Genomic DNA, 60948 nt, shown 5'->3' with positions numbered 1-60948 from the left:
GTTCCAGTTTCTCTACTTCTGTAATACATAGTAATACCCCCAAAAATTTGGATGACTTTACATTCCCCATATGTCTACTTCATGTTTGAATTATTTTGGGAATGATATTTTATTTTTTGGGGATGTTATAAGGCTTAGAAGTTTAGAAGCAAATCTTGAAATTTTTCAGAAATTTACAGAAACTCAATTTTTAGGGACCAGTTCAGGTCTCAAGTCACTTTGCGAGGCTTACATAATAGAAACCACCCAAAAATGACCCCATCTAAGAAACTACACCCCTCAAGGTATTCAAAACTGATTTTGAATACGTTGTTAACCCTTTAGGTGTTGCACAAGAGTTATTGGCAAATGGGGAGGAAATTTGAGAATTTTATTTTTTTGTCTAATTTTTCATTTTAACCCATTTTTTCCACTAACAAAGCAAGGGTTAACAGCCAAACAAGACGGTATCTTTATTGCCCTGACTCTGCCGTTTACAGAAACACCCAATATGTGGCCGTAAACTACTGTACGGCCACACAGCGGGGCGTAGAGTGAAAGGTGCGCCGTTTGGTTTTTGGAAGGCTGATTTTTATGGACTGGTTTATTTACACCATGTCCCATTTGAAGCCCCCTGATGCACCCCTAGAGTAGAAACTCCATAAAAGTGACCCCATCTAAGAAACTACACCCCTCAAGGTATTCAAAACTGATTTTACATACGTCGTTAACCCTTTAGGTGTTGCACAAGAGTTATTGGCAAATGGCGATGAAATTTGAGAATTTCATTTTTTTGCCTAATTTTCAATTTTAACCCATTTTTTCCACTAACAAAGCAAGGGTTAACAGCCAAACAAGACTGTATCTTTATTGCCCTGACTCTGCTGTTTACAGAAACACCCCATATGTGGCCGTAAACTACTGTACGGCCACACAGCGGGGCGTAGAGGGAAAGGTGCGCCGTTTGTTTTTTGGAGGGCTGATTTTTATGGACCGGTTTTTTGACACCAAGTCCCATTTGAAGCCCCCCTGATGCACCCCCAGATTATAAACTCCATAAAAGTGACCCCATCTAAGAAACTACACCCATCAAGGTATTCAAAACGGATTTTACAAACTTTGTTAACCCTTTAGGTGTTGCACAAGATTTAATGGAAAATAGAGATACAATTTCAAAATTTCACTTTTTTGGCAGATTTTCCATTTTAATTTTTTTTTTCCAGTTACAAAGCAAGGGTTAACAGCCAAACAAAACTCATTATTTATGGCCCTGATTCTGTAGTTTACAGAAACACCCCATATGTGGTCGTAAACCGCTGTACGGGCACACGGCAGGGCGCAGAAGGAAAGTAATGCCATACGGTTTTTGGAAGGCAGGTTTTGCTGGACTGTTTTTTTTTACACCATGTCCCATTTGAAGCCCCCCTGATGCACCCCTAGAGTAGAAACTCCAAAAAAGTGACCCCATTTTAGAAACTACGGGATAGGGTGGCAGTTTTGTTGGTACTAGTTTAGGGTACATATGATTTTTGGTTGCTCTATATTACACTTTTTGTGCGGCAAGGTAACAAGAAATAGCTTTTTTGGCAGCGTTTTTTATTTTTTTATTTACAACATTCATCTGACAGGTTAGATCACGTGGTAATTTTATAGAGCAGGTTGTCACGGACGCGGCGATACCTAATATGTATACAATTTTTTTTATTTATGTACGTTTTACACAATGATTTCATTTTTAAAACAGAAAAAATGTTTTAGTGTCTCCATAGTCTAAGAGCCATTGTTTTTTCAGTTTTTGGGTGATTATCTTAAGTAGGGTCTCATTTTTTGCGGGATGAGATGACGGTTTGATTGGCACTATTTTGGGGTGCATATGACTTTTTGATCGCTTGCTATTACACTTTTTGTGACGTAAGATGACAAAAAATGGCTTTTTTTACACCGTTTTTATTTTTATTTTTTTACGGTGGTCACCTGAGGGGTTAGGTCATGTGATATTTTTATAGAGCCGGTCGATACGGACGTGGCGATACCTAATATGTATACTTTTTTTTTATTTATGTAAGTTTTACACAATGATTTCATTTTTGAAACAAAAAAAATGATGTTTTAGTGTTTCCATAGTCTAAGAGCCATAGTTTTTTCAGTTTTTGGGCGATTATCTTAAGTAGGGTCTCATTTTTTGCGGGATGAGATGACGGTTTGATTGTTACAATTTTGGCGTACATGGGACTTTTTTGATCACTTTTATTACCTTTTTTTGGGAAGTAAGGTGGACAAAATTTCAATTTCATCATAGTTTTTTATTTTTTATTTTTATGGCGTTCACCGTTCGGGTAAAGTAACATGACCGTTTTATAGATCAGGTCGTTACGGACGCGGCGATACCAAACATGTGTAGGGAATTTTATTTTTTTAATTTTTAGTCAGTGATAAATGTGTTTTTTGATTTTTACCTTTTTTTCACTTTTTTTTTGACCCAGACCCACTTGGTTCTTGAAGATCCAGTGGGTCTGATGTCTGTATAATACAGTACAGTACAATATATATTGCACTGTACTATATTTTACTTACACTGAACAGATCTATGCTTTCAGCACAGATCTGTTCAGCACCATGGACAGCAGGACGCCTGAGAGGCGTCCTGTTGCCATGGGAACCTTCCCCGTCTGCTCAGTTATGGTCAGAACTGCGCAGACGGGGAAGGGTAAGGACGGGGCTCTGGGGGGGCTGTCTGGGGGCTCTCTCCCTCTCCATTGAGGGGCTGCAAAGGCACTGCAGCCCCCCGATCGGAGAGGGAGGGAGCTCCCTCTTACTGTTAACTTTTTCCATACAGCGGTCCGTACGGACCGCTGTATGGAAAGGGTTAAACGGCTGACATCGCATCACCGATGTCAGCCGTTTATACCAGGGTGCCAGCAATGTGCTGGCACCCTGGTATACCCACTGTACACCAACGATTACGCAATAGGAGGCGGGCGGGGGATCGCGATCCCGCCTGCCGCACCGCCCGCCTCCCGCACCGCCCGCAACACCCCCCCTGCACCTCCCACCGGGCTAAAATCATTCAGAGGTGCAGGGGGGGTAATAAATATATATTTTCGCCACACTAAAGTTTCTGATCGCCGCGGTCAGGGACCGCAGCGATCAGAAACTGCAGAAAGCGCAACAAACCGCAGGTCTGAATTGACCTGCGGTTTGTTGCGATCGCGGACATGGGGGGGTCACGGGACCCCCCCGCGCATTTAGCCGAGGTGCCTGCTCAATGATTTGAGCAGGCACCTTGTTCCGATCACAGCCGGCCGCACGGCAGTGATCGGAACAACACATGACGTACCGGTACGTCATGTGTCCTTAAGGACTCGGGAAACATGCCGTACCGATACGTCATGTGTCCTTAAGGGGTTAAAAAGGTACTGTCCCATGTATAATGTAAAAAATTAAAATCAGACATAACCTAGTACATGACAACCTCTTTGTAACAAATCTAGAACCAGCCCTGTACCTCTCATGGATCCAGAGATCTTCCTATTTTTGCTGCAATTGTTCTGCTAGATTTAGTTCAAGCCGTTAGCTTAGGGGGCATATCCTTTCTGCTGCAGCTGAAGGATGGAACTGAGCAGGACAGAGAAAGTAGATTAGGAGCAAACAGCAGGTGGCGCTATACAGATCGATTTCATTGAATAACTCAATGACTATAGTACATTTTCATTACATGCCATTATAAACGTATTCAGATACAGGTGCTAGACTGAAAACTGTAGATTTTTTTTTTTTTGAGACAACCTCTTTAAGTCCACACAGGCATACCCGAAATGCCATATTAGAGGGCCATTCTCCAATAGAAGCCCTAGCTTTAATGAGGTTATCAGCTTTGAATGATACCTTTTTATTAAAAGGGTACCCCAAAATTGGCCGATTAAGGTGTCCCACTCTGGGGTGTTCACAGTGATCATTTACTATATATTTACTTGCAGTGCCCCTACAGGGGAAACAAAGCATTACACAGTTCCCACTGAAATCAATCTGCAGTCCTTGTAATGAATGAGTTGTCCAGACCAAATATCCTTCTAGACAGCTACCTATATAGTGCCAAAACCAGGATTAGATCTTGCCATAAGAAAGCAGGGAAACCTTTCTTAATGGTTGTGGTAGCATTTACCCACATTTGGGGTCATTTATCAAACTGGTGTAAAGTAGACCTGGGTTAGTTGTCCATAGCATCCAATCGGATTCCACCTTTCATTTTGGACAGCTCCTTTGGAAAATGAAAGGTGGAATCCGATTGGCTGCTATGGACAACTAAGCCAGTTCTACTTTACACCAGTTTGATAAATGGCCCCAGTTACTCTCAGATCCAGTCTGTTGCACAGCAATATACTGTATATGCTGCTCCACAGGTTCATTCTGCAGGCTTGGAGACAAGATGGATTTTTTCATACTACAGAATACCAATTTTGCTAATGGAAATAAAATCATGAGTATATCCAGCAGTGATTGATGTCCTGTGGGAATAAAGAATCCTTCCCATCTCCATCAGGGTAGAGTTGGGTAGCCCCCATACATATTAGATGGTTGGTCAATCTTGACAAATTCAGGCGACTTTCTTCTAATATGTATGGACGCATTATACATGTGTGCAGCACGTCCAACCTGAAGAGACTTCTTCTTTGCACTCCATTCACACACAAATCAAACTGAATGACGACAAGACGTAAAGGATATGTCCTTGTTTAATTCATTTTTCATATTTTAACTTCTAGATATATTATTACCTACTCTTCTGTGTGACCCATCAACATCAAAAAGTAGAAAGAAAGTTAATGAGATAAAGTATATACAAGGATATTATAATAATGTGCATATACATAGCACACACATCATAAGAATAATCCAGAGAGTAGAAAATATTGCAGGGTTCCTTTTTCACTACAGATACAAGTTTATGAATGTCATTTTTCTAAACACAGAAAAAGCTATAGATTTTATGTACAACCTAAGGGCAGGAGGTGGGGGGGGGGGGGGGGGTCCTTGTGCAGATTAACAATGGTTAATAGGTGAGACTGTATCTACAAAGGGCTGGTCGACAGCCCATGGTGCTTAGCAGCAGAATGAAGGATCAGTGTAGTGTCATAATGTGCTATGTGATGCCATATCCTTAATGTCAAGCTTCATGTGGGCCATTAGTAAGTCAGCTGCATAGATAGTTGTCCTCGATTATTGAAATCTACCCTCGATCCATGACGGTCATACTGCTCAACATATATTGAACTCCTCCGTGTCCCACTTTTCTGAACACTGCCTCTTTACGTCTACTTGGGGTGGACTTTTTGCACACTAGAAAATCAGCATTTACAGATAGGTGGGAGACATCATAAGACTTGGGCTTGGGATCAGAAGACATATGGATCAGGACTTTACAGACAACCATATAATAAAGCCTAGGATAGCTGCTACGATAACAAGGATGAGGATTAGGATGCAAATCTTCTTCCGTGATTTTTTCTGAGGGAAAAAGTAAAATAAAGGTTATTCATTATAAACGGCAATGTTTTACAAACAACTACTGATGTCATGCATTGCCAATCTCATGTGCCTTTAAAGAAGCACTGCCACAAAAATCTTTATTCTCTGACCTTTCAGAAAGGTACATGATGTAAACTGTAGTGGAGGTAATCTTCTTACCGGTGACTGTATTTGTGAGTTATATCCTCCCTTCCGATCCTTAGCTGTGTCATGTGATCAACACTCTGATCTCCAACTGACACAGGACAGGTAGTCAGTTACTTCTCATTCCTATGAGACTGACATTGAGGGTTCTTATAGGAATACATAGATAAACTGGCTTCCTGTCCACACATAAGATGCTGTGGATCAGAAGGGAGGTTATAACTCACAAATACAGACACTGGTAAGAAAATGACCTTCACTACAGTTTAAATCATGTACCTTTCAAACAGGTCAGAAAATAAAAACATTTTGTGGGAGTGCTCATAAAGGGCAGAACTTATTAAAGGGTTGTCTCACTTCACCAAATGGCATTTATCATTTAGAGAAAGTTAATACAAGGCACTTACTAATGTATTGTTATTGTCCATATTGCCTCTTCATTCATTCTTTCATCACATTATACACTGCCCGTTTCCATGGTTACAACCACCCTGCAATCCAGCAGCAGTGGTCGTGCTTGCACATTGTAGGAAAAAGTGCATACCTATGCACACAACCATGGTCTCGGCCACCATAGAGGCCGGTGCCTTTTTCTACAGTGTGCAAGCACGTCCACCAGTGATGGATTACAGGGTAGTCATAACCAAGGAAACGTGAAATGTATAATGTGATGGAAAAATGAATCAAGTCAGCAAATATGGACAATCACATACATTAGTAAGTGCCTTGTATTAACTTTGTCTACATGATAAATGCCATTTGCTGAGGTGAGACAACCCCTTTAAAAGGGAATGTGTCACTTATAATTTTTTCTGCCTATTAAAACCAGATAGCAACACATCTTATTTATTTTATGATTGTAGATTGTTTTTCTTTTATTTCCTGGACATGATTCCTGAGCTTTTCTTAAAGGGTTTCTGTCACCAGAATTAACCCTATTAAACATCATAGTAGAGATAGGGCTGTTTCACACGAGCGCATCCCCCTGCGTGAAAAAGAGCCAAGACCCGATGCGGACAGCAGAAGCACGGAGCAGCAACATGATTGATAATGCTCCGTGCCTCTGACTGATTTTGTAGTAAAAGGATCAGAGAGAGGCACAGAGCCTTATCAATCATGTTAATGCTCCATTACAGCAGCCACCATTGGCCATAAACAAAACGAACAGGAGCTAACCTTGTAGACTTCTATGGGGGAGTTTTCTAGGCATGCTCTGTGACTTATGGAAGGTCAGGAGGGAGTAGATAAGCTGTGATGGACCCTTTTTTATCTATGTATATAGGTAATACCTGTCGATGGAATCCTGCCTGCAGTAAAGTGATCTGTACAGACCAAGAAGTGGCGCCTATTATAAGCCTAACTGACCAGTGCAAAAACTGCAGGAATTTATGGTTTTTATTCAAGGCTACCCATAAAATGTATTTTGGTAATATACCTAATTCCCCTCTCCCTCCGTTTTACTTACAAAATATAAACCCAAAGTTAGCACATCGCTGCTCCTTCCTGTGTTCGCTCCGCTCCCAGTGCTAGCAGAGTGGGATTGGCACAGACAGGAGTGGTGACGTTTGTGCCCGACTGTACATTGCTCGCTCTGGCCCCACGGTGGAATCTGTACACCACTGACATGTCAGCAGTGTAACAGTGTACACATTCCAAAATGCTAGAGACGATTTTGTAAGTAAAAACGGGGGGGGGGCTACATGACAAATGTATTTTACGGCATTTTGAATCGTTTTTAATAAAGTTCAAAAGGTTAGGTACACTTTAAAATATAGACAGTGACATGGAAAACTAAAAACAGCATTACCAAAAATTCTTTAAATACAACATAAAAACTTGATTGAAACAATAGGTCTTTTTCTGATAACACATTACCTTTAACTCTTCTGGAACTAAAAGACAACTGCTTCACAAACATTGGGGGGGATTCCTGAATGACTTCTGAAGTAACAAAGTCATATGTCATATTTGCACTAGCACTTGTGACTCTCTCCCCCCCCCCCCCCCCTTCTCAACACTTTGCAAAAGGGTAGAGAAAAGAGGGGGTGAGTCAAAAACGTTCTGACAAACCCATGAATTCTTAAGACAGCAAATGGCGCAAGTTTCAATTTTAATCTTTAGGACTGCCTAAAGATAACGCACCTCTTGATAAATTTGGAGTAATTTACTAGATACAAAATATACCCTCATATGAAACACCTGGCCCTCACTATTGAACCTTGGTTTGTAGGTTACTTATTCATGCCACCTATTACATGACATGTATTACTTACATCACCACGATACTATGCCGATACCTCTAATAGGATGAACGGCTTAAAAGGGTTGTACTAAGATATAAACTTATCCCTATAGCATACTTACCTGCACCCTGGTACCCGCATCCCTCCAGATCCCTACACGGCTGCTCCCCGTCATATGGATTAAAATATCTGGCAACGGAGGGAGCAGCTAGTAGCAGGCCGCAACCGTGACCAGCCTCCCTAGCAACGCAAGTTAGGCTGGTCATCATTGCGGCCTGCTACTGACTGCTCCCTCCATCTCCGGATGTTTTGATCTGCACAACAGGGAGATGCAGCGACAGCCGTGCAGGGAGCCGGAAGGACGCAGGTAAGTATGCTCTAGAGGAGGGGCCCGGGCATTCTAGGGGTATTGGATAACCCCTTTAATCCTCTACCAATCATAAGAACAGGAATCCAAAGTTCTCTGAATGAATGGAGTGGTGGTTGAGCATGTGCGCCAATAATTCTGTATGATACTGCCAGAGTTGGGCACTGTACATGGCTATCTCCGGCAGTACCATAAAGAATAAATGGAGTAGCCAATTCATTCTTTTGGGGAACACGGCACACCTATTCTCGTGGGCTGTTACAGCATTTGGACCCCCACCAATCCTGTGGATAGGGATAAGTTAACTCTTGAGACAACCTCTTTAACAGTCAAATTAATTGATTTACTGATGTGTCTGTGCCTAAAAAAATTGGTAGAATTTAGCACAACTAGGGTTTCTATACTTTTTTTTCCCCCCTCCGCTTGTTCAAAAAAGTGTTCACACTTAGCGGGAAGTGGGAGCTTCTGTAATAGAGGCATGGCACCACAACTATGGCGGTAAATTCTGCCTGAAAGTAAGCCAACCAATAGTAGTTATGGTCAGAGAAAAGTGTCTATGCCTGCACCACATTTATTATCCGGCCTGAGCCCCTGTATACATCTGGTGCAGGTCCATCTACGGGCAGAATATTTTGCGGAGCAGGGGTAGATACATTACTGCACATTAAGAATTTACCTGATAATATGACGCCCTCTGTAACTGCTCAGTTCCTCTTTCTACATGAACTTCTGCGCTTTCAACATTGGCTTCTATACTATCTGTATTAATAAAAAAAAAGATCACATTATAGATTCCCCAGAGAGAGCGGAGCCTCTAGGTGTAACTGCAACGTCCCCTTTGTATAATAATAAAATATATATATATATATATATATATATATATATATATATATATATATATATATATATATATATATATGTATACACACACATATACACACACACATATCTCTATCATTTTTTTATATATAATATATCATATAAACATAATTTTTCTTAGCAGTGCGGACACATATGAACATGGGACCAAGTGCACATGTAACAGATCAGCCACGTACAAATCTGCTGACAGATGCCCTTTTAAGAAACAGGTTGAAAATTGTACATTGAAAAATGCATAAATCCATTTTTATTTTATTTATATCACATGGCATTTACATTTTCCTACACTAGGCAGAGCTTTGTTGTCACATGACAACTGATTATCAGGTAAATTTAAAGGGGTTTTCCAGGATTGCAGAGACATATATGCTTTCTCTTGAAAACAGTGCCACACCATGGGTTGTGCTTGGTATTGCAATGAAATGAATGAGATTGAGCTGCAATACCATACACAATCCATGGACAGGGGTGGAGGCGTTTTTGAAGGACAGCATGCTTTTTACAAGGTCACTGGTGTGGGAATAAAAGGTGTCATGTATGTAGCAACCAGGAGCTGCTACGATGTAGAAACAATATTGTAACGCTTGGTACTAGAAGTACAAACCCATAACTGCATCATATCTAAAAACAATCAAAGGGGTTGTCCACCCGTGGGGGCCTCTCGAAACGAAACCCTCCATGTCACCGGCCGGTAAAGAGAACCATACTTCCCTGCTCCCCGCCACAGGTTTCCAGCTCCTTTGGTCCCCCACTGTTGTGCTTCGCTCTGCTTCTCAGTCAGCCAGTCTCACAATGGTCATGTGTGCCGCTGCAGCCCATGAATGGCCACGGCTGGGACGTGTCCCCCATGCCTTACGTGATACATGAGAGACACATCACTGCTGCCGCACCCCATCAAACCACATGTTGACACGCTGGACTAGAGCTTGTCAGTAGGGGAACAAAGGGGGAGCAGACAGGTATGCTTCAATCCACATGTTTGCCAACATGGGGGTGGAGGGGATTCAGAGAGAAAAGGCTACCAAAGGTGGAATGGCCCCTGAATTATTACCATCTAATTAATAAGTTAAAATTGATCCACAGTTTAGTTAGAAAACTAGGAGCATATTGCTCTATAGTTCCTCAGGGTGGATGCTATTATCCGGTTCTTAAGTTTTAGCCAATATAATATACTGTGCTATATAATACACAAATTCATGTCATATAATTAGCCATTTGCTAACTTTATAATCGAACCATTATACATTTCAATCCCTTTTCCCATGTGTAGCATAAAAAAAAATAAAAAAAAAAATGTATGTGTTACAAGAGGATTTTTACCTATCATCTCTCCTTGGTCATGGATCATTACTGCCAGGTCTTTAAAAATCAGATTTACATCCAGAATGTCTGCCTGGAGGGAAGAAGCATAAAGGGCATTAGGGTACAGAACGTATAACTACATTTATACCAGAATTATACATGTATTAGGGCACTACAGTGACATCTCACCTCTAGTTTCTGGATCGCATTCTCTCTCTCTTTTATTAGTTCCAGGTCCTGTTCTGTGATTCCAAGATCTTCCTCTTGGCTTTGCATTTGGTTCCAATCATCATTACTTGAAATAAAAATAAATAAAAAATATCTAAGACTTATTCAATAATAAATACACAGCTATAAACCAATTGTCAGCTGGAGTGTGTCTAGTTATATGGCATGTGTTTCAGATATAAAATATTTATATATCTCTATCAAGGTATGGATACTGTTCCTTATGGGCTTATTCAAGTCGACAATATTCCCATCCAGGTGCTGTCCCAGTGTAGAACACAGCACCAATATTGAACACTAAGGGCTCATTCAGACGTCCGTATGCTATCCGCAAGAATGCGGATCCGTTTTTTTGCGGATTAGATTCTGACCCATTTACTTCTATGGGGCCCTTTTCTATTCCACGGTTCTGCAAAACAAATGAAACATGTCCTATACTTGTCTGTGAAAATCAGGACATGGCCCCATTGAAGTCTATGGGTCCTCAAAAATAAACTTTTAGCATTCAGTATTTTTGCGGACAGCATACGGCCGTCTGAATGAGCCCTAACCCAAATCAACGGGTTAGTACACAAGTGATTTTCCGCACAGACCATTGGGCCACACTGAGAAAATTGCAACATGCACCATTCAGCTCCAATTTCTTGCAAGACTCATTCACTCAAATCAATGGGTATGTGAGCCCCATGAGTGGAATCAGCTTTTGGAGACTACCTTAACCCATTCCTGCTTTGTGGTTACTATTACATCACAGAACACAGGTACTTAACGTTCTGTGCCGTAATGGCATGGGCTTAGAAGCTGGGCTCACACCATCACTAGTGGGTGCTGGCTGTATTATTTAAGCCACATTCTCATCAGTAAGATAAGAACTGAGTTTTAATGAGTGTTTATAATGTTAGCGATAAGGAGCCCATGAGATTAGCTGGCTGATGGAACAGAGTGGAAAATTCAGATTTTGCTACTAGAGCATCTCAACCCTGTACAGAAAAAAAGACCCAAAAATGTACAATGCAATAATAGAAAAATGCCCCCAAAGGTGTCCATGGGTCTTTAAAGTTCAATAATTTTTTATTTAAAAAAAGAAATCCAAGATATTAAAAACGATATAAGGAACAAAATGGAACAGCACCCAAACTATTAAAATGTCCAATTATTTAAACCTGCATGGTGAACGCCACAAAATGCTGGAATTATTGTTTTGTCACCTTGCCTTCATAAAAATTGAATTAAAATGATCAAAAACTCACATGTATGGCAAAATGGTATCAATCAAATCTAAAGCTTGCCCCCCCCCCCCCCCCCCCCCAAAAAAAATAAAAATTAGCCCTCACACAGCAACGTTGGCAGAAAAAAAGAGAGAAAAGTTATGGGCATCAGAATATGATGAAGAGCTTTTTCATTTTCAAAAAGTAGTAAAACAGAGACCATATAGATTTGGCATCTCCATAATCATACTGACTCACAGAGGTTAAAGAGGACCTGTCGTCACAAAATGCGATGCAATCTGAAAGAACCATGTTATAGAGCAGGAGAAGCTAAGCAGATTGGTATACAATTTTGAGGAAAAGATTCTGTAAAACCTGTATGTCTGGGCTCACCGAGACCCCCACTGATCTTTAGAACGAGGGGAGAGAAGTGCACGCACATTGTGCCATCTCTCCTTGCTGATTGACAAGAAGAGAGACGGACTCAATGGAAAGTCTATGCGCACACTTCCCTCCACTAGTTCTAGAGATCGTGGGGGTCTCGGTGCTCACCCCCTCACTGATATAAAACTTTTTATATGTCCCTACAACATATCAAAAGTTTGTTTAAAAGTACAGTGCCACTTTAAGTTGTCCCACCTGGATAGACCCTCTATAAATATCCATGTTCTCTATTTGTCAGCAATCACCTAGGGTCCCATACTTACTTGTCAAACGAAACAAGTGGTTCTTCCTTCTGCCGCTCATCATTCTAGGACAATAAATCATAAAATAAGTGAAATGTGTCTCAATATACAGTATAAATGCAGCAAACAGAATACATTGGTTTCCCCGCTACATCCCTCTAGATAACCCTAAAAAGGCTATTAACTTAAAGGGGTATTCCAGTTATAACAAGTCATCTTATATCCACAGGATACCCCTTTAAGTCTTAAAACTGCAAAAACCTGTACTATCCTGATACATTAGGCACAATCGTCTCTCTGTAAAGTGCCGTTCTTAATGTATTATTGAGAAATGTGACAAACATATGGAAAATGTTGTATAGATATAACCTGCCATACCCGACCCATCTCTAAGAAAAGTGATCCGTTTCCCAAGCATATGTGTGGTCAGCTGTGAAAATGTTGTTCATGATGCTGATAGAGGTGAGCCGTCATGTCCCAACACACATTACATGATCCACATGTAGGAGAATAACAAAGTACAACCTGCCTCCTCTGTCCCGGTAAGGATGTCGCCCTAAGACACCCGACAACAAACGTGCTTGGGTACAGCAACCTCAAACTGTGAAGTTCTGGGTACCTCCCAGGATCATCCACTCTGCACAAGCACTGCAGGATGAGGCATGACCAGCCACTGACCACTTGTCCTTCCTCTTAGCTTGAGCAGGAACCAAGGAGTCGTTGCTGATGGACAGACACTACCAAGTTCTAGAGGGCTTGGTGACAGCATCCATCTGAACACCAGCCATGTTCTGTTAATGATTTCTATGTAAATATGACAGTACAGCTGGAATACAATTGCAATGGAATTTTTACTTTAAAGTGTACTTATCGTTTCAGAAAACTTTTGAAATGTCAGAGTGATACGTTAAAAGTTTCAATCAGTAAGGGTCTAGTCTACCAATTGGTATAACAAAGGGGCGGAAGCACTCAGCAGAGCCTTGTAGCCTCTGGTTCTGATCTGCTCAGCTCCACCCAGAGTAGAGTGAGAGTGTACAGGTCCATTGGTAGACTGCTGGCCTAGCTCTCCAAAACTCAGCAGAGCACTACTACAATGGGCCTTAACCTTTTTGTGCTTCTGCAGACAGTGCACAGGCGGGAGGGTCCTCCTCCTATGCGTGGGTCTACAAATCTGTATACGGCTGGCCTGTCTCTCCAAGAGGAGTCAATCAGAACTAAAAGGGTGCAGCACTTAGCAGAGCACTTCTACCATGGGGCTTACAGGAAGCGTAGCTCAATCGCTTTGTCCTACTGCAGAAAGGGCACAGCAGAGAGGTTCCTTCTCCAGTCACATGACACCAAGGATTAAGAGAGGGGACATGGCTGAGTTTCTGGGAGATACGGGAAGGACTTTATATATTTCTAAGTTTTAGGCTGCTTTCACACTAGCGTTCGGTATTCCGTTCGTGAGCTCCGTTTGAAGGAGCTCACGAGCGGACCCGAACGCAGCCGTCCAGCCCTGATGCAGTCTGAATGGAGGCGGATCCGCTCAGACTGCATCAGTCTGGTGGCGTTCAGCCTCCGCTCCGCTCGCCTCCGCACGGACAGGCGGACAGCTGAACGCTGCTTGCAGCGTTCGGGTGTCCGCCTGGCCGTGCGGAGGCGTGCGGATCCGTCCAGACTTACAATGTAAGTCACTGGGGACGGATCCGTTTGAAGATGCCACAATGTGGCTCAATCTTCAAGCGGATCCGTCCCCCATTGACTTTACATTGAAAGTCTGGACGGATCCGTCCCAGGCTATTTCCACACTTAGCTTTTTTTTGCTAAAATAATGCAGACGGATCCGTACTGAACGGAGCCTCCGTCTGCATTATTATGGGCGGATCCGTTCTGAACGGATCCGCCCGAACGCTAGTGTGAAAGTAGCCTTAATTGTAATATGAGACAAAATAGGACCAAGGGAACGGAAGAGAAAGACATGAAATGATGGGATCTTCTGTATCCAGTGTTCCTTTAACTATCCTCAGGTTTATTTATACTGTATGATCTGTTAACATGGTTTCCAAGAAATTAGCCAACAGTCTGACCATGCATTATACGGGCTATCCCAAGACAAAGCTTGGATTGAACTTACAGACAGACGGGACCCAGCTCTGGCACGTGCTACTGTCTCCTTCTCCTTCTCGGACACTTGTCTCTGGACGGCTTGGAAATGGTTTAGTGCAGCAGAAAAATCATTCATAAGACGCTCCTTCTGCAGTTTTTGTTGACGCTGTTGTAACAAAAGGATAATAAAATAGTGAGCAATACAGAATATCAAAATGGAAACTTTAAACACTGAAAAAGGGCAAATTGAAAATAATGAACCTTGTGGAATCTGCCAAATTTATTCCATATTAATCTGCTTTAGTGATCGATAAATGGCATTGCCTTATAGGGGTTCTCCAGGATTTTGACATTGGTAGCCTAGACTCAGGATAGGTCATCAATATAAAGTCAGTGGGCGTCAGACTACTGGAACCCCGTTGATCAGCTGTATAAAAAGACCATGGTGCTTAGCGACTGCTTAGGCCTCGTCACGTTCATCAGTCACATGGCCTAGGTGCAGCTCAGTCCCATACAATTGAATGAGGATGAGGTACAAGACGAAGCACAGGGTTATACAATGGACTGCACAATGCTGGATAAGCTGTGAGGAGGCCACAGCACTCACCAAAGCACTGCAGTCTCCTCAAATAGGTGATCGGTGGGGATGCCAGAAATCGGACCCCCACCAATCTCATACTGATGATCTATCCGAGGATAGTTCAACAATATGAAAATTGTGTTGCCCCTGCTTCTAGAGGCTGCATTCTCCCATCTCATGTCACTCCCTTCTATTCTTGATTGACAGGGCCAGGACAGCGTTAGTCTCCTCCTGCCAGCCCTGTCTGCCGGGGAAATCTCGTGCCTTTCAGAATTTGGCGCAGATGCAGTGAGGAAGCCGGCAAGCGTCCTTTCCTCACTGCGCATTCACTGAATACTGAACGGGACGGCCCAGGGATGAGATTTCCCCAGCAGACAGGGCCGGCAGGAGGAGACTAACGCTGTCCTGGCCCTGTCAATCAAGAGTAGAAGGGCGTGACATGAGGTGGGAGAACGGAGCTTCTAGGAGCAGGGGCAACACCCTCCCCCTGCTTCTAGAGGCTAATTTGCATATAATAAAAGTTATAATTGTACAAAAACGGGGGCACACTGAAAAAAAAGAAAATGCAGAGTTAAATTCAGGTGACATTTGCACATGTATAATGTCAGCCTGTTTAATAGTGACAAGTGTGGTGACAGAAACCCTTTAAAAGTCAATGGGGGACGGATCCGTTTTCTATTGTGTCTTGCTCCTCACCACATCGCAGACAGAAAAACGCTGCTTGCAGCGTTATTCTGTCCGCGATGGGGACGCAAATGTACTGGAATGCATTCTTGTGCATTCAGTTCAGTTTTGCCCATTGAAAATGAATTGGGAGAAAACTGAAGCGTTTTCCTCCGCTATTGAGATCCTATGACGGATCTCAATAGCAGAAAGCGCAAGTGTGAAAGTAGCCTTATTTACATGGTGTTTGTTATATTCCAATTTGAATAAAAAATAAAAAAAAAATTAAAAAAAAAGTGTTACCTGCTCTGCAGGAGACAATGGTGCGGGAACAGATGCTAGATCCTTCAAGTAAGTGTTGGTTTCCTTGGCTAAAACATTAGTGGAATGCTGAATCTGTTGTCTGCACAAAGGGAAAAAATAGGGATTCAACTTCAAGATCTTAGGAGACGGTCACACATTCTGTAATATAAATCACTGCTATTCTATAACTCACAGGTTCTGTTGGAGTTTACTAGAATCTTTACTGGTTCCAAGCTGATTCAACAAACTCCGAATCTGAGCAGCTAAAGGGGTTAAAAGAGCAAAAGGTTTAGATCTAGCAGGACAAGCTGAAAAACAAAGCAACAAATCAACCATAACCTAAATAAAATTGTCTAAATTGGACAACCCCCCTTTTAAAAATACAGCTACCTCGGGATTCCGGTGTGAAGTTATTCCCTATGCTATGGATCCCCCTTCCTGGTTATCTCTGGAACTGCCATAGACACTAATGGATCGGCTGCGCACATGCCCAACCGGCTGCTCCATTCATTTAACGGGACCCCCTTTTTCTTGATTGGTGGGGTCCCAGCAGTAGATGGGCCTGAGTAGTTACAGACGAGTCTTCACACTGGTGAACATGCTCCATGTGGGAGCTGTATCCCCCATTACGGACACTACTCATCTGGAGTGGATTCGCAGCATTATAATGACTTACGGTATGCGAAACTGGGGTCACATAAGCCTGCACGTCCAATTCAGCGTCCATAACGGCAAATACAGCTCCCACATAGAGCACGTTTCCCCTCAGTCAACACACTCATCTGAAACTACCCTAAGGCCCCATTTACACAAGTGAGTTTTCTGCGCGGGTACAATGCGTGACGTGAACGCATAGCACCCCCACTGAATCCTGATCCATTCATTTCAATGGGTCTGTGTACATGAGCATTTTCTTTTCCACACATCAATTCTGCGTTGCGTAAAAAACGCAGCATGTTCTATATTCTGTGTTTTTCACGCAGCCCTGGCCCCATAGAAGTGAATGGGGCTTCAGTGAAAAACGCATTGCATCCGCAAGCAAGTGCTGGTGCGATGCGTTTTTCACTGAAGGTTGCTATGACATGTCGTTTGTAAACCTTCCGTTTTTTATCATGCCGTTAAAAAAACTCATCAAAACTGAACGCAATCGCAGACAAAACTGACTGAACTTGCTTGCGAAATTGTGCGAGTTTCACTGAACGCATCCAGAGCCAATCCGCCACGCTCGTGTGAAAGAGGCCTATGTATCCATTCAATGCAGCTAAATCGTGAGCGGGACTGCATCATTCAAAATTAAAACCCATGGCAGAAACCACACCAGTGGATATGTGGCGGATTTTGACATGGGCAAAATCTCTCACGTGAATCTCCCCTAAGGATGTCAGTTTTTGAAGCCAAAACCAGGAGTGGATTGAAATATACTTTCTCTTCTTTTAGGGTTCACTCCTGAATGTGTGGCGGCAGCCTTGGGGAAGGTCCACACAGAGCCAGAAGTGGATCCAGCAGGAAGGAGTATAAATTCTTCCTTTATAGTTCCAATTAAGGCTACTTTCACACTAGCGTTCGGGGCTCCGCTTGTGAGTTCCGTTTGAAGGCTCTCACAAGCGGCCCCGAACGGATCCGTACAGCCCCAATGCATTCTGAGTGGATGCGGATCCGCTCAGAATGCATCAGTTTGGCACCGTTTGGCCTCCGCTCCGCTCAGCAGGCGGACACCTGAACGCTGCTTGCAGCGTTTTCGTGTCCGCCTGGCCGTGCGGAGCCAAACGGATCCGTCCAGACTTACAATGCAAGTCAATGGGGACGGATCCGTTTGACGTTGACACAATATGGTGCAATTTCAAACGGATCCGTCCCCCATTGACTTTCAATGCAAAGTCAGGAGTCCCCATCAGATCGGAGTTTTCTCCGATCCGATGGTATATTTTAACTTGAAGCGTCCCCATCACCATGGGAACACCTCTATGTTAGAATATACCATCGGATTTGAGTTACATCGAAAACCTCAGATCCGACAGTATATTCTAACACAGAGGCGTTCCCATGGTGATGGGGACGCTTCATGTTAGAATATACTGAGAACTGTGTACAGACCCCCCCCTCCAGTGCGGGCCCCCCTCCCTCCCCAGTATTAAATATTACCAGTGCGGCGGCCTCCCCCTCCCTCCCTCCCCAGTATTAAATATGACCAGTGCGGCCTCCCCCTCCCTCCCCAGTATTAAATATTACCAGTGCGGCGGCCTCCCCCTCCCTCCCTCCCCAGTATTAAATATGACCAGTGCGGCCTCCCCCTCCCTCCCTCCCCAGTATTAAATATGACCAGTGCGGCCTCCCCCTCCCTCCCTCCCCAGTATTAAATATGACCAGTGCGGCCCCCTCCCTCTATATTTATTGGTGGCCGGGCCAGTGCGGATTCCAAGTATTGTATTGTGAGCAGTGCGGCCTCCCCTCTCCCCCCCTAATTAAAATCATTGGTGGCAGGGGAGAGTACCGATCGGAGTCCCAGTTTAAATCGCTGGGGCTCCGATCGGTTACCATGGCAACCAAGACGCTATTGCAGTCTTGGCTGCCATGGTTACTTAGCAATAAATACAAGCATTATACTTACCTGAAGAGCTGCGATGTCTGACCGGCCGGGCGCTCCTCCTACTGGTAAGTGACAGGTCTGTGCTATAGGCAATGCGCCGCACAGACCTTTCACTTACCAGTAGGAGGAGCTCCCGGCCGGTCAGACATCGCAGCTCTTCAGGTAAGTATAATGCTTGTATTTATTGCCAAGTAACCATGGCAGCCAAGACTGCAATAGCGTCTTGGTTGCCATGGTAACCGATCGGAGCCCCAGCGATTTAAACTGGGACTCCGATCGGTACTCTCCGCTGCCACCAATGATTTTAATTAGGGGGGGGAGAGGGGAGGCCGCACTGCTCACAATACTTGGAATCCGCACTGGCCCGGCCACCAATAAATATAGAGGGAGGGGGCCGCACTGGTCATATTTAATACTGGGGAGGGAGGGAGGGAGGGAGGGAGGGGGAGGCCGCACTGGTCATATTTAATACTGGGGAGGGAGGGGGGGCCGCACTGGCCACCAATAAGTTAAATACAGGAGGGGGGGGGGGGGTCTGCCCCCTGCTGCCTGGCAGCATCTGCCAGGCAGCAGGGGGCAGTCGTGTACACAGTTCTCAGTATATTCTAACATGAAGCGTCCCCATCACCATGGGAACGCTTCTGTGTTTAGAATATACTGTCGGATCTGAGTTTTCCGAAGTGAAAAATCAGATCTGAAATAAACAGTTATGCAAACGGATCCGTTCTGAACGGATGCAAGCGTTTGCATTATAGGAGCGGATCCGTCTGTGCAGACACCAGACGGATCCGCTCCTAACGCAAGTGTGAAAGTAGCCTTAAAAATAAAATCCATTTCTGGCTTTGGCTGGAAAAATGTGAACCTACCCCCAGGGTACGCAAGGATGGCGGATTCTGTCCGCAACAAAATCTACCACGGATCACATGGCAGAAACTGCTGCGTCATTCTGTGGATTCTCCTGTGGGCATTTATGCGGACTCGCTCTAGGTTTAGCTCCATTGAATGGAGGTAAACCGCGAGCAGGATCCTGTTGCAGTAACCGCGTTGAGAATGGACTTGTACATTCTTGGCGTGATCTTGAAAACCGGGCTGCAAAAAGCCTCAGCTGTGTGAACTGCGGCGTGGCCTCCCACTGAAAACAATGGGAGGCAGTTTTAAAAGATCACTATATTGATCGTATGTGGAGGTGATCGCTTCATTTAAATGCAGTCCTCGTCTCCGCTAACATTCAGGTAATTATCAGGAACATCTGTCTGGTTTCCAATAATTGCCTGACAGATCGTCCATATAAAAAGACCATTAGATGGACGAAGCAGCATGACCACTGTTCCATTGGCTTCAATAGTTAAAGGGGTTTTCTCAAGAGGCTATTTCATACTTACCTGGTCCCGGCGCGCCATCCACTTCCTGGTTTCGGCAGTCGGCGGGCTCCATCTTCAGTAATGTCTTCTCCTGGCTGGGCCGCGCGCTGTACTGAACGCGCACGCCGAGTCTGCGCATGCGCCCTGGTGGCTTCTTCCTGGCCAGTATACTTGCCAGGAAGAAGTCACCAGGATGCATGCGCGGACTCTGCGTGCGCATTCAATACAGCGCGCGGCCCGGCCGGGAGAAGAAAAGAAGACGTCTGCGCACGCCCGGCCACCGCGATTCCCGAGAAAAGCGGTGGCCGTAACCAGGGGAGAAGGAAGACAACAGTCAGGTAAGTATAAGTTTATTTTTTTCTAAGGGGTGGGGATTTGTTAATAAAATATATTTAGAAAAATGATCACTGTTAAATCATTAACAGATTTAACAGTGATCATTAAGATGGGAATACCCCTTTAAAGGGGCTCTTCGGTCTTTTTAAACTGATGATCTATCCTCTGGATAGATCAGCAGCATCTGATCAGCAGGGGTCCGACACCCGGGACCCCTGCCGATCAGCTGTTTGAGAAGGTAGCGGTGCTGGCAGTAGCGCCGAGGCCTTCTCGCTGTTTAACGCCGGCCCAGTGACATCACGACTATTATCAACTGGTCTGGGCAGGGCTAAGCTCCATTCAAGTGAACAGAACTTAGCCCCGCCCAGGCCATTGATACTAGTCGTGACATCACTGGGCCTGCGGTAGGCCTGCACAATATATGGCCAAAGCAATCGCAATTAATCGCCATATCGCAATCGCCAATTGGCAGACTAAAAAATGCTGCAATTGTATTACCATATTTTTCGCTTTATAAGATGAACATTTTTTTCCCCCAAAAGTGGGGGGGGGGGGGGGGGGGGGAATGTCAGTGCGCCTTATAAAGCGATGGTTGACACGGATGTATGGCTGGCCGCTATGCTGCACAGCGCGGCCGGCGATACATCAGTTACAGTATGGGGAGGGAGGAGGGGCTGGAGGCAAGTCGTTATTTTAATGAACAAATGTTCTTTTATTTATTCTATTTTATTTCTCTGTTCTGTGCAGTGCTATTAAGAAAATGGCAAGTTTTGTATTTTGTACTTTTGCAGTAATGCAAATATGTTATTTCATTTAGTAAAAGATGTTTTATTTTGAAAAACACTGCATTTTAGTTCTTGAGTTAAGCATAACTACATTTCTGCATTATCAGTAATTTCTGTGTGCTTTTGCCTTGAAAATCCAAGCAAATAGACCTCTAGCACAATTCCCTTAAAATATCGCATTGCATATCGTTATCGCAATCACACAAAATTCCCATATCGTGCAGCCCTAGCCTGCGGTAAACAGCGAGAAGGCCGCGGCGCTACTGCCAGCGCCGCTGCCTTCTCAAATAGCTGATCGGCAGGGGTCCCGGGTGTCGGACCACCACCGATCAGATGCTGATGATCTACCCAGAGGATAGATCATCAGGTTAAAAAGACTGCAGAGCCCCTTTAAAGCATCTGCTGACAGACATTTGGAATGAGATCACAGGACCCCTAGAAGTAGGACCCCCACCTATCAGGCATTTATGGTGTATTCTGTTGATATGCCATAAATGCTCAGGATGGGTTGTCCAGGATTAGAAAAACATGGCTGCTTTCTTCCAAAAACAGCACCGCAACTGTCCATGGTGTCTGGTGTCTGGTATCGCAGATCCGCTCCATTTGAGTCAACGGGGAAGAGCTGCAATACGGCACACAACCTGCGGTTAGGGAGGGGGGTGCTGCTGTTTTTGGAAGAAAGCAGCCAGGTTTTTCTAATCCTGGACAACCTCTTTAAAAGGCACACTCCTCTCCTCAGCATTTATGTCACATCAACAGAAAACACTACAAATGCCTGATAGGTATTGTAATCCTGGACAACCCCTGGTGTGGGGAAAAAGTAGCCATAAACTTTCAATAGTTGTCGATGGACGCTGGTTTAGTCGGCCGCTGTACTTCCCCTCATCCCCTTACACATTCGGCAGAGTGCTAAGACTTGGGACTTGAAACTCCTACTCCCCTATGCAGGCAGTGACGATGAGGGTTTGAATCATCAGGTGTACGGCCCGTACACTGATTGCTCTACCTTCACAATGTCATCTGATTTCAGCTCCTGGCACAGCAATCAAAGAACAGTCATTTGGAGGTCAGAGAGGTTCTTCCTGAGCACAAGCCTGCCATTATAATCACAGGGGACAGACCTCCCAAATTTGTGGGCATTCAAAGAGGGACACTGTGAAAAATCTAATTGCTTTCTCTTATGAAATAGAAATTTCTAAAATATAAAGGGAATCTATCACCTGGTTTGACCATATTAAGCGGTCACCATTGCCATGTGTAATAAAATACCTTTTCTTATATTCATGCTTTCATTTTGCTAAAAAAGCGATCTTTGTATTATGCAAATGACCCCTTAAGGTGCCCAGAGGGGTGTTATTCTTCCCCCTCTGAGCCCAGTAACGCCCACCTGCAATGCCTAGCCCGCCTTAGTTTAGAGCCCAAGCACGCCTCCTCGTTATGCAGTATCGTCCCACACCCTAGTTTAACGGCGCCGCCCCCTCTGCTACGTCAACTAATTCATTCAAGCCACGCACCTGGAATCTTCAATTCGTCCAGCTGAAATCTCGCGCAGGCGCAGTACCGCCTACACCTGTGTGATCCGACCGCTCCTGAGGGCAACAGCGATAAGAAGACGTCACTGGGCTTGGCACATACCCAGTGACACTTTTGAGGCTGTTGCCCTCAGGAGCGGTCGGATCAGACAGCAGGCGGTATTGCGCCTGCGCAAGATTTCAGCCGGACGAATTGAAGATTCGAGGTGCGTGGCTTGAATGAATTAGGTGACGTAGCAGAGGGGGCGGCGCCGTTAAACTAGGGTGTGGGACGATACTGCGTAACGAGGAGGCGTGCTTGGGCTCTAAACTAAGGCGGGCTAGGCATTGCAGGTGGGCGTTACTGGGCTCAGAGGGGGAAGAATAACACCCCTCTGGGCACCTTCAGGGGTCATTTGCATAATACAAAGATCACTTTTTTTTAGCAACGAAAGCATGAATATAAGAAAAAAAACACTGCAAGAGGTATGGTGACTGCTTAATATGGTCAAACCAGGTGACAGATTCCCTTTAAATTGCATCAAATAACGAAATAGTATACCAGGTGGGCTCTAATATATAGATAAGGACCAGACTAACACTTTCTGGATCAATATGGTACATTTAGTAATACCTCAGATCAAAAAGAGGGCCATTTCTGGAGCACAGAGGGACTTGGGGGGTGTGGGGTGCTGATCACAAGGAGAATGATGCGCCCATCCACTTGTACGGGATGTGCTGCTTTCCCTGCCCCTATGTACTATGCTGACCCTGCTGTGGTGCGGACACACGGGCGTAGTCACAGCTATGTACATCTGACAGCGCTCGGCTGTCACCAGGACAGCACACCCGCCGTACTCACTGTTATTGGTGATCCTCTGGATGTTGCCACTACATGTCTGGATGATGCTGGGGAAGTCTCGCGCACGGGCTGTGCTGTGTGACCACTGGCCGGACATGATGCTGTCTTGTTGGCCTGGGTCTCCTCCGTCCGTCTACCGTGCCAGTCACAGGAACACTGCGCAGCCGCACAACAACGCCCGCGGCTGAGATGACGTCAGGAGGAGGCGTGGTGACGGAACTGCTGCTTCCTGACATACAGGGATGGGATTGTGGGCGTGGCCGCGTTACTCAGTGCAGTCGCTACGGTATCTCCATTACTAGGAAGTGCTGTATCAGGTACTGGAGGAGGCTGCTGTGGGGTCCGTGCACACCACACACTTGATGTTCAGTTAGGGTATGTTCACACATAACGGTTGAGGTGCTGTTCAGAGTGCGTTGAAAAAAAAACTGCATGTCAACCGTAGGTGTGAACGTGTTCTTACAGTGCAGGATGTTGCAATGGCAAAGGAAGGCAGAATGACAGGCCCATGGCCTCTTTCACACATACAATATGGATTGTGTCAGGATGCGTCCAGTGAAACTCGCATGATATCGCCAGCAAGTTCAGTCAGTTTTGTCTGCAATTGTGTTCAGTGTTTCAGTTTCTTTCCGTGCGGGTGCAATCAGTTTTTGATGCGATTTACAAACAACATTTCTTAGCAACCATCAGTGAAAAACGCATTGTATCCGCTAGGTCTAATAATCGATCACAATTTCCTGTTCTGTACAAGTAACTTTTCAGTATCTATTGCATTATCATCCCAGGCAGGATTACAATGACAGATATCATCTATGTATAGATAACATAGGCATTACCATTCACAATAGGTGATGGTCATAACTTATCCGAATATGTGCATGTAGTTCTCCACTTGTTCTAGTGATCGTGAGGGTCTCAGAGCTCAGATCCCCACCGATTTAAACTTTTCATATGTCAAAAGTTTTTTGAAAAGTTAGTGGCTGTAACGGATCTCCTGGCACCCTGACCGGGTACCTCCGTTGATAGATGCTCCTAGTGCTTTCCGAGGACTCCAAGCACTCCACTTGACACCGTAAGCGCTGCAGACCCCACGAACCGCCGAAGCGTGGTTGAGGTCTCACCGTCTCCTACCCACCCTGGACCTACGACAAGGCTCCAGGCTCCAGTGGGTGAACCTCTCCTACATCCAGAAAGCAGAACCAGCTCTTACAAGAGCTAGTAGTTATACCAGAGGAGTATAGCAAATCTTCTGCGTATAGCAATCCTCCAGTGTCGATCAGTTACCCAAACACCAGTCTCAACTTGGTAAAGGGTAAAACAGGAACTCTTTATTTGAACACACAAGCATTGATTTAGGCCCCATGCACACGGCCGTGGAACCGCGGCCTGGATCCCTCCTGAGAGCAGGAGCGCACGGCGTCACTGGTTGCTATGACGCCGTGCGCTCCCTGCTGCCGGCACAGTACAGTAATACACTGGTATGATCTATACCAGTGTATTACTGTACTGTGCCGGCAGCAGGGAGCCCACGGCGTCATAGCAACCAGTGACGCCGTGCGCTCCTGCTCTCAGGAGGGATCCAGGCCGCGGTTCCACGGCCGTGAAACACGGCCGTGTGCATGGGGCCTTATACATATTTTCCAACAAGGTTACCACCCACAGGGTTTTATAAAAACAGCCAATAACCACGTACAATACACTCAGACACTCCCATACAAAATCCTCCCCTCTGCCCGCGATACAATTACCTCACTCTGGGTTGATGCAATCATCACAGGCAGGCGAACACACAATGTCTTCTGTCCTGGAGACAACCGAGAAGTAATTCAATTATCTCTCAGGACAAAGGACATCGCCAATACACACAGAGAGACAATGGAACAGACCTCACTCTTCAACGTATACAATGTCAATACACATAGTCATTTAACATCCCAAAATGGCCCGAATTAGACCAGGGGTTCAAGTTAGTACAAGTCCTTTGTAAACAAAGGAGGCCTGGCTGATGAGAGGGCCCGTAATCCAGGGGCAGGAGGCGGGCAAACAGCCCACTCCAAAACACTGTGGCGAAGTGGCTTTCGCCACAGTGGCCCTTTAGATCTGCACTCCTCAACATTAATTGCAATACCAAGAAGGACAAGACATAAGGTTATGCAAATCGAGGAAGCGGTAGTTGTTGCTAAGATCTTCAAATTATCAAATTTTCAAGCACCTAGCTCCAATCTGTGGCATGTGGGAGGGGCATAAAGACTAGATTGAAAGCAAAGATTTCAGCCACATGTAACCCCAAAAGTCAGCCATTAGCCCCCCCCATGTCAGCCATTAGCCCCCATCCATCAGTCCCCCATGTAAGCCATCATGCCCCCATGGAAGCCATCATGCCCCCCATGTCACATTTCTCCCCCTCCATGTCAAATCACCCCCTAGTCACATTTCTCCCCCTCCATGTCACATTTCACCCCCTCAAGGCCTCAATGTCACATTTTTACCCCTACATGTCAAATCACCTATGTCACATTTCTCCCTCTCCATCCATGTCACATTTCTCCCCCTCCTTGTCACATTTCTCCCCCTCCAAACCATGTCACATCACCCCCTTCGTGTCACACCATGATCATATCATTACCCCCTATTGTGTCACATTTCAGTCCCCTCCCCCATGAGACTGAACACATTTATGCCGTGCACTCTGGCGCTAGTGCGCTCATCAGTGGTCACCTTCCCACCTGTCCTGCTGCTATGGCAATCTGGCTGTGTGTGAGTCAGACTCACAGACACAGTCAGTCGCCAGTCACATCCCCCTGGCCTAACCCTGTGACCGTTCTGCCGGGCCCGTGCCGCTCTGTGAGTGAGGGTCGGGGCCGGACGGCGCACGCAGGCTGGGGCGGGCGGCCGGCGGCGCTGCGGTGCAACTCACAAGTAAGTGATTTAAAAAAAAAAAAAAAAAATGGTTTTTTTTACGCCCCCTCCCCCCGGGTGCGCCCTAAGGCCCTGCTATGATTTTACTGCAAGGGTTCCGATCGGAAGGCGAAAAGGAGCCCACTCCCTCTGCCTAACTCCACAGATGCTGCAGTCGCCATTGAGGGGTAAAATGACAGGGTTCGGCATCACCCGGGTGCTTGCTATATTATACATCTGACACCTGGTATGTATGGAGTGGGCTAAGCGCAGCAGCTTGCTCCATACATTCGCTTAGCCACAATGACATACAGATATGTCATTGTGGCTGAAGGGGTTAAAATGACAAATAAATCTTCTACTTGCCCTCATTCTCTGCTGGCTGGTCAGGTTCTCCTGCCACTATTTGTTTACAAACAGCAGTGACTTGCCTGGATATGGAATGTGACACTAGCGGTGGTCACTTTATCCACTTTGGAATGGCCAAGTGTGGCCTGGGAAGCACGTGCATGGGGGGCAGACTCCATCTTGATAGAGGGTCTGTGGTGCAGTTGCAGCCCCCTGGGCATCCAGAAATTAACCCTTCCCGACATCTGCCATACATGTATGGGGAAAGTTAGGCCTGTATTAGACCTGCAGATCAGCATTTGGATTGTCGGAAAGGAAGCGTTCCTTCCCAGCAATTGCCCTCGTCTTCAGTGGAAGAGACGCTGCTATTACATGTAGTGATCTCCTCCACAGTACGGGGAGGAATGATCGATACTGCAATCGCTCGGCCTCATACAGAATCATTATTTGCTGGCAGCAGAGATCTGCCACCGGCAAACAACAATTTTTTTAGCCTGCATAAGAAATTTGATTGCCCGATGAGGTGATAGGCGGCACTTTTACACAGGCAGATCATCACTGTTCGAGATGATCTGCCCGACTATCTCCAGGTCTATTACACCCCTTATATCTTTAAAGATAGCGCCCACTAAGGAGGTGCCTGTCTGCCGCCTGACAACTCCGATCAGAAAATGTTACCCCTCAAATTCCGTGATTAATTGCATCTGCATTTGAGGGGTCATTTACCAGGAGCAGGCTGCTCCTGGTGACCAAAATGCCAAAGGTATTAAGATATTAAAATATTTATCCCAAGCAGTGAACACAGTAGCAGAAAAACAAAATGGCTAAATCGCTGTTTTTTTGGGTTACTTCACCTCCTGGGAAAAAAAAAAAAAAAGTGATCAAAAAGTCAAACATACCCTAAAATGGTCAATCCCAGTAGAAAATGAGCCCTTACACAGCTCCATAGACATGAGTAGACATAAAAATGTTATGGGGGTCAGAATATGGGGATGCAAAGAAAAACTTTTTTTTTAAAGTATTAAATATCAAAATTATAAATAAAAAAAATGTAAATTTGATATTGATCTATTAATTCTGACAGGCAGAATAAAAATGTCATTTTTACCACATTGTGAAAACTATAAAAACTAAACCTGTAAAACAATTGCACTTCTTTTTTCCAGTTTTACCCCATTTAGAATATTTTCCCAGCTTCCCAATACAAATTTATGAGGGTGCCATTAGAAAGTACAACTTGTCCCGCAAAAAAACAAGTCCTCGTATGCATATGTAAATGGGAATATAAAAAGTTATAGGAGGAAGGAAAAAATGAAAAAATGAAAATTGTTCATGAAGGGAAGGAGTATTTTGATACTGTAGTGCTGGGAGCTCCATCCAGTACAATCGGGTGCTGGAACTAAAACAAAGCAGCTGCTCAGCGGGGATGCAGGGTTCAGGACCCCCGCCAATATGATACCAATAGGCCATCAATATCAAAATCCTGGACAACAAGGACTGTTGTGTTATAGCTATTGTAAGAACGGTTGCACGTCCGTATGACACCTACAGGCTTAAGTGCCTCCCTGAGAGGGAGAAGACTTGTAAAGAAACCTATCCTGTTCCCACGCCCCATGTCCATTATATTTCCAACAGATTAAGGCTACTTTCACACTAGCGTTCGATCGGATCCGTTCTGAACGGATCCGATCATATTAATGCAGACGGAGGCTCCGTTCAGTACGGATCCGTCTGCATTAATAACTTAGAAAAAAATCTAAGTGTGAAAGTTAGCCTGAGCGGATCCGTTCACACTTTCAATGTAAAGTCAATGGGGGACGGATCCGCTTGAAGATTGAGCCATATGGTGACATCTTCAAGCGGATCCGTTCCCATTGACTTACATTGTAAGTCTGAACGGATCCGCTCGCCTCCGCACGGCCAGCAGCGTCCAGCTGTCCGCCTGTCCGTGCGGAGGCGAGCGGAGCGGAGGCTGAACGCCGCCAGACTGATGCAGTCTGAGCGGATCCGCTCCATTCAGACTGCATCAGGGCTGGACGGAGGCGTTCGGGTCCGCTCGTGAGCTCCTTCAAACGGAGCTCACGAACGGACCTATGAACGCTAGTGTGAAAGTAGCAACAACACCTAACACCACCCCACATCACACGTGGAAAATGCACCATTATTTTAGGCAAGCAAAGTCACAGAACAATAAGGCCTCTTTCACACGGGCGTTATGGTGCGTGGCGGGGAAATCGTGCGAGTGAGCACACAATTTTAGTCAGTTTTGACTGCGATTGCGTTGCGTTGTTCAGTTGTTTCCACGCAAGTGCAATGCGTTTGGCACGTGCGTTAAAAAACTGAATGTGGTACCCAGACCCGAACTTCTTCAGTGAAGTTCGGGTTTGGGTTAGTTGTAGTGTAGATTTTATTATTTTCCCTTATAACATCCCAGGGATAATAGTAAGTGCAGTGAGATCCCCGGGCGCCGCGGTATATGTCAGGATACTTAGTTCACAATGTTTTTCAAGGTGAAAGGTCCTCTTTAAATAAGTAAGAAGATATAGGCAACTACGTGATCAAGAGGAGGAGGTGAGTTAATTTTTTCAAATTTTTAATCCCTCAATCCACATTTTACTTTGCATTTTGTATTCAGAATGCTATTATTTTCCCTTATTCCCTTATAACCATGTTATAAAGGGAAAATAATGATCGGGTCTCCATCCCGATCGTCTCCTATCAACTGTGCATGAAAATCGCATCCGCACTTGCTTGTGATTTTCACGCAGCCCCATTCACTTCAACGTGAAAAATGCACAATATAGACCATGCTGCGATTTTCACGCAACGCACAAGTGATGCGTGAAAATCGCGCTCATGTACACAGCCCTATAGAAATGAATGGGTCAGGATTCAGTGCGGGTGCAATGCGTTCACCTCACGCTTCGCACCCCCGCTGAAATCTCGTCCGTGTGAAAGAGGCCTAAGATGGACATCAGATGGTCCTGAGTACTTCAGTCATCTGACCTTTGCTTTGAATGAAGCTTGTGATGACTATTGGCCTCACAATGAGAACAGAAGAGCCTTTTATTTGTGAAGGAAACCAAATCTCCTCTACACGTCTAAGCAGGCAGCGATGCTCTGATGTCTGTCACATGCTGTCTGCTGACTTGTAATTCATTTCACATAGACATCTGGAATTCGTTCAACATTCCTTCAGTAAAGTGAAGCTTGTTCGACCATCATGAGAAGTACACTCTGGTTGAGCTATTTCCAGTATAATGGTACTGGTGGCACTGCACTCTGGTCTAGAAATGTCCTGCATCATTGCTGCCACTGGAATAGCAAAGTGTGTGGTCAGTCTGTTAGATGGGCAGATTATCGGGCAGACTATCGGAAACGAATGTTCGTTCCCGACAATATGCCCGTCTAAAGGTGCCGCCGATCACCCAGTGAATGAGCGAAACGCTTGTTCATCAGATTATCATGTCTTTCGTCCAGGCTTTGGTTGTGCTGCCTAAACAGCGATCTGCTGGCCAGAAACAAGGCAGCTGCATGAGGATGAGCGACCACTTGTTCTCATATTGTGGAGGTCTCCTTCACTGAACAAGCAGCCGAATGTCAGGAAGGAAGTCTGCTTCCTTCCCGACAATGTGCTGTTCGGTGCATGTAAATGCGCCTTGTCACATGCAATAACATCTAATCCCTGGGGAGCGTTCCCTGTGTAAAGGCGCCACCATTCATCGGGTGAAGGCCTTGCTCTTTTAGACATCTAAATCATTGTTTCTGGGCAGCAGACTGTGCTGTGTAAACAACAATTTGCTACCCAGAAAAAGGTGATTCCCTCCAGTAGTAATAAAACCCCCTGCAGTGCCTCCAGTATTAATAAGGCCTCCATATATTGCCCCTATAGAAAGTTCTTCCAAAAGTGCCAAAGAAAAAAATATCAGATACCGTATGCAATGTGTTGCCTTCTGGCCTGTGGCCTCAGGTGCCTGCACTCCTGCGCAGACAGTTGCGATGATGTCTTCACACCCCCTGGGCCGTTTATACGTCCTCTCTTCGGCTTCAGGCTTTGTGGTCTGTGCCTGTAAGAGCCACCTCAATATTTAACTGTATTGACCTCCTGAGGATGCCTACCAGTAGATTGTGGTACTTGATTCAGAGCTCTAGACTAAACATGTGGCTGAAGCCAGAATGGGGCCTCCATACAGGCATTATGGTAGGTAGGTAGATTTCTCTGTCCTTCCGCTGCTGTTTGCAGCCTGCATTCATTATTTATACTTGTTCCATGTCACAGTTTACACAAGGAACCTGATTCTGAGCTGTTGATGGACCATCCTCTAGGAATCACACATGCTGGAGTATTTACTGTCTTCTTGAGCATAATTAACTGTCTCTATAAAGGCCCTTTTACACAAGCAGACACATCAGGCAATTATAGGGAATGATCAGTTTTTCCCCGATAATTGCCTGCTCGTAATAGGAGGTGAGGGATGTAGAGAGAATCATTGTTTCTGGGCAGCAGATTGCCGTATAGACAGCATGATCTGCTGCCCAGAAACAAAGATATGGGTGACCACAACAGCAAGGCTTTTATACGATGAACAGCATAGACTTCTATTATGACGGACTGCAATATGGAATGACTCTTATAGGCTTCTGTGGTGCATGCCGTCATAGAATTCCGTTATATTCCCTGGTAAAGGAATCCATTGCGGAATTTTTAGATAACCCTAATGCCGAACTTGCAAATCGCCATTTCGCTCAAGACTAATCATATAGTACATGACAATCTCTTTCTAACAAAGCTAGAAGCAGCCCTGTACCTCACATGGATCCAGAGATCTCCCCATTCATTGGGGGTGTCTTTTCTGCCTCAGCTCAGGAGGCGTGTCCTTTCTGCTGCAGCTCACCCTTATCCCTATCACAGTTCAGGAGGCGTGTCCTTTCTGCTGCAGCTCACCCTAATCTCTATCACAGTTCAGGAGGCGTGTCCTTTCTGCTGCAGCTCTCTCCCTATCACAGCTCAGGGGGCAGTTGAAGGGTGAAATTGAGTATCCTGGGCTGTGGACAAAGAAAAAAGAAAGAAACAACCAAAGAGCAGGAGGCGCTATATCGCTATACAGATACATTTTATTGAATAACTCAGTGGCTATGCTAAATATTTAATGACATGCAATTACAAAATATTCAGACCCAGGTGCTGGTTTGAAAACAGTAGAATATTTTTTGCAGGACAAGCCATTTAAATGAGGAAATCTTCCCATTTGAAAGGACCTTGGATTAGGTACTATAGCTATCATTCTTCTGTTTGCCACCTTATCAAACCTTAGGCCGGGTTCACACATAAGCGTACCCGATAAGCGCTGTTTGCAAGCGTGCTTATCGGACGTTTACATACGTGCCGAGGAAACAAGCAAACGCCCATTGTCACGCGTTCCCGCTAGGTCTATGTGCAGGAACGTGCGACAATGCGTCCCAAAGAAGCTCCTGTACTTCTTGTGGCGTAGGGCGTTTTACAGCGCGATCGTACGCGCTGTAAAACACTCAGGTGAGAACCATGCCGATAGGGAAGCATTGGTTTTTGCTTGTTGAGCGTTTTACAGCACGTAGGAACGTGCTGTAAAATGCTCAGGTGTGAACCCAGCCTAAAACCAAAACTAAAAATGAGGCTGTTGCAATAGAATGGTAATAGAGGCAGTTGTAATATTGAAATGTGCAGCAGGTGGCGATCTTTCTCTCTCTTCTAATTCTTTATGAATAAAGCTATGTGAACAGCAGAGGGCAGCATAATAATTTGCAGATCTAGAAGCTGGATGCATCTTACAGTATTAGGCCTCATGCACACGACCGTTGTGTGTTTTACGGTCCGCTAATTGTGGATCCGCAAAACACGGATGGCACGGACAGCCATTGATATAACTGCCTATTCTTGTCCGCAAAACGAACAAGAATATGACAGGTTATATTGTTTTTTTTTGCGGTGCCACGGAACGGAGCAGTGGATGCGGACAGCACACGGAGTGCTGTCCGCATCTTTTGCGGCCCCATTGAAGTGAATGGGTCCGCATCCGAGCCGCCAAAACTGCAGCTCGGATGCGGACCAAAACAAGGGTCGTGTGCATGAGGCCTTACACTACTATTATTGCAGATAACAATACTTATATACTTATTAGATTACATACATAATGTATAAAGTGAAACCTCAAGTTCACCTCTTTAAGAAGACCACTCTCGGACAATCCCCCCAGAAGAGGTTTTACTGTATATATTTAACTTCATTGGGAACTTCATTTATTGGTGGCTAAAGTTCTTCCAAAAGAACGACTTAGGCTACTTTCACACTTGCGCTTGATCGGATCCGTTCTGAACGGATCCGATCATATTAATGCAGACGGAGGCTCCGTTCAGTACGGATCCGTCTGCATTAATAACTTAGAAAAATTTCTAAGTGCGAAAGTAGCCTGAGCGGATCCGTTCAGACTTTCAATGTAAAGTCAATGGGGGACGGATCCGCTTGAAGATTGAGCCATATGGTGTCATCTTCAAGCGGATCCGTTCCCATTGACTTACATTGTAAGTCTGAACGGATCCACACGCCTCCGCACGGCCAGGCGGACACCCGAACGCTGCAAGCAGCGTCCAGCTGTCCGCCTGTCCGTGCGGAGCGGAGGCTGAACGCCGCCAGACTGATGCAGTCTGAGCGGATCCGCATCCATTCAGACTGCATCAGGGCTGGACGGAAGCGTTCGGGTCCGCTCGTGAGCCCCTTCAAACGGAGCTCACGAGCGGACAGCAGAACGCTAGTGTGAAAGTAGCCTTAGATGTAAAAACGACATCTGCTTGTGATAACGTGTACGGGCACCCTAACAGGAATATGCATATATAATAATAATAATCTTTATTTATATAGCACCAACATATTCCGCAGCTCTTCACATATAGTCTATCCCTAGGATAAACCATCAGTGTATGATCATTGGGTGTCCAGCCCCCACATTTTCTAAGGAAAATGTCACAGTCATGACTGTCCTGCGTTAGGGAAGGATGTCACCCTCTTGCTGCAGCGGTGACACTGTGAGTTGTCACATTATACACTTCTCTTTCACCGCTGTTCTGCAGGAGAACCTGTATATATGTATAATTATAGAAATGTTGTAGATGTCAAAACCTAGCTTCTTATGATTCATTCAAGTGATGAACGTTGTACCAAAATAACCCAACACCTCTGCTTCCTTTACTGAGGTACAGTACAGCAAAGGCAGCGAGACCCTCCAACGCTGTTCACATCTCCGAAAACAAAAGGCTGAAATAGCGTTATTTTTAGAGTATTTCCTGCTTGAAGCTGGCATGTACGCGGAGCGTGAGGATAATGGCAGCAATTTCTTCTTGTTCACTTATCATAGATTAAATGGACTGTGTATTTAGTAAAACCATCTAGTGGGGGCATTAAAGGGGTATTCCAGTTACAACAAGCTATCTCCTAGCTATAACCCTATGGGACTGACTGAGATAGTCTGAGCAGCATGGTGCCATTACATGTGCAGCCGCGTGACATAGCCATATAGGTTACTGCTGATTACCAGGCTGCGCTTGTACTGATAAGGCTGTGTTCACATGACATTTTTGTTCCACATCAGTTTTTTTTTTTCTTGTGTCAGAAGAACAGAAAAAAACAACAAAAAAAATTTATCTTAAGCATCCGTCGTGCTCATTTTACATTTCCGTCATTATTTTTGACGTGCAGGACCTTTTACTACTGTCAAAAATAACGGATCTCTGACGGAAATGACATAAATGGATGCAAAATGAGCCCAACAGATGCTGAAAATACAGAATCCATATTTTTTTCTGTTCTTCAAAACGGATCAGAAGAACGGAAAACAAATTGGTGATGTGAACAAACCCTTAAAGGTGATGCTAGGGAGGCTCGTCCCCATCTCGGCCTGCTATTGGCTGCGGACCCATAGAAATGAATTGGTCTGTGTGCGAACCGCAAAAAATGCAAACCGCACATTGACCAAAAATACGGTCATGTGCATGAGGCCTAAAGGGAATGTCACATCATGTATTTGCTAGTTAAAACCAGATTGTGATACATCTTTTTTTCTAATCTGTTTTTTATTTTCTGATTGCAGATTTTTTTTTTATTCTCTTTCCTGAACATTATGGGGGCAGCATTTAATGTTTTATCTATATGTGTTATCTATATATAATACCTGTCAATGGAATCCTGCCTGTGATGATAATGAGATGACTGTTGAAAAGTTACAGTATTCCTACAGACCAAAAAGTGGCGCCTATTTTTTGGGCTAAGTGGTGGAAAATTGCAGGATATTAAGATTTGTTTTTTAAATATAGATAGTGACATGTAAATTTCACCACCAAAAAATACTGCATGCAGTGGTATATGTCTGGACGAAAAGCAGGCTGATCCCTGTCAGATCCCCAAATAGTAAATGAAGAGCCGACGGAGCACGGCATTATCTGGCTATGCTGAATACCATAAACTCCAGTAGTCAGCATCCCAACTGCACTGTATATACGAGGTCTAACCTCAACACAATAGCAGCTTAGATACAAGATAAACAGATCAATTGTTAAATTCTGCCATTGACGTGAAGGAGAACAGAGGACTATGTAACTTGTTTGTGTTTAATTGCAGCACCAAGGACATAAAGAACCCTGGCACACATGCAGGCATACCCACAAGAGCCCAATCACTATCATTTGTCTATTTCAGTTCAGTAGTTGAAAGCTCTTTAATCGGCAAGATTTTATTATGTAACAGCTAAAAACTAAGATCTTTTCTATCTGTGTAGGACAATAAATGATTCCTAAGGAAAATATACATCATTGCTCCCTAGGCAACAATTCACATGGGTCAGCTGTCGCAGATGTGCAGCAGAGGTTGTAAACAAAGCTGAAGCAATCCAGAAGTACTTGTCCTATTTTTACTACAATAAAATGTAGAATTGTTTCACCATTTTTTTTTTTTTTACTCTAAATGTTTTTATTTTATTTTCATTTTTATTTTTTACTTAGAACATCCGGCATTAAATGTCTGCTCCCCAGACCACTTTATTTTCACATTTACTAATTTAAAGGGACTTTCCCATCTTATAAAGTTATAGTTTATGAATGGTAGTGGTGGACCTCTGGGATCCCCATGCAGAGAGCATGGCTCACAGGGTGAGACGTGCAGCGGAGAAGAAGGGAGTGGTGAGGGCAGTGCTGAGGGTGGTTGTAGTCCTCATGGTGACAACTCCTACTCTATTTCTCACCCAGGTCTCAGTGCGCACACTGGGTGTGGTGTCTCCTGCTTGGTGGCTGGGGTGCCCTTGAAGGTGGATAAGTGGCAAGAGGACACCTTAAGGGCCAGTTGTGGATGGAGGCAATAACCAGGCCAGCTGGGGTATAATACATAACAGTCTCTTTATTGGAAATTATGAGTAGCACAGTGCAAATATACTGTAAGTAGTAGGCACAGTTCTCAAGTATTTCACAAGGCAGACATTTTCCCAATAGGCTTTGCATAGGGGATAGGCAATATGATGGTCTCCTCTAAGTCTCTTTCCAAATATACCATGCAATCCTCCCAAATGACTAAAGGGGTGCAAGACCTTTCAATATATTTCTGCAATGCCCAACTGCAGTGTGCAGTCCTAGATTGTATAGCCAGTCGATATAGTGTGGCACCTAAAACAATTTAACCCAAACGACATGCAGTAAAGTCCAAAGCCGTAAACGTGCATTACCTTTACTGTCTTTAATGTGCGTACACTTTCCTTTTAATTTTACTCAAACATCTGGAGAAATTAAATCTACTGTCCCTCAGAGGCTGTCTCTGTCAGCTTGATATCTAACAAGGATGCTGTTTCCCCAGATAAGTATACACACGCAGGCTTCTGACTTGGCCTTTTTGTCATCAGCACACAATAGATACGTCCTTTCTCTTGCTTGTTGACTAGAATCAGGGGCGTAGCTGTAGAGGTAGCAGGGGAAGCAGCTACTTTGGCACCCAAACTCAGAATGGCCCACCGAGAACTAACAGATTGTGTTGTCAGGGCTCCTTCAACAGTATTATGCAATGAGATTGTATACAGAGACACTGTATAAAACGGACAGAGAGGCTGCCGGGCCTCGTCTGAGAGAGTGATCTTGACTAGCCACAGGAGTAGGGGCTGCATGGGAGTCGGCGGTTGCGAAGAATTTGCTAGGGAGGGGTCCAGTTAAAAAATGTACTGTGGGGCCCAATAATTTCTAGTTACGTTACTGACTTGAAGATTTACTAACCAGTCGGTGGGACTAGCCCACTACCCGGAAAATAACACAAGAACTGCCAGGTAACTATTTCCTACCCATATGTTAGAATCACAGTAAACATTTTAACAACTTTAACAGTGTACCATAGCATTAACCCTTTAACAGTGAACCACTTTAGATTATAGCAGTAACCCTTTAGCAGTGATTGACTGGGTCACTGCATGCACCGATTCTGAAGAAAGGAAGATATGGCATATGAGTGAGTATTGCATGGATTTTTATGGTAATTTCTGCAGTTCTTGGAATTTTTTGCATGTTTTAACTATATGCAAAGTTGTTTTTAGAGGGTGTTTTATGCTTGTCCTTCTTTATCTGCTGGAGGCTTCTTTCTTGAATTTCAAAAACACCAGAAAAATGCATGTTAAGGGTGATGCTACACTATGTGTTTCCTGGTGTTTTTTTAGCTTGTAAAAAAAACACCATAAAATGCGTTTTTTTGGGGTAACATTTTTCAGTCTATGGGAAAATGCCTGGGATAATGCCACCCGCAGAGCATGCTGACATTTTAAACAAAATTTGAAAGGGACAAAAAAAAAACACAAACACTAGGACATCATAAAATGTCACCAAACAAATTGTATGTTTGTAGCGCATTTTATATTTAAAAAAAAATTCTGTTTATTTTTAAAGATTTATTAATACATACATAGGAATTACATCACTCCCATTGAATCGTAAATAAACAATCATAAAGTAAAGGTATAAGCATACATATATCTTAATTTTTAATGACAATCAAGAGTTTGTACATAAATCTACACAACATAGCAAAATATAGGAATGACAGGGGAAGGGAAGGAAAGGGAGAAAAGGGAAAGACGGTCAGGGTAAGGAACAAGCACCAGTCAGAAATGAATCCTCTGTAGATACTTTTTATTTCTGCAATTAACCAATTATTATGTTCAGGCAGTTATTATAATATTCAGCCACTTTTTTCCAAATAGAGTCATATTTCTTTGTCTTGAATAACACACTCCATCTTCTTTTCTCGTAACTTTGTACTCTAGTCATCTCCAAAAACCATTCTTTAATTGTAGGGGGATCCTTTTGCAACCATTTCCTAGGAATGATTATCTTTGCGGCATTAAGGATAAATAAACAAAGTTCGGACTTGACAGGTGATTGGTTCACCTCAAAGCGCATTTTATATTTTACTGTTGCCGAACATACAGTATAACATCTTGATGCAAAAAATGCAATGAAAAATGCCACAAACCTGTGCGGAGTGCCAGAGGACTACTGAAAAAGGTTAATTACTGCCCAAAGGTTTAATTTCATGTTGCTGAGTTAAATATTGTGATTTGTTGCTAAAGCACTTATTTCTTTATGCATACCTAATTGTAATGTATGGGCAAGGGTGGATTACAATAGGGGCGTTCGAGTCGGCAGCCCCGGGCCCAGCACCGACCCGAGCGCATGGCGCCGCTGATCACCGCCTTAGGCTTAGTTTTTCCAAATGCAACATCTTTCAAGTGCAACTCTTTAAAGTGCACATACTGAATTATACCAGAATGTAATATTATGGATATGGAATCCACTTTGTCATCACTGCCTACTGACTATCACCCAATTCCTCTTCTCCAGGTATGTCTGCATTAAACCTAACTGCTGCACCCAGCTTTTCCAGAGTCTGATATTGTCCACACCCTCATCTTTCCTTCTCGTTCCCTGGTATGTCTGCATTGAACTTTAATGTTTCTTTCCTTGCTGGATTTTTTGAGAATTTTTCACATTGACTATTTCACCCCTGTATCTGGTCATCATTGATTAGGCCAAATGTAGCCCCCTCCCCTCTTGGTCACACCTGATTGAACACTGAGTGGTATAAATCTAAGTTCCTAGGTCTTCCAGATGCCACATATTTCAAGTGCAACTCTTTAAGTGCACATACTGAATTATACCAGAATGTAACCAGAAAGGGACCAAAGGTAATTTCAGACATAGTTAATGCAAACAATGTTTCAATCTTTCATCTTACTCTTCCCACTTTTCCAAAACCTCCTGAAATACCCCCACATCCGTTCACCCAGCAAGAAACTATTCATCTCTCCCTCCATCTTACCTTCTCATCTGACCGCTTGCACAAACCTGTTTGGCAACATAAAACACTTCCTTCCCAAACACACACAGATACCTCATGCACTCTCTTATTCTTACCTACTAACACTTTCTCTGCTTCTCCTTATTGCTGGTGATATCTCTCCAAATCCAGGCCCCCCTCAGCAAATCCCCACTATCACATCTACCTCCTACTACAAATCTCCTTCTACAAATTTCTGCAACCCTTTAAACCTAATAACCATTCCTCTGACCCCTGCTCCTTTGGTTCCACTTGCAGGAGCATTATGGGACGCACACTCTCTGTCTGTAACAAACTGTCCTACATTCTTGATCTTTTCATCTCTCGAAAACTTTCCTTTCTGAGTGTCACAGAAACATGGCTGACACCCACTGACACCTCCTCCCCTGCTGCACTCTCATATAGTGGATTTTATTTCACTCACACCCTCCTCCCTGGCTGCAAAAATGGTGGAGTTGGTCTTCTCCTATCAGACACCGGCTCCTACAGCTGAACTCCACTGCCACCATCCATTGTGCTCACCTCATTTGAAGTACACTGTTCGCATCTTCTACTCTCCCTCCAACCTCCAAGTAGCTGTCATTTACCGCCCCCAGGCCCAGCCACCATCTTTCTTGACCTCTTTAACACCTGGCTCCTACACTTTCTTTCTGCCAACATCCCCACTATCATCATGGGTGACTAACATCCCTATTGACACCTGCCACTCAGCTGCCTCCTTCGGCCTCTCACAGTGGTCTTCAGCTCCCATCCACAGAGAGGGTCACACTCTGGATCTTATTTTTACCCGCCTCTGCTCCCTATCTAACCTTTCTAATTTGCCTCTCCCCCATCTGACCACAGCCTACTCACCTTCTCTTCTGCTGCTCCCCCGGTCCACACACTAGCACACCCCCACAGGAAACTTTAACATCTTGACTTTCGCTTGTTTTCTGACTCTCTTCTGCCACTCTCTACCATTTGTTCCCTCCAAGAATGCTGCCACCACCCTGTGTAACACCACAATAAGTACAACTTTGGACTCAGTTGCCCCCCCACACACAACAAAACCCGAAAAATCAACAGACAACCCTGGCACACCAACCTCACCCAAAAACTCAGACAAGCTTCCAGGGCTGCTGTGCGGCGATGGAAGAAATCCAATTCTAAAGATCAATTCACCGCATACAAGCAATCCTTCCTCATATTCAAATCCTCACTCACTGATGCAAAACAGGCCAACTTCTCATCTCTTATTTCTTCCCTGGCCCACAGCCCTAAACAACTTTTTAACACTTTTAACTCCCTTCTCCGCCCCCCAGCGCCCCCACCCTCTCCTCTCATCTCAGCTGAGGACTTTGCCACATACTTCAAACAAAATATAGTCAACATCAGAGAAAGCTTCAGTGCACAGTCCCCACAGACGCTCTACATAACTGCTTAGTCCTCTTCTCCCACTTCTCCACCATTACAGAAGAAAAACTCTCCACTCTACTCTCCAGATCACATCTCACCAGCTGTGCACTTGACCCAATCCCATCCCATCTCATCCCTAACCTCACCACAGTGTTTATCCCAGTCATAACTCATCTTTTCAACCTATCACTAACCTCTGGTGTCCTCCCCTCTGGTTTCAAACATGCTACCATTACACCCATCCTCAAAAAGCCTTAACTTGACCCATCTTCTTTGCCCCATATCACTTCTTCCATATGCCTCATCTGATCCAGACATCACCACCTTATTATCTAGAATCCCACAAATCGTCCATATCATCCTTCTTCTCTCGCTTTCTAAAACTTAAAATGAATAAAATAGAATTCATCATCTTTCCCCCATCTTTCTCAACCCCCCCAACAGACCTATCCATTACGATCAATGGCTGCACACTCTCCCCGGTCAACCAAGTCTGCTGCCTTGGAGTGACCTTGGATTCTGCCCTCTCCTTCCGACCGCACATCCAAGCCGTTTCCACCACCTGCCGTCTCCAACTCAAAAAATCTTCTGCATCCGCGCTTTCCTCAACTTTGAAAATGCTTGTACATGCCCTCATCATCTCCCGCCTACACTACTGCAACATTCTCCTCTGTGGCCTTCCATCTAGCACTCTCGCACGCCTCCAATCTATCCTCAAATCTGCTGCCCGACTAATCCACCTTTCACCTGTTACTCTTCTGCCTCTCCCCTCTGCCAATCCCTTGTCACGATCAGTGTGGGGGGGAAACTCCACACTGAACATAGGAAGGAAGAGGAACAGTAACTGGGCCTGGAAACTAGGGAAGAAACAGGTCATCTCCTAGACAACCCTAATCCGGGCCCTAACTATCTATCAATATGAATAGACCCTGAAGGTAGGAATATTCATATGCAGGATACCTGGGCCTTTATATCCCTATAACGCCCTGGAAAAGGTTAGTACCAAAGACAACCCATTTCTCCCCAGATGGACGAATGGAAGTCTCTGTCTCAGGCCCAGATACAAACAGGGAATATAACAAACACAAATAAACGCGACACTTAACTTTTGTAGAGACGGATGAGCAGGAACACCATAGACAAACTCACACCAGCTCAGCCAAACCCAAATGAAGCTATCTACCGCATAGTCAGAAGGGTAGGATCAGACTATAAAGGGTAGAAGTGATGACCACTGAGCAACAGCTGAGAAAATAGAAGTGGTCATTAACCCTATCAACACTGAATCAAGAGAAATCAAGGAGGCTGTTAGAGTCCTCCACGCTCAGCCAATCTCCTTGATTTCCTGACATCAGTCACCTGAGGGACCGTGACATCCCTTCACTGGTGCCCCATTGCCCAGCAAATTCTAAATACTAATAAATACATACAAGGCTGTCCACAACCTGTCCCCTCCCTACATCTCTGAGCTACTTTCCTGATACATCCCCACACGCAATTTCCGATCCTCACAAGACCTCCTTCTCTTCTCTTATAACCTCTTCCCACTCCAATCGACTCCAAGATTTCTTCTGTGCATCCCCCACACTCTGGAACTTGCTACCCCAACATAACAGACTCTCACCTACAGTGGAATTTTTCAAAAGAAACCTGAAAACCCACCTCAGACAAGCCTGCAACCAGTGATCCTGCTGCCTCTATACCGCCATGACCAGCTTCACCCTCACCTACTGTGTCCTTCTCCCATACCATTGTAAGTCCTCACGGGCAGGGCCCTCTCTCCTTCCTTACCAGTTTGTAACTCGTCTTGTTTATGCATAGTGCAATTGTCTGTATTATGTATGTATACCCCTTTTCATATGTACAGCGCTATGGAATGAATGGCTCTTTAATAATAAAAAATAATAATAGGCTTCAGTACGCCTGAGGCCTATGCGGTAGTGAAATCCCGGCGTAGGCGTGTGTGCCTGGACATAGGTAAGTATTAAGCGTTTAGTTTTATTTATTTATTTTTTATTTTATGTGCCAACTTTGGTTGACACGGGGGGACACGGGAGGACATGTGAAGAGACAGTACACTGGGGGGAAATTGCAGTATGGGGGGCAAATTACTATGTGGGGGGAAAATATTATGGTTGGATTACTATGTGGGGGCAAATTATTATGGGAGGGATTACTATGTTGGGGCAAATTACTATATGGGGCAGTGTGGGGGAAACTACTGTATGGGGCAAACTACAATATGGGGGCAGTGGGGGAAATCACTGCGTGGTGGGCAAATTACTATGGGGGGGAAAATTACTGTGTGGTGGCAAATTACTATATGGGGCAGTGTGGGGAAAATTACTGTGTGGTGGGAAAATTACTATGGGGGGATTACTATGTGGGGGAAATTACTATATGGGGCAGCATGGGGGGCATTGCTATTGGGGAGGCACTGTAGGGGCAATTCTATTATTTTTGGGGACACTATACTGGGATTATTACCTGGAGCACAATATAGAGTGTTGTTATTATTATTACTGGGGCACTCTAGGGGACATTATAACTGTTGTAGAGTGTCTAGGGACATTTGGGGTAATTTATCAAACTGATGTAAAGTAGAACTGTCTTAGTTGCCTGTAGCAGCCAATGAGATTCCACCTTTCTTTTTTGACAGCTCTTTTGGAAATCCAGTTCTACTTTACACCAATTTGATAAATGACCCCAATTATGTCTAGTGGATCCAATATTTTTTCAGCAGTATAGTACCTGGGACATTGGGGAGCACAACGAGCACAGCATTGGGAGTGGCAGCAGGATGACACTGTCGGGACACCAGGATGGGGAGGTTGATGGAAATATTGAGAAATCTAACATGTCTGTGTAACATACTCAGTAGATATGAGATGCAGCTGAAATAATTTGTCATGGCGGTCTGGGTCAAACAGAGGAGAAGAAGAAAGAGAAGGTCCACATGACAGACGATGCCCCTGGATGTAAGAGGTATGTGGTGTTGTATTCTCTTCCAAGTCTTTTTTATTATAATTATATATATTTTAAATTTGGCGTATTTTGGGGTATTTTTTTTAGTCTGGAGATGTCATATGGTCTAGATAGAGACTGTGGCACTCGCGAAGCACCGCAGCCTCTTTATATACATAAAAACTAAACTAAAAAGGAGGGAGGGGCCCAAGTTGGGTAGACAGCTCCAGGCCTATCATGCACTTAATCCACCCCTGTGTATGGACAATATATAGTTAACACTGGCAGACCTAGTTAGGTTACCACTGGGGCACTGGGTCCCCCCTCCTGGTTAGTTAGTGTAGAGTCTTAACAGAGGTCCACAGAAAACCTACACGTGGAAGCTCATGCACACTACGCCTAAGTCCAGAGAACCTCTCTCTCTGAGACTACAACTGCCAAAGATGCAGCTTTGTCAGAGTATCTCTGAAGGAAAGGGACCCGACATCTTAGAAGGTCCAGAACCATTATAGGGGTTGTCAGCTTTATTTATACTGATGACCTATCTTCAGAATAGGTCAACAATATCAGATCGGTGGGGGTCCAACTCCCAGCACTGCCACCGATCATCTGTTTGTAGAGAAGGCTGCGCTCCTTGCGATCGCTGCCTTCTTTACTCTGTTTACCTGCTCGCCGTTGCAACTGCAGCAGTGAGCAGGTGTAATTACAAGTAAGCCGTCCTATTTACTTCTATGCGATAGCTCCTTCCTGTTTAAGTGTATAGGAAGGAGCCGTCCCAAAGAAGTGAATGTGACAGCTTAGGTGTAATTACACCTGCTCACCTTACGACTACAAGCAGGTAAGCAAAGAAAAGAAGGCAGCGTGCATGGAGCGCGGCCTTCTCTTTAACCAGTTGATCGGCAGGGGGTTCCGGGTGTCGGCCCCCCACGATCTGATATTGACCTATCCTGAGGACAAAGCGGACAACCCCTTTAAGGCTGTGCAAAATAAAGACAGCAAGGTATTTGCTTGTTTATGGCAGAAAGAGCTGCTGTGGAAAGGATATACGATATTGCCTTCCACACCTACCACACTTTAAGGCCTCATGCACATTACCGTGCCGTTTTTTGCAGTCCGCAAACCGCCCGTGCAGTCCGCAAAATGGAAGCCGCCCGTGTGCCTTCCACAATTTGCGCAACGGAACGGGCGGACCATTGTAGAAATGCCTATTCTTGTCCGCAAAACAGACAAGAATAGGACATGCTATATTTTTTTTGCTGTCCCACGGAACAGAGCAAAGGATGCAGACACCACACGGAGTGCTTTCCGCATCTTTTGCAGCCCCATTGAAGTGAATGGGTCCGCACCCGAGCCGCAAAAACTGAGGCTCGGATGCAGACCCGAAAAACGGTCCTGTGCATGAGGCCCAAGACATACTGGCCATCCAGATCTAAATTCTGCACCACCCTTCATTGTCAGGATTGGTGGGGTTGCCAGAGGTTGGACCCTATAAAGTGATGGACTTTTATTGCAGACTGAATTCATTCATAAGCTTCTAGTCGGAATAATAGAGGAGGCACAACATACAGTCGTAAGAAAGGTAAAAATTCTCAGACATTTGTAACCTGAATATTTTGACATAGCCCTTATCTCTGTGCTCCTGAATAATTTTTTTAAGCTGAAATCTTCCGCTGGGACTCACACCAAATATGAGAATGGGGTTCCTGACTCACCTATGTGAATGTGTCTGTGGTCAGTGGTCAAACTCCAACCGATCAGGAACATATCACCTACTCTGTGGATCCGTAGCTGCTATGAAAATTTAGCACAAGACCTATGCCATTTGCAACTAAACAAACAAGCAACAGAGTGGAATATATATATACAATTTAAACAGAGAAATCCTGATGCCTGGAACAACTGGTAGAACCTTCAGCCACTGATTGCACAAACCCATGGACATACCTAGCTAGCTCCGTCCTCTGCACTTAAGGCTAAATGCACACAACCGTATGTGTTTTGCGGTCCGCAGTCGCAGCATGTCGCATGTTGCAGTGCGACACCATAGACTATCATAAAAATTGCCGCGCCACATTGGTGCAACAGAATGTCGCGCGACAAATGTCGCAGTGTAGTTGTGCCCTATCTGTCACGCAACTTATTGTCGCGCGACAAATGTCGTCGTGTAGACCTAGCCTGATGGTGTTTTTTAGGTGACTGATAATCCCATGGTTTTGATTATGCTCTCCTGTATTGGCATTATGTATTTTCGGAATCCTTATGCTATTTTTGCTTGTACTTACTATTACTCTATCTGCTTTATGCTTTAATTTCCCCAGAAAGGCATGAAGACACATCCATGAGCATTTGTTTACTATGCCATATTTAGAGCCTGAAAATGCTCCAGGAAATAACAGGTAAGCAATCCATTCACAGGATGTGAGCAGGTGTAATGTAACCATGGATGGAGTCCCATGTGAGGGTCCCGGAGGCAGAAAGAAAACTGGGTCAACAAGCTTAGCTGAAAACAACATTAGCATACATTAAATACTTAGAGATGGAAAAGATTAAGGGTGGTTTCCTACATAGTTTTTGCCTTTTTTTTTTTCCCTGGAGTTTTTTGCACTATTGTTTGTCTTTTTTATGATGCCAGATGCTACTTTAAAGAGATTTTATATTAATATCAGATCCTTGGAGGTCCAACTTCCAGCACACCCACAAATCAGCTGTTTTTACAAACTTCTGCACTGGAACCAAGCAATGGAGCATCATCAATAAGTATGTCCCAGAAAACACCTACTATGAAGTGCACTGCAGACAAATGCCCAGATTTACTAAGGTGTCTGCGCCTAGAATCTATCTGCCAGTTGGCGCAATTTGGCACAACAATGGTTTTTTCAATTTATTTTGACTCACTTCAAAATGAGTGGAGCCTAAAATGTGCTGTTTTGCACCAAAATTGCACCACAATTCTGTCAGAAAATTCAGTCTCAAAATAAGCCACCAATAGTTGGTACAGAGGTAGACAAAAATGTCTATCCCTGCACCACATTTATCACCCAGCCTGAGCCCCTGTGATAAATCTGGTGCAATTGTCTAGGGTTACACAGATTTTCTGCACCCTTAATCTGCCCCAGTGTTTTGTCATGGCATTTTTTTGCATTGTGTTTGTGCATTTTGATGTATTTTTACAAACGCAGTGTGCTTTAGGTAGGCTGTATTTTTGCATGGCATTTGCAGTTCTTTTCCTGCATTTTACTGGTAGTAGAAGTGAGGAACAAGGAATTCCAATTTGGCATTTTTGTTTTAAGAAAAACCCTACCAGCAAACCTGTGTTGTAAAATAAGGTGTGTGGACGTGAACATAGCTCCAGTATGTACATGTATTTTCAATGTTGTGAAGCTGAAGATGTCACAGTGATTTTTGTTGTGGGTATGCTAACTGCTAAGGCTATGTCCACATCTACAGTGGAGGTTATGGCATGCAGCAACATTTCATCTGGCAAAATGCAGGTACTCACATCAGAAGGATCGCCTTAAGGCCTCATGCACACGGCCGTGACGTTTTTTGCTGTCCGCAAACCGCAAAAAACTGAAGCCGCTCGTGTTGCCTTTTTTACAATTTGCGGAACGGGCGCCGGCAATATAAATGCCTATTCTTGTCCGCAAAGTGCATATAACTTTTTTGATCACCTTTTATACCATTTTTTGGGAAGTGCAGTGGGCAAAATTGCAATTCCATCATAGTTTTTCTATGATGTGCCAGCACGGATGTCGGCCGTTTCAAGCACTGTTAGCTGGACATTACAGCGGGCAGAGTGTTAGCTGTAATGTCCAGCTAACAGTGCTTGAAACGGCCGACATCCGTGCTGGCACATCATAGAAAAACTCTGCCATCGCTCTGCCATCCTGAAAGGGGGAGGGGGGTGCTGCGCAGTCAGGCTTCAGGGAAACTTGTGTGTAGCGCTGTGTTCTGATTGGACGCCGTGCCGCGCGTGCCCAGTGTGCACTGGTGACACACACACGGACACAGGGATTTTATTATATAGGATGGGTGCTGGCGGTGTCTGGCATATGTCAGAATTAGTGCTAAATTTACACCTCAGGGGCCAATAGGTATAAATTAGGCTCCTTAAAGAGGACCTGTCACAAGCAGAGTGATCAGCCAAAGTTATGATATAAAACAGCTCATAGTTGGCATACATTTGCTATTCTTGCGCATAAACTGGCAAGTGATTACCAAACTTATTAAGAGATCTCATCTTATGAGCCGAATGTGTATAAGTATGAGGGGTTGTGAGAGTTTCGGGCAAGATAGCTGTTGGCCAAACGATCATTCAGCTGACCGTTATTGAATGTATATGGCTGCCTTAAAGGGGCTATCCCATGACTAATGTGAAAAATAAAAATCATATAGTATATGACAATCTCTTTCTAACATAGCTAGAATCAGCCCTGTTCCTCACATGGATCCAGAGATCTCCCCATTCATTGCTCTCAAGGGGGGGGGGGCTCTTTTCTGCTGCAGATAAGGGGGCGTGTCTCAGCTCTCCCTATCACAGCTCAGGAGGCGTGTCTCAGCTCTCCCTATCACAGCTCAGGAGGCAGTTCAAGGATGAAACTGAGCATGTGTGGCCTTCTCAGGGAGCAGGTCAAAGAAATAAGAGAAAAAACAAACAGCAGGTGGAACTATGCAGATACATTTTATTAAAGAGGTTATCCTGTAATTATTATTGATGACCTATCCTACACCCGGGACTCCCGCCGATCAGCTGTTTGAAGAGGCTGCATGCTCGGTGGGCGCTGAGTCCTCTTCCTCCGTACATCGGTCACATGGCCTAGTTGCCCACTGAAGTGAATGGGGCTGAACTGCAATACCAAGCACAGTCACTATACTATGTACAAAGCTATGCTTGGAAAGCTGACGGGAGCCAGCTGCACTTCTCAGAGCTCGGGGGACTCGGACCACCGCCGATCTGATAATGAGGATAGGTCATCATTCTCTATCACTGTACAACTATGCCAAATTTTTAATTCTATACAATTACAAAAGTATTCAGATACAGGTGCTGGTTTGAAAACCGTAGAATATTTTTGATGGGGCAACCCCTTTAAAGGGAACCTGTCACCTGGATTTTGGGTATAGAGCTGAGAACATGGGTTGCTAGATGGCCACTAGCATATCCGCAATACCCAGTCCCCATAGCTCTGTGTGCTTTTATTGTGTATAAAAACCGATTTGATACATATGCAAATTAACCTAAGATGAGTCAGAGCTTGAAAATATGACTTCTCTGGTCACACAAGTAAGATATGACTCTTTTATGTTAATTTGCATATGTATCAAATCGGTTTTTTGACACAATAAAAGCACACAGAGCTATGGGGATGGATATTGCGGATGTGCTAGTGGCCATCTAGCAACTCATGTCCTCAGCTCTATACCCAAAATCCTGGTGACAGGTTCCCTTTAAGCGCTTTCCTAGAGAGATATTTCATGCATAGCCCGATTTCATTGAACATATATGGCCAGTTGAAATAAATAAAGTAAAATATATATGGCCGTGTCTGGGAAATGGTCATTCGCCATGTGGTTGTTTGTTCAACTGCTGTTCAACCATCAACCTACTTTTATCTAAAGTGAATGGCCAGCTTTACATTCCTGACCTAAATTTATGTGTTGATCTTCACGCCCTGTTGCAAGCATGTATTACTATACTCATTCCTAGTCCATTTGATGTTTTCTATGATCTGTGGCTCACTGTTTCCTCCAAAGATTACATATAACTACAAAAATTTAAAATAAAATTGTGAAAAGTGCGCTGCATGAACAAAGCTTAAAACCTGTGATTTGATTGGACATTTTATGCAGACTTTTACCCCCTTCTTCAGGAGGTGACTTACTCTTGAATCTTTTCTGCTAGGTAGTACATTACTCCGGCAGAACAGTGATGAGATAAGGTATTTCCAGTCTTGTTAATCTTTTATGTAACAGATTTATGGAGCAATACTAGGGCAGGATTAGTAGTGTCTATTTATATGTCCTTGCTGTGACTTCACAGGTATTAAGCTGCACTAGTTTAGGTAAAGCAACGTAGAAAAATGTAGTCATGACTGCATTCCGACATCTAATATTAGTACTGTAATTCCAACCTTTTCCCATTCATGTAGGTAATTTACATTCCTGTCTGTAGAAAATAGTATATGTAGGATAATGGTGGTGGGCTTACCATAGAGCAGTTATGTAACACATATACCCGTGTCTGCAGATTTACAGATTTGCATGACTAGTCTGGTAACCCAAAAAGTGTTGTCTCTGTATATTATCATACAGAGAGTGAACTGATTTGGTGCCTCAGTCCTTGTACCCAGTGTTTTTTTTTAAATTAGATTGGTGCTATTTTTGCCAAATTCCTCCTACGACAGATAGACAATATTTTTTACATATAAATTATAAAGCCAAAATAGTAGAGATCATAAGTAATACATATCTAGGGCTCATATCTGCATCATTTACTGTGAAGTGTGTAAGGATGATTACTACACTCAAAATAACCTGCACAAACATTCCCAGCTTAAAAAGGCACTGGGGAATTTCTGTGACTTTACAGACTAGTAAACCTGGATCAGATCTGGCATCATGGATCCAGCACTGTGCAAGCGCCACACTCTGCCACGTCGAATACACCTGGAAGAGTGTGGCGGTCTAACAACAGCCTGGGCACTTCTTAGGCAAAGCATGATGATCGGACTGATTTGGGAACAAATGTTCCTAGGAACACTCCTTCCCGATGATCTGCCTGTCTGAAGGTGCTGCATATCACCTGAAGAACAGTCGTTCATGCAGACACCCAAATCATAATTTCTGGGCAGGAGATTGTGCTGTCTAAGCAGTGATCTTCTGTATGAGGACAAGCGATGGCTACTGTGTAGTTGATCGCTGCATGTAAATGCAAAGCTTCACCTCCACAAACAAGCAGTCAGTTGTCAGGAAGGAACGCTTCCTCCCTGAAATCATCTGCTCATCGGCGCAGTGTAAATGCTCCTTAGGTGTTACATGGGTGTCCTGTGGCTTCTGAAGTGGTTTTTCAGCTGTTTATTGACAGTTGGCTCCTGCTTCAATGGCCAGGATTGGAGGAACTATGGCATCTATATGGTTTCAGAAGCGGAAGACTCCCTTGTTAACCTCCATTGGCCACCATGATGTGATCACAGAGGCTGCCATTGGCCTTGGAGCCTGCCATTTAAGTAAGCTTATTAGGGTTTAGGGCTGTCAGTGTAAAATAACATAAGTGGTGCAGTGCAATATGTCAGTGTGATCGCAGGTACAAGTCCCCTTGTGGGACTGGAAAAAGTAAAAACTAGACTGTATGGTAATGAGATATATATATATATATACACACATGAAGAAAATTTGGCAGCACTCCCTTCAACAGTAACCCAGGGTGCCCGCGGTGGTCCCTCGACTCAGGACGGAAGACAATGAAGAAAATCCGCAGCACTCCTTGAAGAATAAAATCTGCTCTTTATTCACACATCAAATATTGACAACGTTTCGGTTCTCTCACAGAACCTTTCTCAAGTCAGGTGAAACATAAAGTGCAATAGTGCTAATGTAAATACATCATCAGGTTGCTGCCAATTACTTCATCAACCAATACAAAAAAAGTGCACTCCCTTTTTATAGACATGTTACAATTCATTTCCTGATAACACATTCCTTGACAACACTTTTCACAAAGACACTAGTCCATCAAGTGTTTTACAAATATATTGTGTATTAATAACCCCACTATGTTTTTCATCAGGGATATGTTAAAGTGCATATATTAAAAGTGCATGTGCAATAAAAAACTACCTAACATCTAATACCTTGCCGGGTCTTGATGAAGTAGAAGGAGATGGCGATGGCGTCTTGGGTTCTGTAAAAACACTTCTTCTCTCCGCGTCTACTCCTCGCTAGTGCGCATGTGTCATCCTCTTACCCCTCCTGTTAGGCGGTACATAACCGCTCCATGTCACTAGTGGGCGGAGACCAGGCGTCATGACGTCCGGTGTGCTGCGTCGGCGCACGCCATGCGCATCACGTGCCCATGTGCCCGTCATCTCAACCGCCAACGTCCCTTAACCCGCTCCATCGGCCATTTTACATTAGGGCAATCTTTTGGGCAATATTTATATCTAGCGTCATTCGGACTCTGCCGCTTGCTATTAGCTATAGTTAACCACCCAGCATAGGCAAAAATACCTGATTTCACTTGCAAATGCTGCAACCATAATAAAATCAATTTATAACATTTTCCACGTAACATTCCATAGACTTCACCCTATACTACATACAGGACATACAAGACATACAGAGGTCTGGGCATGATGCAGGGAAATTAACTCACCATCCCCCCTGTTAACCTAAATTCGACATTTAGTCCTTTTGGCTTCAAGGTATTCAGACGGAAAATCCATCTGAGCTCAGTTTTCTTTAGACTAGTCAACCTATCCCCTCCTCATTCCAATGGTTTTACATGATCCAAGATCATAAATCTCAAATCATTTTCCTTATGATTTTTTTCTACGAAGTGTTTCGACACCGGCAAATCTTTTCTTTCATTTCTGATGGATTGTCTATGATTATTTAACCTGGTCTTCATATCACACGTGGTTTCACCCACGTATAACATCTTGCACGGGCACCACAATACATATATCACCCATGTTGAGTCACATGTAAGGTAATATCTTGTGTTAAATGTTTCTCCCGTGCCTGGGTGAGTGAACACCGACCCTTTGTGCATCAGTTTACAATTCACACACCCCAGACATGGGAAAGACCCCGTACGCCTTGTCAAAAATGTCTGTTTTAATTGACCCTTTTCTGGCAATCTAGAGTGCACAACCTTGTCCCTAATATTACCTGCTCTTTTATAAGCCATCATTGTATTTTTTTTTAAAGCTGCTATAGTGGGATGACCACTACTCAGCAGCCCCCAATATCGCCTCACTGTAATGACCGGCGTCACGCAAAGGGAGGGAAAAGGGAAGGCCCTGCCCAAGGGAGAGGGAAAGGTGGTGACCCCTGACTCACCTTGCGGCTGGCACCTGACTGCCCTGACGTCCCTAGACGGGTTCCTCACCTGTACGCCGATCACGTGCCTAAACCCTGGCTTTCCCTAAGATGAGCCCTAGGTAGTGAACGGGGCGGTGGGATCACTAGTCCGCACCACTGACACTAAGAGGAAAACACCAAGGAGAGGACAGACAACATATAATCCCAGGTGGGCGACAACAGCAGACCACAAAGGCCCAACAGGGATCCGGAGGGTAACGTTCTGGAACAACAACCAGAGAACGCAGCAACACAGCTCCAGTGGGTCAGTATAGAAGTCCAGCCAGGAAGCTCTATATCTGGCAACCAGAGAAGTGGGAGAGGGGAATATAATGAGGTTGGGAGTGCTGGACAAGGAACAGCTGAGGAGAAGGAACCCCAAAAAGGGTTGCAAAGCAAACCCAGAAAGCTACCATAAAGAAACAGCCCTATCTTTCTACATAGAGCGCGCAGCCAACCGATGCGACTTCCTGACCCCGGGTATAACGGAGTCAGGCGTGGTTCTTGACACCCTCGTGACACTCACTATCTGTTCTACCTTCGGGCTCAACTCGTTATACGATGATACAAATGGTAACCTTTCACTGGCCTGTTTCTGTTTTGTAGTTAACAATTCTTCGCTGGATATTCGTCTTGCTCTCTCGGCATGTCTTTTTACCAAACTTTTGGGGTAACCCCTATCAACAAATGACTGCTCCATATTGCTTAGTGCTTGATTCATATTCTCATCCTTATCCACTATTATCCTTACCCTAAGCATTTGACTGAACGGTAGAGAATTTACCATCCTCCTTCGATGTCCACTGGAGAAATGCAATAATGTATTCTTATCGGTGGGTTTGATATTCAAATCCATATGTAACTGTTCATCCTTTATATATATTTGTGTATCCAAAAATTGCACCCAGTCCACCGATGCCAGTAATGTAAATTGGATCCTGGTCAATGGAGTTCAAAAATACATGAAAGTCCATCAGTGTATATATACAGTTGCAAGAAAAAGTATGTGAACCCTTTGGAATGATATGGATTTCTGCATAAATTGGTCATGAAATGTGATCTGATCTTCATCTAAGTCACAACAATAGACAATCACAATCTGCTTAAACTAATAACACACAAAGAAATAAATGTTACCATGTTTTTATTGAACACAACATGTAAGCATTCACAGTGCAGGTGGAAAAAGTATGTGAACCCTTGGATTTAATAACTGGTTGAACCTCCTTTGGTAGCAATACCTTCAACCAAACGTTTCCTGTAGTTGCAGATCAGACGTGCACAACGGTCAGGAGTAATTCTTGACCATTCCTCTTTACAGAACTTTTTCAGTTCAGCAATATTCTTGGGATGTCTGGTGTGAATCGCTTTCTTGAGGTCATGCCACAGCATCTCAATCGGGTTGAGGTCAGGACTCTGACTGGGCGACTACAGAAGGCATTTGTTTTTTTTTCTGTTTAAGCCATTCTGTTGTTGATTTACTTTTATGCTTTGGGTCGTTGTCCTGTTGCAACATCCATCTTCTGTTGAGCTTCAGCTGGTGGACAGATGGCCTTAAGTTCTCCTGCAAAATGTCTTGATAAACTTGGGAATTCATTTTTCCGTTGATGATAGCAATCCGTCCAGGCCCTGACGCAGCAAAGCAGCCCCAAACTATGATGCCCCCACAGTTGGGATGAGGTTTTGATGTTGGTGTGCTGTGCCTCTTTTTCTCCACACATAGTGTTGTGTGTTTCTTCCAAACAACTCAACTTTGGTTTCATCTGTCCACAGAATATGTTGCCAGTACTGCTGTGGAACATCCAGGTGCTTTTGTGCAAACTGTAAACGTGCAGCAATGTTTTTTTTTTTGGACAGCAGTGGCTTCCTCTGTGGTATCCTCCCATGAAATCCATTCTTGTTTAGTGTTTTACGTATCGTAGATTCCCTAACAGGGATGTTAGCATATGCCAGAGACTTTTGTAAGTCTTTAGCTGACACTCTAGGATTCGTCTTCACCTCATTGAGCAGTCTGTGCTGTGCTCTTGCAGTCATCTTTACAGGACGGCCACTCCTAGGGATAGTAATTTGTCTTACCGTGGACTGATGAACAGCAAAGCATTTGGAGATACTTTTATAACCCTTTCCAGCTTTATGCAAGTCAACAATTCTTAATCGTAGGTCTTCTGAGAGCTCTTTTGTGCGAGGCATCATTCACATCAGGCAATGCTTCTTGTGAAAAGCAAACCCAGAACTGGTGTGTGTTTTTTATCGGGCAGGGGAGCTGTAACCAACACCTCCAATCTCATCTCATTGATTGGACTCCAGTTGGCTGACACCTCACTCCAATTAGCTCTTGGAGATGTCATTAGTCTAGGGGTTCACATACTTTTTCCGCCTGCACTGTGAATGTTTACATGGTGTGTTCAAAAAAAACATGGTAACATTTAATTCTTTGTGTGTTATTAGTTTAAGCAGACTGTGATTGTCTATTGTTGTGACTTAGATGAAGATCAGATCACATTTTATGACCAATTTGTGCAGAAATACATATTATTCCAAAGGGTTCACATACTTTTTCTTGCAACTGTATATATATATATATATATATATATATATATTTATTATGGGGGGGTTAGCTCTTCTCCGGGGGTCATTCACACAAGTATCTTCGCCAGACACCAAGTTTAAGGTTCAAACATCGCTTTTATTTGGCACCTCAGCAAAACAAACATAAATCATACAAAATAAACACCTGCGCAGCTGGGCTCTAACTAAACAAGGTATCTTCCTACCTTACTTAAAGCACTGTTCGCACACGGTAATTACGAGAGGCTATCCCAGCCTAGTGTCCCACAGCTGCCTGGCTGTACAGAGCCCTGTTCACACACGGTCTCACATCAAGTACCTTTATGGGGGAGTGTGGCCCAGTAGTCCCTCCGACTCTGGCCTCGTGACCCTTGCGTCCCGGCGTCCCCCAGTGCTCCGGTGTCACGGATGGTGTTACAGAAAACTAGAAGACACAAATGAAGATCCGACTGACTTGATCCAAAACTAAGGAACAAAAGGGTAAGCCCTGTAACAGCCCTAGCTCTCTCCCTTACTGCTCAGCCTATGCAAAAATCTCAATGGTAGAAAATTGCATACCCTCGTTCCTCGACTGTATGACACCTGAACACCCTATAATAGTGAGGGGACACGACCACCGGCTCCCTACACTTAATACAGAAGGAGTCAGGGTCACCTAGGATCAAGCCCACAGGAAAACAGAAATAAAGGAACAGACTTATCTTGTGGATGCAGCAGTAGCAGCAGCAGCAGCTTCTAGCATCAGCACACTCCAGGAAGTTGTATAAACCGCAAGGTAAGGCAGCATGGGAAGGAGATATATAGGGAGGCAATCACTGCTAATAGATGACAGCTGGGAGAGGGAGGAGAGATGTCAAAATGAAAGCAAAACAAAAGATCATGCAGAAGGTACTATAGAACGTCTAACAGAACTTCTCAAAGATCTGGTGGTGACATCCGGCTAGCACCTAGCCCCGTGGTCCCTCAACCAGCCCGGCTAAGACCACTAATACAGAGCCTCCAGCAGGGCCCTGTTGCACAACAAATCTCCCTGGGAGGTTCTTTATGCCAGCCCGAACACCTCCAGCTGGTCTCACCTGTGGTGGAATAGGGGTGTGGACCGCACTATCCACCCCTTCCTTGCCTCTCACCTCTGTGAAATCTGTCACTATCTCACTATATATTAGGGATCGACCGATTATCGGATTTACCGATATTATCGGCCGATATTCAGGATTTTGAACGCTATCGGTATCAGCATTTATTTTGCCGATATTCCGATAGCGTATGGGGAACACAGATCGCGCTGCTGACAGCGCTCTCCGTGTTCCCTCAGCAGCAGCACAGGGGAGAAGGAGCAGTGTCTCCTCTCCCTGTGCTGCTGCTGCTGCCGCCAATGAAAGGACAGGGGACAAGAGGAGGGGAGGAGCTATGGCCACTGCGCCACCAATGAAGCTTAATCTCTCATTTATTCATATACAGGAGGCGGGAGCTGGCTGCGCAGGATCACATAGCCGGCTCCCGGCCTCTATGAGCTGTAGCTGCGATCTGCAGTAGTTAACTCCTCAGGTGCCGCGGATCGCAGCTACCGGTCATAGAGGTCGGGAGCCGGCTATGTGATCCGTCAGCCAGCTTCCGCCTCCTGTATATGAATAAATTAGAGATTAAGCTTCATTGGTGGCGCAGTGCGCCCCCCCAAGCCCCCCAGTATTAGACATTGGTGGCGCAGTGCGCCCCCCCTCCCCCCAGTATTAAGCATTGGTGGCGCAGTGCGCATCCCCCCAAGCCCCCCCAGTATTAAGCATTGGTGGCGCAGTGCGTCCCCCCTCCCCCCCAGTATTAAGCAGTGGTGGCGCATAGGGCCCCCCCACCCCAGTCGCAGTGCGCCCCTCCACAGGATCCCCTCTCCCCTGCTCCTCCGATCGGAGCCCCAGCAGTGTAATGCTGGGGCTCTGATCGGTTACCATGGCAGCCAGGACGCTATTGAAGCCCTGGCTGCCATGGTAAGCTCCATGCTGCTGTGTGCACAAAGCACACAGCAGCAGGGACAGTGTGAGCTCCTATTTACCCTGATAGATCTCTATCAGGGTGAATAGGACAAGGGTTCTAGTCCCTAAGGGGGCTAAAAGTTAGTTAAAAAAAAAATAAATGTTACAAAAATAAAAACAAAATATTAAATATAAATGAAAAAGAAAGATTTACAAAAAAAATACACATTAACAATAAACATAAATTTTCAGCAGATTTGTGGAAAAATTATTTTTTTTTCAAAAATGAAAATTCCCAGAATATCGGTATAAATTATCGGCTATCGGCCTGAAAGTTCACAAATTATCGGTATCGGCCCTAAAAAATCAATATCGGTCGATCCCTACTTATATACAGGTCCTTCTAAAAAAATTAGCATATTGTGATAAAGTTCATTATTTTCTGTAATGTACTGATAAACATTAGACTTTCATATATTTTAGATTCATTACACACCAACTGAAGTAGTTCAAGCCTTTTATTGTTTTAATATTGATGATTTTGGCATACAGCTCATGAAAACCCAAAATTCCTATCTCAAAAAATTAGCATATCATGAAAAGGTTCTCTAAACGAGCTATTAACCTAATCATCTGAATCAACTAATTAACTCTAAACACCTGCAAAAGATTCCTGAGGCTTTTAAAAACTCCCAGCCTGGTTCATTACTCAAAACCGCAATCATGGGTAAGACTGCCGATCTGACTGCTGTCCAGAAGGCCATCATTGACACCCTCAAGCAAGAGGGTAAGACACAGAAAGAAATTTCTGAACGAATAGGCTGTTCCCAGAGTGCTGTATCAAGGCACCTCAGTGGGAAGTCTGTGGGAAGGAAAAAGTGTGGCAGAAAACGCTGCACAACGAGAAGAGGAAGATTGTGGAGAAGGACCGATTCCAGACCTTGGGGGACCTGCGGAAGCAGTGGACTGAGTCTGGAGTAGAAACATCCAGAGCCACCGTGTACAGGCGTGTGCAGGAAATGGGCTGCAGGTGCCGCATTCCCCAGGTCAAGCCACTTTTGAAACCAAATTTTGCATGTCATTCGGAAATCAAGGTGCCAGAGTCTGGAGGAAGACTGGGGAGAGGGAAATGCCAAAATGCCTGAAGTCCAGTGTCAAGTACCCACAGTCAGTGATGGTCTGGGGTGCCATGTCAGCTGCTGGTGTTGGTCCACTGTGTTTTATCAAGGGCAGGGTCAATGCAGCTAGCTATCAGGAGATTTTGGAGCACTTCATGCTTCCATCTGCTGAAAAGCTTTATGGAGATGAAGATTTCATTTTTCAGCACGACCTGGCACCTGCTCACAGTGCCAAAACCACTGGTAAATGGTTTACTGACCATGGTATTACTGTGCTCAATTGGCCTGCCAACTCTCCTGACCTGAACCCCATAGAGAATCTGTGGGATATTGGAAAGAGAAAGTTGAGAGACGCAAGACCCAACACTCTGGATGAGCTTAAGGCCGCTATCGAAGCATCCTGGGTCTCCATAACACCTCAGCAGTGCCACAGGCTGATTGCCTCCATGCCACGCCGCATTGAAGCAGTCATTTCTGCAAAAGGATTCCCGACCAAGTATTGAGTGCATAACTGAACATCATTATTTGAAGGTTGACTTTTTTTGTATTAAAAACACTTTTCTTTTATTGGTCGGATGAAATATGCTAATTTTTTTAGATAGGAAATTTGGGTTTTCATGAGCTGTATGCCAAAATCATCAATATTAAAACAATAAAAGGCTTGAACTACTTCAGTTGGTGTGTAATGAATCTAAAATATATGAAAGTCTAATGTTTATCAGTACATTATAGAAAATTATGAACTTTATCACAATATCCAAATTTTTTGAGAAGGACCTGTATATATATATATATATATATATATATATATAAAATCTGAATGTTTATCTAAAGTAACGAATATCCTTGCTTTCCAGGGACAGTACCATATTTTTTAAAATTTGTTCCCTGGAAATATTTGCCCTTGGCAGTGTACATGACATTTAACATGGAGAGAAGGCCCAGCTGTTCTTCTTCTTTGATAGACTCAGTATTTGCGTCACCATAATTTATCTTGTATGGAATTCAAGTTCAAGATCATTACTTACTGTTTGAACATTTCATATACAGATGAACTGTATATTTATCATGTCCAGCTAACATTTTGCTATGTCTTTGTGGAAAAGCTATACAGGGCTGAGCCTGGGCCAGTCCACAAGGTAGTCAAGGTCACCTTTATACAAACTGTACATTTAAAGGGGTTATCTGGCACCCAGCAGGTCCTGCAAAGGCAGCTTAGCCTACTTTCACATCTTTCCGGTTTTGAATAATACAATTTGTTTCCGGTTTTGAATAATACAATCGGCTGCATCCATTCAGAATGGATCCTGTTGTATTATATTGAAAATGAACATGTCAACGGGCGCCATATTAGGTTTTTTTTTCCGTGTCACCATTGACTTACATGGTTTTTGATGCTGGATCCAGCATGTTCAGTTTCCCATGCCAGACACAAAACCTTGCTTGCAACGGTTTTGTGTCTGGCATGGGAATGCAACAAACCTGAAGAGAATGCATTCTGGTGCACTCCATTCCAATTTGTTCAGTTTTGTCCCCATTGACAATGAATTGGGACAAAACTGAAGCGTTTACCTCCGGTTTTGAGATCCTCTGCCAGATCTCAAAACCGGAAAGGAAAAGGAAAACACAGATGTGCAGGTAACCTTGAAGAGAGTCTGTCACCAGTTTTCTGCTGCCCTCACTTTTAAATCCTAACAGCTCCAGCACATGTCAATTAGTGCTCACATTCATGAGCTCACGGCTCTCCCCGCCTACCTGCTGCTGATTGACAGTTTTTTTCCATAAAAATCAGCAACAGGTGGGCGGGGAGAGTCAGGCGCTCATGAATATCAGGGCTCATTATGTGCTGGAGCTGTTCGGTACAAGATTTTGGCAAAACGGCTGGGCCAATTAAAGAAAGTGACCCAGCATTTTGCTAAGGAGACCTGCTACTAGCTTATGTTGCCCTTAGGACACCATAAAACTGGTGACATATTCCCTTTAATTACACAGAACACAACAGTAGGTTTTTGTTTGTAATATACATTCGAAATTCGAAATTGTGTGGAACGGCCTCCTGGTAACCCAGTCATGTGACACTCCTTTTCTGAATATCCAATTTCCTCCGATGTAACATCCTTTACCAGAATTTCATTGACAGGACATCATTTTCGCTGTAGATGGGTCCAGAAACATTCCTTTCCCTAGTGAATGTGGAAACTAAATCCACCTTTTTTGTGCATGCGCCAAAGAGATGAATCGTTAATTTCTAACGATAATTTGTTTTCCCTTAGTCCGAACAGCAGCACAGATGGGGTTAACCACCCCCCGTGGACTGGTAGGACTGATGCAATGTTTAATGAGCCCAAGCATAATAACTCAATTTAAAAATTAAGTATCCCCTTAAAAGGTGGGACTCAACCCCCAACCTACTGTGTTTATAGCAAGAAAAAAATAGATTTACTAGGGTTGGATATTTGTGTGCTGCTGTTAGGACTAAGGGAAAACAAGTTATCGTTAGCAATTAACAATTCCCTTACGTCCTACCAGCAGCACAGATGGGGAGATAGCAAGAAGAAACCCCTAGGGAGGGCCTTCCTG

General features: G+C 44.3%; 1 protein-coding gene across 1 annotated transcript; it reads right to left on the bottom strand.

Moving 5' to 3' along the window:
* Positions 1–4694: 4694 nt before the first annotated feature.
* On the bottom strand, positions 4695–23824 carry STX12 (syntaxin 12). The gene is made up of 9 exons (XM_044287890.1): positions 23642–23824; positions 16393–16462; positions 16200–16299; positions 14682–14819; positions 12587–12630; positions 10633–10738; positions 10462–10534; positions 8936–9018; positions 4695–5484 (listed from the first exon to the last, which is right to left on the bottom strand). Exons 1-9 carry the CDS (start codon positions 23736–23738, stop codon positions 5389–5391), a joined length of 807 nt encoding a protein of 268 aa, XP_044143825.1. The 5' UTR covers positions 23739–23824; the 3' UTR covers positions 4695–5388.
* Positions 23825–60948: the final 37124 nt, after the last annotated feature.

This window comes from Bufo gargarizans, chromosome 3 (assembly GCF_014858855.1).
Source record: "Bufo gargarizans isolate SCDJY-AF-19 chromosome 3, ASM1485885v1, whole genome shotgun sequence".
Lineage (NCBI taxonomy): Eukaryota > Metazoa > Chordata > Amphibia > Anura > Bufonidae > Bufo > Bufo gargarizans.
The sequence above is the reverse complement of the archived record's forward strand: the minus strand, read 5'-3'. Positions and strand labels throughout refer to the sequence as shown.

Bases quoted from the DNA above. Each gene is read 5' to 3' on its own strand.
- STX12 (XM_044287890.1), bottom strand. From the start codon at position 23,738: ATGTCCGGCCAGTGGTCACACAGCACAGCCCGTGCGCGAGACTTCCCC. The intron at 12,631-14,681 runs GTAAGTTCAATC...TTATTGTCCTAG, and splicing joins GAGCTGGGTCCCGTCTGTCT to AATGATGAGCGGCAGAAGGA. The intron at 5,485-8,935 runs GTAAATTCTTAA...TTTTTCCCTCAG, and splicing joins AGAGGGCGTCATATTATCAG to AAAAAATCACGGAAGAAGAT.